This window comes from Lolium rigidum, chromosome 6 (genome assembly GCF_022539505.1).
Source record: "Lolium rigidum isolate FL_2022 chromosome 6, APGP_CSIRO_Lrig_0.1, whole genome shotgun sequence".
Lineage (NCBI taxonomy): Eukaryota > Viridiplantae > Streptophyta > Magnoliopsida > Poales > Poaceae > Lolium > Lolium rigidum.
The window spans coordinates 133313503-133385591 of NC_061513.1; the positions used below are offsets into that span (position 1 = coordinate 133313503).

At 46.6% G+C, this 72089-nt stretch overlaps 3 protein-coding genes across 3 annotated transcripts; 1 reads left to right on the top strand and 2 right to left on the bottom strand.

Annotated features, from left to right (window-relative positions):
- Window positions 1–6357: 6357 nt before the first annotated feature.
- Window positions 6358–7534, bottom strand: LOC124661691 (chitinase 1-like). Its single transcript, XM_047199567.1, has one exon. It carries the CDS (start codon window positions 7458–7460, stop codon window positions 6510–6512), a length of 951 nt encoding a protein of 316 aa, XP_047055523.1. The 5' UTR covers window positions 7461–7534; the 3' UTR covers window positions 6358–6509.
- A 5426-nt stretch (window positions 7535–12960) lies between these two features.
- LOC124665546 (lipid phosphate phosphatase 2-like) lies at window positions 12961–16571 on the bottom strand. Its single transcript, XM_047202945.1, has 9 exons — window positions 16478–16571; window positions 16324–16393; window positions 15084–15335; window positions 14914–15001; window positions 14734–14843; window positions 14530–14623; window positions 14202–14390; window positions 13989–14048; window positions 12961–13437 (listed from the first exon to the last, which is right to left on the bottom strand). Exons 3-9 carry the CDS (start codon window positions 15315–15317, stop codon window positions 13328–13330), a joined length of 885 nt encoding a protein of 294 aa, XP_047058901.1. The 5' UTR covers window positions 15318–15335; window positions 16324–16393; window positions 16478–16571; the 3' UTR covers window positions 12961–13327.
- Window positions 16572–37604: 21033 nt separating this feature from the next.
- Window positions 37605–40275, top strand: LOC124663310 (chitinase 1-like). The gene is made up of 3 exons (XM_047201034.1): window positions 37605–38543; window positions 38656–38772; window positions 39554–40275. The coding sequence occupies exons 1-3, from the start codon at window positions 37619–37621 to the stop codon at window positions 40273–40275; spliced, it is 1764 nt and encodes a 587-aa protein (XP_047056990.1). The 5' UTR covers window positions 37605–37618.
- The last annotated feature ends 31814 nt before the right edge of the window (window positions 40276–72089 follow it).

Below are 72089 nucleotides of genomic sequence, written 5' to 3' on the forward strand. Positions count from 1 at the left end.
TTCGTCCTTCTGGCTCCGTTAGTTCTCTGGGAAAATAGGGCCTTCTGCATAAATTCCGAGGATTTTCCCGAAAGTTGGATTTCTGCACAAAAACGAGACACCAGAGCAATTCTGCTGAAAACAGCGTTAGTCCGTGTTAGTTGCATCCAAAATACACAAATTAGAGGCAAAACAATAGCAAAAGTGTTCGGGAAAGTAGATACGTTTTGGACGTATCAGCGACCACCTCCAAAAGTAAACTAGTTTCACCGACGGCGACCTACTTTGTGCGTCGCGGAAGACTACTACATCGACGGCCTACTCGGAGTCGAGGTTGACGATCTCATGCTTCACGCGGACGGCCGCCTCCTTCTGCGCGACCTTGTACTCTTGCACGACACGGATGGCTTCCGCCTCCTCGCGGTGGAAGCGTGCACGCGCCTCGGCGACGAAGATGACGGACACCTGTTGCACCGTCGTCGCCTCCTCGTCGTCGTTGAGGACGTAGTCCCCCGACTGCAACTGGAGGTTGCGCACCGGCACCTCCTCCTCCTCGTCGCTGCTGCTGTCGGCGGCGGGCCACACTAGCGCACGGCGGGACGCGCCCGAGGACGACCCCTTGCCGCTATTCGCGTAGCGCGCGAGCTTTCCCGGCGGCGTCAGACCCCATTTGGTCCAGCGCCGCGCGCTACGCTTCCGAGCGCCTTCCGAGCGGTTCCATTTGCGCCGCTCGGCCTCAGACTGGAAGACAGGGGACGCGGCGGATAGTTGCTCCCACCAATTCGCCCGCCTACCCTGCCGCCGCTGTTAACCCCAGACATGCGGTCACGGTGGTGGTGGAGAGAGTGGAGCAGCGGCGGCGGTGGCTTCGCGATTGCTTGCCGGAAGTCGAACCGTGTGCGCGGCAGAGGAAGTGGACGCAGTGGAGGAAGTAGGGTTTTGGAACCTTACTCCCCTCCGTGGCCTATATTTATACGTGTCGACGCTCTAGTTTCTCGGGCCCCCAAACTATTTATATGTGCTGGCCCACCGATTCGAGCTCCGTTTTGTGTCACTTTGAACCCGTAAATCTGTCGGAAAAATTCAGTTCCGACGAAATTTACGGGCTCTATTAAAAATGGTCTTAGAGCATGGCTAATAGAAGAACCGACAGCCACCAAAATCCTTCATAAAATAGACTTATACTACCTTCGTATCGATTTAACAGACGCTCACGTAGTTTAAAAATTTGCTTTGACCATTATTTTAATCAATAAAATATAGAATATATACCACATAAATTATATCACTGGAAAGCTTGTTTGAATACGAATCTAATGGTATAGATTTTGTAGACATATAATTTATATTTTGTTAACCAAATTAATGGTCAAACTTTGCCTTAAACTGCAGAAGACCCGGCAGCCTGCTCTATGCCATTGCAAGGTCACCAAAAACCTTCATAAAAATAGACTTATACTACCTCCTTATCGGTTTAATAGACGCAGGCTAGTTCACAAAATTTCTTTGACCATTATTTTGGTTAATAAAATATAGAATATACACCACCAAAATTATATCGTTGGAAGCTTGTTTGAATACGAATCTAACGGTATAGATTTTGTAGACATATAATTTATATTTTGTTAACCAAATTAATGGTCAAAATTTTTCCTTAAACTGCGTGCGCGCCTGTTAAACCGATATGGAGGGAGTACAATAGATTGACTGTAGATTCGCTACAAATGTAACTTTAGCATTAAGTGCTTGCATGTGGTGGAGGCTAATTATTGGTAGGGAGGGGTAAACGTTCATAGTGAGAAGTAACTTAGACTAGTACCTTAATAGTGGGTACTAACTTATATGTGCGAAGTAACTTAGACTAGTAACATATGTCATGTTACTAGTCTAGGTTACTACCTTCATAGTGGGTAGTAATTATATGTGGTGTCATGCATTGTGTCATTTATTATGTTATAGACTCATTTTGCCTTGGAGTGTGTGATGTTATGGTAACATAGCTAGTTACCACATCACTATCTTTCTTTATTTATTGTCATGCCATGTCACCAAAATGCCATGAGATGTGTGATGTTACTAGTTATGTTACTCCCACTATGAGCAGTCTAAAGCTAGTCATAGTGAGAGTAACTTAGACTAGTAACATGCATATGTTACTAGTCTAAGTTACTAAATCCATAATGGGTAGTAACTGTGTCATTTACTATGTTGTAGACTCATTGTGTCTTGGGATGTGTGATGTTATGGTAACATAGCTAGTTACCACCTCACTCTCTTTCTTCATTTATTGCCATGACATGTCACCAAAATGCCTTGGATTGTTTGATGTTACTAGCTAAGTTACTCCCACTATGAGCAGTCTAACCTAGACTAATAACATGACATATATTACTTGTCTAATTTACTCCCCACTATGACTAGCCTTAAATCGGCTGCATGTTGGCTCTCGTTTCTCGCTTAATGTGCTATAGCCGGGTTGTAATTATAGAGCCAGCTCTATTCTCTCTCCTCTCTTATCTCTTCTCTACCTAGAATTTTGCTGACATTGAAGATGTTATAGCCAGCTGATTGGGATTTATTATATTTGCTCTTATGGTTTACCCAACTAGCTGCTCGTGACGCCATTTCTACCACGAGGTCTATTTGGTCCACGTGTATGTGCATTAGTTGTCATGAATAAAATCATGGCCAACACGGCGATGCAAGCGGGTGTCTGTTCGCAAGGTTGTCACTCACGATTCAAAAGCTGCCTAAATGTAGGCCATCATGGACGCCGGTTGCGTCCTCGTTTTTTCGCCCCTAACCTACAAGTTAGTTAGTGAACCCACGGTTTTCGTTAAAATAAACATATTGCAATTCTTTTCCTACTACATAATCCTAGGCATACTACACCTAGACCTCACTGACGTTACAGCCGAGGGATCCTACTCTAGAAAGACGGCCCGCCCCGCAGCAGTCTTTCCCACTCCCCTGGCCTCGCATGCGTGGTGATGTGCCATCGGCTATCGGTGCGTCGCACATCCTCTCTCTCTCTCCACGCAATTCCTATTCTCCGCTTATAGCGGGAGGGATCCGGCGCTCCGCACAATGGCAGTTATTTCTGGGCCGGCACATTTAGCGAGGGCAGTGCATGTTCCCCGGTTTCTGCTCTGTTTAGGTGGTTTTCTCTTGGTGTCTGTGTTTTTTTCTGGTTTTCGCTAGTTTTCGGATTTTTGTCAGTTTTTAAACCTTTTTTCCAAATTTGGAATTTACAACTTTTTTCAAGTTTTTAAATCCGAACATTTTTCAATTTTTGAACTTTTTCGAATGTTGCACATTTTTTTAAAATTTTTGAACATTTTTGTTTACAATTTTTTTAGATTTGAACATTTTTTAAATTTGAATATTTTTCATTTTCACAATTTTTAATGTTTGTATATTTTTATAGATTTGAACGGTTTTAAAATATGAACATTTTTTAGAGTTGAACATTTTGAAATTCGAACATTTTTTAGATTTATTTTTTTTAAATTTTTATCATTGAAGCAGTTGGTAATTTTGCAGATTTGATCATTTCTTCAAAATTCGAATATTTTCAAAATAAAAAACAACACGAAAACGTTAGAGTCGAGCGAACAAGGGCAGATCGTGTGATCTGGACGTAAATGGGCCAGCCCAAGTTGTCTTCCCATAGCGATTTTGGTCCATAGGATCACTTAAAGTGTAGCATAGGGGCTCCGTTGTCTCCACCTCCAGGCGAATCCTATTTATCGCCCGCGTGCGTGCGGGAATACGCCCTGCACGCACGGGCTGTCCACTTGGGCCGCGGCTCAATAAATGCATCCAAGTTGTTTTTAGTCCCGTTCTTCTGCTTTTTCCGTTTTTTTGTTCTGATTTGCACTGTTTCTTTTCTGTTTTGTTTGGTTCTTTCTCCTTTGTTTTTAGCAAACTTCGATTTTAAGCAGATTTTCGAATTTGAGAAAATTTAGATTTTGATTTTTTGAGCAAATTTGGAATTCGAGCAAATTTGAATTTGAGAAAATTTCGAATTTGGGTAAATTCCAAACTCGAGCAAATTTTGAATTCGAACATATTTGCATTTGAGCAATTTTCAATTCGATTTTCAAGCAAATTCCAAATTCGAGCAAATTTCGAATTTGACCAGATTCAAATTGGAGAAAATTTAAAATTTAAGCATATTCGAATTTGAGCAAATTTCAAATTTGAGCAATGTGCCTAGTCTTTTCGTTTTTAAAAACATACCAGCTTCGAGCGTGGAATGGAAACATCGAGCGAACGTCCTAGGAGCATCTCCACTCGTTTGGCCTCCCCACGTCGAAATCAGGGGTAAATTTCCTCCGGATTGGACGTAAAATTGGTGTGGGGAGGACCAGTTTCCCAGCCGCGATCTCAGGCGAAGATGCCGATCTAAATTTGAAAAACGAAAGCTTGACGAAATAAGAGCATCTCCACTCGTCTTGCTCATTGAACGCCATGGATCTCGTCGAGGGAAGAGTGGCGGCTAGGGTTTCGTCTGGCTAGGGTTTCGTCGATGTGCTATGCGTCGCGGCGAGCGGGGATTATTTAGGCGGGGCTGGACCCGACGATTTAATGTCGCGTGGATGCTACGCGTCCGCGGTGAGCTGACCGGCGGCAGCCTTTTTAGCGCGCGGAAGACGATGCGTGTGCCGCTGATCGGCCGGGTCCACCCCTGCGGCGAAGCCGAAGCGAAAGCGCGGGAGAGATTTCTCGGCGTTTCGCGCGCTTTCGCTTCGTCCGGACTCCCTGAGCGCGTCCCGGTAGGCCGGGGTTGGCGTGGGCTCGCCGGATGGATGAAGGTCCAAATCCGGAGAAAAGCGAGAAACCGGGGGCGAGGCTGGACCATTTTTCACCGTTCGGATGGAAAAATAGCCAGCCAGGGGCTTATTTAGGGAGACGAGTAGAGATGCTCGAACTTCGAACGTGTGAATAGTCTACTTGGTTTGTTTCCAGTCCATTCAACATGGGCCAGGCCCATCTGGATCGACCTAGTTAGCGTACGTTACAACAGCACGCTAACGAGCGATATATAGGGCAACCCACGCCTCCACGGCAAAACCTATTTCTCGCCCAGCAGCGGGGCGGATTAACGCCCGCTCGCGTGCGGGACGAGCGGGCCGCGGCCCATGTCGTTTGGAATGTTTTTTTTTTTTGTTTTTCTTCGGTTCTTCTTCTTGTTCGGTCTTTCTTTTAATGGATTTTTGCTTTTTGTTTTTTCTGTTTTCCTTTTTTGCCTTTTTAATTCCCCCTTTTGAACTTTTTTTCCAAATTCGAGCAAATTATAAAATTTGAGCAAATTCTAAACAGGAACAAATTTCAATTTTTTCTTCGGTTTAGAAATTTGCGGGAGCGAAGGAGGTGTAACCACTACGGTACATGAAGTTTGTTGTTACGGCATGAAAGAAATAGTTTATAGTACGCACGTGTAGACCGAACGAACTAATAGGTCGGCCCATTCGGGATGTGCTTCAGGCGATGCAGCACTCTGGCGCGCTAACGAGCGAGGAATTGGGAACCCCCGCCTCCACCCTGTTCACGTGCTCCCTGTTATGGGCCTTTGCGCGTGCTGGACTCTGCGGCTTGGCACGCCTGAGCTTGGCCAGCCCTTCCGCCTGGGCTAGCTTGTTATATTTGAACATTTTTAAATTAAAACTTTTTCAAATTTGAACATTTTCTTAAATTTCGAAAATGTAAAAAACATAAAACAGAGAAGATCATAAAAGCGGAAAAGAAAAACAAAAACAAGTAAAACCCAAAAAAAACTTGAAGAAACCAGTGAATCAGGGAACCGGCAGGCAGGATAAAAAAAACCGTGTACTGTTGTCGCTGAATGGGCTGGCCCAGACCAATCGCGCTCTGAGCGGAACGCCGGATAGCGCCCGCTATAAGCGGTGAATAGGTTTCGCCGGGCTGGCCTTCGTGGGTGGCAGAGGACTGGACTAGCCCACACTTTCGAAGGAGTAATGCTACATGTACATAAATCTTTTACATAAAACTCTTACGGACTCACAAAGCACTAGTGGAAATCAAAAATCTGATCCGGTTTTTCAGGAGGGGATCAAACTCCAACCAACCAAAGCAGCCCACGTCTCTCCGTAATCCTTCCGTAACCAAATTCGTCCGTACGTTTAGGATTACCGCTTTCGAAGACCACCACGGCCGAGTTTGCCCATTCATGGTGGTGGCCTGGTGGGCTCTCACGTCGTCTCCTTCTAGTGCCAAAAATAGTCACAGCGGCAAATTCCCTTTCGCCATGGCCTCGAGGATAGAACAGCGCCTGTCCAGCGTGGTCATTTGCTCACAATGTATATATGGAAACATAGAGTGCATCCTGCAACTTGTGAAACTGTAATAGGTCCAAATCTTTTATCTTTTATTTTATTAATGGATTGCAATATTGCATCTCTTGTGAGGGATAACACTTTTATTCACCCAGGTTTCATGCTTGCAACGCCATAGTTACAGAATTTAGCTAGAGAGATTTTATTAGCTTTATTGCTGGCCGCGCAGGCTTACGCGAACGGCCTCTGGCTGTAGCAGTCGAGGTTGTCTCCGTAGCTGACGCCGAGGAGGTCGCAGTAGCGCTTGTAGAAGCCGATCCTGTCGGCGACGCGGTTGTCCTGCCCCTTGCCGCACTCGAGCCCGCCGTTGATGATGTTGGTGATCACGCCGTATCCGGGCACCCTCCCGGCCGCCTGGTCCGCGCTGGAGGGGCTCCACTGGCCCGTGATCACGTCGTGGCAGGACGGCTTGGGCGACTGCGGCGTCATCCAGAACCACAGCGCCGTCTTGAACGACACGGTGGCGTCGGAGGCGACAAGGTCCGGGTTGCCGAGTAGGTCGCTGCCGATGGCCTGCCCCGCCGGCCCGTAGTTGTAGTTGTAGGAGATCTGGATGGGCCCGCGGCCGTAGTACTTCTTCCCGGCCGCGCACGGCCACTGAGAGCTCGGCGAGCAGTAGTCGGAGGTGGCGCCTTGCTCCTGCTTGAAGCAGTAGCCCCACGAGTAGGGGCCGTCGGGCGCCGTGGCCCACCCGCCGGTGGTCTCGTGGGAGGTCTGGGCGAGGAAGGCGGCCACCTCGCGCTTCCTGACATCGGTGCTGCCCGTGGTCGCGAAGCCCGAGAAGGAGTTAGCGGCGGCGACGAAGGCGTTGTAGTTGTAGAATCCCTTGGCCGGGCACGCCGCGTCGTTGCGGTGCAGCAGCATCTGGTCGAAGAGCGACTGGGATATGATGGAGGACACGCCGCCGGAGGGCGTCGGCGTCGGCGTGCCGCCGCAGCCGTTGCACTGGCTCTGGCAGCCGGCGCCGCAGTAGGCAGAGGTGGAGCCGCAGTAGCCGTACTGGCTGCAGCAGAGGCAGTTGGCGCACGTCGCGCCGCCAGCCTGCGAGCCACACTGCTGGGCGTGCGCAGACACGGCGAAGGCCGCGGCCAGGATGGCCACCACCGAAAGTCCTCTCATCATGGTGGCAATGTAGCCGACGAACCCGCTCGAGCTTTGCTGCAGCTAGCTAGCTAGTGTCGCAATGGGGCACTGCTCGTGTGTAGTGGTGTGTGTGGAAGAAGATTGTATGCTGCAGGTCCTTATATAGTTCGCCAGGCCATGGCCATCGCGTCATCAGACGTGCCCAACTTGCCACAATCCTATGATCGGTCTAATCTACGATGAGTTGGGCAGATCTCGTCAGCGATCTAGTAGATTCATGCATGCTCGGATCTCCGCAAATTGGAGGGTTACTTGCTAGGCTAGCTACGTACGGATGAGATACCACTCGTGGAAGCATGGAAATGCTGGGGCAAGCATGCACATGCCGTTGCACGATTCACGGGGTAAGGGACGACGTTGATCGGGCTGGAGGCAAGCGTGGAAAAATCGTGTCAAGTCAACTTCGGTTGCTCTGTAGGTCAGATTTTTCTCCTCGATCGCTTCGTGTGCGTGCACCAGCTCAGCCTTTGGCGTGCGATCAAACTTCGCCGCATCAATGGGTGGACGGACGTGGAATTTTCGCGGATATATAGATGGCGCATATCCATGCATTGCACTAATGGGATAGATATGGATGTAGCTTTCATGCATGGAATTCCATCCGTTCTTTCTGTACATGCATTGGTCATTGGACATGTTCGAATTCAACTCTTTGTACTCGTTGCTGTTTGCGACGACGTGCTAACCAGGCAAACTATGTTTGGATACATATGAATATTGAATAGTCAGCAATAATAGGCTGCAAACATTGAGGTGCCTTAACTAGATACCTCGAGGAAAATGAATGTGCCTTATCCGTTCGAGTCCAGTCCCTATTTCATCTTAGTTGTTCTTGTTAGCGGCTGACGATCTGTCTACAATTATTTCCTTCAAAACATTCAAACTGATCAACCCGAGAAAAACATATGTGTACTCGATCCCTCCGTTCCATAACGTAAGATGTTTTGGCAAACTTCCATTCCATAATGTAAGACGTTTTGGCAAACTGTTTACTTGTCAAAACTTATTTAGATTATGGAACATAATGATTGTTGTATTGTGATCCAAATTCATATACTAAAGGGAGGCTAACTTCTGACGAGCAGAGCGAGGCCCGTTGCCGGAGGCTTGGGCCGAAGCGTATGGGAGATAACAACCCACGTGAGATCGTGGGCATTGGCTCCGTTCAGATCAAGATGCATGATGACATGACACGCACTCTGACAGATGTGAGACACATACCTGGCATGGCTAGAAATCTGATCTCTCTCAGCACCGTTGATGTTGATGGGTACAAACACTCTAGTTCTCGCGGAGTTCTGAAGGTATCAAAAGGTTCTCTCGTTCACATTATTGGTGATATGAATTCTGCAAAATTATATGTTCTTAGAGGTAGCACTTTATCTGGTATTGTTGCTGCTGTTATTCCTGATGAACCTGGTAAAACTAATCTGTGGCATATGCGTCTTGGACATATGAGTGAACATGGCATGGCGGAATTGCACAGGAGAGACCTGCTAGATGGCTGCAATTTGAGTAAGTTTGAGTTCTGTGAGCACTGCATTTTTGGTAAGCATAAAAGAGTTAAATTCAATGCTTTCGTTCATACCACTAAAGGGATTCTAGATTATGTGCATGCTGATGTGTGGGGACCTTCCCGCAAGACTTCTCTTGGTGGTGCAAATTACATGCTTACTACTCCCTCCGTTCCTATATATAGTGCCTATTGTTTTTTCGCATTTGTTTCAGATTATAAGAGTAAAGCTGTGTTTATTTTGCAAAAACCCCCTTCCACCGATTTGCTAGTGCTAGAAATAAGGAAACAATCAACGTACAGCCTAAAAATCTGGAAACAGATCGTGATCTATCTCATCTCTCCCATCTCCCAGGCTGCTTCTCTCTCTCACGTGGCAGGGAGTAGATCACGTGAGATCGCGTCGGTTAAGGAAACAGCACAAATTTCTCACGGAACGGCCGGCCCTTTCTCCCGACGGAGCAGGGAGTAAATCACGTCCGATCTGTTTCCAGTTTCCTTCTTTCCTCTAAAAAACCGCTGGGGGGTTTTGTGTGAATAAATTAGCTTGCGTTAATTACCGTGCCAAAAAACAATAGGCATTATAGAAAGGAACGGAGGGAGTATCATAGATGATTACTCCAGAAAAGTGTGGCCATTCTTTCTGAAACAGAAATCTGATGTGTTTGATGCTTTTAGAAAGTGGAAAGTTATGGTAGAGAAGCAAACAGAAAAGAAAGTTAAATTGCTTCGTACTGACAATGGCATGGAGTTTTGTTCTACTGTTTTCAATGATTACTGCAGCGATGAAGGCATTGTCAGACACCACACCATCCCATACACTCCTCCACAGAATGGTGTGGTGGAGAAGATGAACATAACCATCATCTCCAAAGCTCGCTGCATGTTGTCTAATGCTGGTATGCATAGACGTTTCTGGGCTGAAGCAGCCTCCACCGCCTGTTACTTGATAAACAGGTCACCTTGTATTCCGCTTGATAAGAAAACTCCTATTGAGGTATGGTCTGGTTCACCTGCTGATTATTCACAGTTGAGAGTTTTCGGTTGCACTGTTTATGCTCATGTTGATAATGGAAAGGTAGAACCTAGGGCTATTAAGTATGTGTTTCTTGGTTATGGTTCAGGAGTTAAGGCATACAAGTTATGGAATCCTGAAACTAAGAAAGTTTTGCATAGCAGGAATGTGGTCTTTAATGAGTCTGTCATGTTTTTTAAGAGTTCATCTACAGATGTTTCTGATGATATTGATATTTCTGATATTTCTGATGATGAGCAAGATTAGCGTGCATGTGGAGCACACGGAGGAGAGAGAAAATGATGTTGCTGAAAATGATAATATTGTTGTTCAGCACTCACCACCTGTTTTGCAGCAAACAAATATTTCCATTGCTGCTGATAGACCGAGGCGTAACAAAGGTCCACGTCCTCGTTTAATTTAAGAATGTAATCTTGTTCATCATGCTTTGAGTTGTGCTGAACAGGTGGAGCATGATACTGAACCTGCTACATATACTGAGGCCGTTGCATCCGTTGACCGCGTAAAGTGTATTTCTGCTATGCAAGAGGAGATGCAATATCTTGACAAGAATGGCACATGGGATGTTGTGCCCTTGCCTAAACAAAAGAAGGTTGTCCGCTGTAAGTGGATATTTAAAAGAAATGAAGGTTTATCTCCTAATGAGCCTCCGAGGTTTAAGGAAAGGTTAGTAGCAAAATGTTTCAGCCAAATTCCAGATATTGATTATAATGATGTATTCTCTCCGGTTGTGAAGCATAGTTACATTCGTGCATTCTTTGGTATTGTGGCTATGCATGATCTTGAGCTTGAGCAGCTAGATGTAAAGACTGCTTTTCTTCATGGTGAGCTTGAGGAGAAGATATACATGGACCAACCTGAAGGTTTAGTTGTGCCTGGTAAGGAGGATTTTGTTTCCAAGTTGAAGAGGTCTCTTTATGGTCTGAAATAGTCTCCAAGACAATGGTACAAAAGGTTTGATTCATTTATGCTTGCACATGAGTTTAAGAGATCTAAGTATGACAGTTGTGTTTATATCAAGTTTGTTAATGGATCACCAATATACTTGCTGTTATATGTTGATGATATGTTGATTGCTGCCAAGAGCAAGAAAGAGATCACTACTTTAAAGTCACAGTTGAGTAGTGAGTTTGAGATGAAGGATCTTGGTGCTGCTAAGAAAATACTAGGTATGAAAATTACAAGAGACAGAAAATCTAGCGTATTATTTCTTAGTCAGCAAAATTACATTCAGAGAGTTCTTCATCGTTTTAATATGCATGATGCAAAGTCTATTAGTACACCAATTGCTTCTCACTTCAAATTGTCAGCATTGCAATGTCCTAGTACTGATGAAGATATTGAGTACATGTCACGAGTTCCATATTCTAGTGCTGTTGGTTCCTTGATGTATGCCATGGTTTGTTCTCGTCCTGATTTATCATATGCTATGAGTTTGGTTAGTCGATACATGGTTGATCCTGGTAAAGAACATTGGAAAGCTGTTCAATGGATTTTCAAGTACCTTCGTGGCACATCCAAAACTTGCTTGAAATTTGGCAAGACCGGTGAGGGACTCGTAGGCTATGTGGATTCAGATTTTGTTGTCGATTTGGATAAGAGAAGATCCCTCACAGGTTATGTGTTCACTGTTGGTGGATGTGCTGTGAGTTGGAAGGCAACGTTACAATCTGTTGTTGCCCAATCAACGACCGAAGCAGAATATATAGCAATTAATGAAGCTTGCAAAGAGTCTGTTTGGTTGAAAGGTTTGTATGCTGAGCTTTGTGGAGATGATTCTTGCATCAACTTATTTTCTGATAATCAAAGTGCAATATACCTTACTAAAGATCAAATGTTCCATGAGAGGACAAAGCACATTGATATCAAGTACCATTATGTTCGCGACATTGTTGCTCAAGGTAAACTGAAGGTATGCAAGATAAGTACTCATGATAATCCTGCTGATATGATGACAAAGCCAATTCCTGTTTCCAAGTTTGAGCTTTGCTCGAGCTTGGTTGGTATAACTGTTTAGCCCAAGTGGTTGTTGGCGCCAGCAAGTGTTTTTTTTGTTGTTCAGGAGATTGTTGAAGTTCATGCTACAAGATGGAATTTGTCTCAAGGTGAAGTTTGTTGTATTGTGATCCAAATTCATATACTAAAGGGAGGCTAACTTCTGACGAGCGGAGCGAGGCCCGTCGTCGGAGGCTTGAGCGGAGCGAGGCCCGTGTCATGCGGTACGGTACGGATCGTTGGCACCGCCTATATATACATCTTGTAAGCCGCCGGCTAGGGTTTATCAGATTATAAGATAACTCACGGCGTTTGTAAACACTCCCCGATATAGTGAAGTTTTGCTGGTTGGCGCCCGTGGTTTTTTCCCCTTCTGTGTTGGAAAGGGTTTTCCACGTTAAATCTTGTATCCCCTGTGTGTGTTCTTGTTTTGTTTTTCGTTATTTGCTTGTCGCTTTTATAACAATGATACTGTACATTCCATTCGAGTCCAATCCCTATTTCAGCATGCATATCTGTTCTTGTTAGCGGCTGGCGGCTCATCTACAATTTTCATTCAAACATTCAAGCATGCAAGATATGAAGTTATGGTTTTATGGGACTATAGGAGCGCACAACCGTTGATAGGTGGTGATCCTCTTACAATATCTACATCTAATAACCTTTGAAACTGACGGAATATATTGGCCACACCTGTTTTCCGTAGCCACATTAATTAAGCTGAAAACAGTCAAGCACCCACCATCGAAACTAACAAATATCAGCCGCTAGTTAGCAGAGACCAAAAATGTTCAATACACAATTAGCCTCATGGCCTCATTCTCATCAGGCATACAGCATTACACACCAAAGAATATCCTGCTAATGAATAATGAAGCCACAGCTTTCACTGATATATAAGGAATCCTGACAAAGTGATCTACTAATAACGATCCATTTACCTTCAAGGCTAACACTAACAATGATAGTCAAAAATCACATCGCCTACTTGTTACAGCCTACAGTTACAAAGCAGAGAGGTCACAAATCATCAGCATTATACAATGAAGTTTTTCCCCATGCCAAAACCAGTATTGGCTAGCATCCTGAAAATTGTCTTCGTAGTGCCATATGCCAATATGTTATACTACACTATGTTCTGAGGGGACCTGAAAGATATCCATAGTACATTAGTACGTGTCTCAGCTGGTTTTCAGGTTCTACTGAACACGTGTCAGGTATTTAGCAACAGTTCCGTCATTGCTATCTCCAACCAGCTTCCTAGAAATCTAGTGCCTGGGGTTCTCCAATCCATCAGGACCTTCAAACAAACCGTTCAGCGCCGATTTTTGGTGATCCATCGCTGTGGGTTACACTTGTGTGTCCACCTTCCAGGTTATGAACATGCCGGATGTATGCATGAGGCCATAGGCCTGCCATCGAACAATGTAAAATCATCAATAATCTTGACAAAGATAAAATAAGACGACAATAGCTTTTGACTAGAGCCAATTATGGTAGATTAGACAGCGTTGCTATATTAAACTCCATGTTGATAACTGCCTAATATTTTCAATTTATTCTCCCACAGTAGAACAGCATCAGCTATAAGCATTTCTCACCATGTGAATAGCACATAATTAATAAAAAATACTTGGTGTGAAGGGCATTAGCTGTCAATTGCGGCAAGAAAAGATAAGATTTCTTTGAGCACTAGGGAGGGTGTTAGTTTTCTTCGTAGATGCTACCATCTCATCAATGGTGCATGATAACCCTAGAATAGTACAGCATACATGATGAAAATATATCTAAGATGATTTGTACAAAATGAGCTTATGTGGTTGCTATGCTTACAAGTAAAGAACTCGATGCCAATTTTCACTATTGCAAATCATTTTTCAGTTGACGTCACAGGTTTCTAAGCACTAAAATCGCAAATGTTCCGGGGCCTTTTGAGTTACTCTAAAAGAAGTATGAAGCATACCACTTTCGTCACATGGTAGTGGAAAAAAGTGCAGATAGCACAAAGAAGCAACCACCAGTCCTGCAGAGTTTTGATTAATAATACGTCGTTAGCCAATCAAGAATCTCCCTCCGTTCCATATCAGTTATAGCTGATTTAGTACAAAATTGTTCAAAATCAGTGACATATGGGGCAGAGGCAGTAATGTTTAATAGATAATCATGTCTGACCTACCTAAAATTCCACCAGTACAAACATCTTGCCAGTGATGCCGATAGTCGTCTACTCGAGAAACAGCTACTAAGGCTGCAGAAAGCAGAGGGAGTAGAGGAATGCAGAGCTTTGCAACATGGCCTCTTCGATCAAAAACTTTGATTTTACCAGCCAGATACCATGACAAGAACCCCAGGCCAGCAAAAGACACTGAGAAACAGAAAACTTGTGAGTCTTCCACCTCAAGAACCGGTAACATGTAAAAGCTCCTGCAGTCCAACTGGCCGCTAGCATCATGAATTTTGTATCACTGAGGTAAAAGGGAACTGACAGATATGCTTTAACTTACAAGAAGTATGACCACTTGGAAAACTCTTGTGACCTTCTTTCATATCACTGGCTTTACCATGACATAGGACGCCCGTAGTGAAGTTGTCATAGGCCTAAGCATTAAATAAAGCTATAAGACTCGCAGACAGGTCAGATGAAGTCATGCAAAGGGCTCCATCAAAACAAACTGTGTGAAGTATCCAACTGAAGGTGAGCACATTACAGGCACTCCATCAGGAAAACAGCGCCAAAAGAAATCTGGACGTGGTCGACCAACACCATCCTTAATTGCATCAGTTAAAACCGCAGTTATAGCCATTGAAAATAGAAGACCTGCTAGAGCAAACTAGATGTCATCATTAATTGCATAGCAATAGCATAAAACTGAAGCATATGGAGATACCTAGTATAGAATGATGCAGATCATACACATTCCTCCTCCGGAAGTATATTACGGTCATGATAAGCATAGGTCCAATGATACCGTATATCTGCATAAGCACGATAATACAATAAAACGTACATAAGTTCATGAAAATAAACAAGGCAGAACTAAGAGTTGACAATATATACCGGCACCGCCCAAAATGGCACTGTGTTGTCTTTCATGGGATATCTGAGATCTGTCATCATGTCTGACCCAACAAACCGATGGAATGGTTCTATTTTATTTAGTACTCCGTCCACCACAGCTAGAAGAATCAGTACAATCCAGTCATACATATGTAGCCTTGCAACTCTAGCTCCATGAGATGTTACATAGGGTGGCGGAACACCAACACGAATAGGTGCTGAAGGAGATGGCATAGCTTCCCGAGTTCTGATCTGCCAATCCTCAACCGAATAAGTTTAGGAATCCACTAAATAAATTATAGCAAAGTATCCGTATTTGTCAAACAAACAATTTAGTTTTTCAATCACCAGTTTTCAAGAACCTTGAATTTGTACCTAGAGATAGCTAAGGGAATACTTGCACCTGTTTCTATGTTGTAGACTAGCAACCAAGTAACCTGGCTTCGTTAGCATCAACAACGTTATGCAAATTGCTATTTGTCGAAATAATGATGCAGTTCGACTAAGAATATTGTCAGGTGGTGGAAAATTTAAACTAATTCTTTTTGCTAATCTAGCTCACAACAAATGCTTCCTAGGCCATAGAAGTATAGATGTTCAACAGAGACATAGTGTTCCAAGAACAGTCACGTGAGACTAAAGAAAAGATAATGAACTGATGATGCTGATTGCTGGATTTTTTTTTTGGAGCAACCGGCAGGAGCACTGCCTTTCAAATATGGTGAGGTAAACTAGAAAAATCTGATTGCTGGATGTTTAACAGAAACATAACCAAATATGATGAGGCAAACTAGAAAAATCTGTCATAATCACCACACAACCAAACTACCAAAGGTACTAATGGAAATGGAGGTCCTCGAGACTATATACCACTTATAAGTAAAGAAGCAAACTAGTATGATCATGTGGTAATCACGAGACATTACATTCCTTTCGCATAAACAGTAAAAGTGTAACATAATGGGAGCAGGGATGCAGTAAAGTTGCAAGAATCAAGGAGGAAAAGTAACTGCATCTTTTTTTCCGAAAAGGAGACATAGCCCGGGCCTAAGCAACTGCTTCGTGTTATTGGCAACCCCTCGTAGTGCAATTGGGGCACTAGGGCGAGGCATCTATTGGCGGCACAATTGAAGTGCGCACAGGGTGCTCGATGCTTTGCCACACCCGGCTACCAAGGCCGCGGCGTCCATATTGCGAAATTAATCACCACATATACATCAGATCTGGGACAAGATCAAACCTTTAGCCAAGCTTCTCAGAAAAACAACACCGTTTTGCCTGATTTTCGTTCTCGGCTCCCCTCGGAACGGCTGTGAGAAGATAAGAAGGTGAGCAACCGCCATTCACAAGTAGGCATATGCAGTTATGCAAAATGTAGGGATGGGGTATATAACCTTGGATCCCTATCTTTTCCAGGGTTCGATTTCCTCTTCTTGTAGCCTTTGACATCAGGCGGTGTGGCGGAGGAAAGAGCCCGTCCGTGCAAGCGAGCGGGGGAAAGTGGCACTGGGAATTCGTCGTTGTCTAGCCATGTTCCAGTTTTCCGTTAGCGAATTCGACCAACAACAATCGGAGGAGCGGGGGCGAGGAGGAGGAGGAGGCCGCCAAGCGGCAGGCACCGAAGAAAGCGATATTTGGGAGGTGCCGGCGGGCGGCAGTTGGAACTTGACAGGTATAGACGTTCCTTCCGGATAGTTCGGTTCGGCGTCCGTCTACAGATCCGCATCCTACGTGCTACACGCGAGGGAGATCACTCAACAGCGATCGAGTATGCGCTAGGCAGGGCCCCAAACGCGCCGGATCCATCGCATGGAAAAGCCGCCGCGTGGTGTCACCTCTGGTAGTCGCGTCCCCCACACAAAAATAGAAATAATAAAAAAGTTATATTTGTTATATTTTACATGATTTTGAAAGATCTAACCTTAAACTAAAATCTACTGGCAACCGCGGTGGCCACCACGGTAGTAGTGCTCGAAGTAGTGGTATCGTCGTCGTCGGTGAGGTCGTTCTTCCCATGCAGGTCGGCGGGCTCGTCCTTCATGGTGCAACTAGGTCCAACGATGTTGTCATCGCTCGTGAACTCGACTAGGGGCTTGCCGGATTCGCGGATACACGCTGCGTTGACATCCACGATGGTGCCCTCCCATGCCTTATGGTCGCTCAGCGACTCCATCCACACCGCGTTGTAGCACGGCGTGCCGATAGGGTGGCCGCTGATGGCGAGGAGCCTCTGCTTGTGGAGCTTCTGTAACATCCCAAATTTCAATAAAAAAAAGTTAGAAGAATTCCAGAATTCAAAATTCAGAGCCAACAAAAACTTTTATTTGCATATAGTACCCTGCATAGGACTTATGCATTTGAGTGATATGCCATGATGATTGTTATTATGTTTATGTGATAAACCCTAAAGCCCTAATGTGATCAAGTGAAGATCACAAACCAAATAAATCAAAAAGAGAAAGAAATCAAATAAGAATAAAAACCCTAAAACCCTAACATATGGTTTATGCCATTTTTATAAATCTTTACCCTAGACCATTTTGGTCTTCACCATTAGTTGAATAATGTTATTAAACACTTATTACAACTTTTGGAATGAAAGAAACACAAATCAAATGAAATTCAAACTCAAAATGGGATCACATATGATAATGGTCAAATCTGCCAATTATAGTCTGATCCCTACTTTGAGCCTTTGCAATTCAAAATTTTCAAACTAAACTTGCTCAACTCTTTGCACCTCATCCAAGAGCACATCAAGGTGAACAACTTTGGTAAAGACCACCATGCCAAATTCACTTTAGATCAAATGCTATGCTCATGCAAAGTTGGAACTTTTTTATTATGTGAAACAATCTCCCACTTAGCAATTTGTGCAATTCTTTGAATTTGAAAATTCCACCACCACCCATCATTCTCTCTGGTCATTTACAACTTAACCAAACACACACTTTTCAAATTGGGCAACCATATGAATTCAATCAAACTTTGTAAGAATTTGAATTGGACAAATATGGAACAAATCAAAAACACTATTGTCAATAGTTTTGGCCTAACCCTACTGCCCCAAACTACTCCACCTTGTCCCATGATCTCTTCTACCTCTAGCAAACCCAATAGCAAGCCTAGAGGAGAGCCATGAATGCCAAAGCCACCACCATGCCGGCCATGGCCATGAGCATCTCCCTCTCCTCTCTTCTCTCCACCGTGGCCTCGACCACCTTGCCAAATATGCTCCCCTTGGTCCCCTGAGCACGCCGGTGGTCGCCGTTCGTCGAGAGGTGGACCACAATGCCCTGTCCAGAACGTGCCCGCGATGCCCACGTGCGACAGGAGCGGCATGGCCATGCCGTGCTTGCCGGCCAACGCGCGCGCCACGGACACGCGCCGCCTCGCAGCATCCCTCCCTCTCTGGCCCCCTTTTCTTCACCATTCGCCTCGCCGCGCCACCGCGACTCCACCAGACACGCGCAGAGCAACGACCCTGGACCACCGCCGCCGGAGACGGCGAGCAAGCCCCGCCATTGCCGCGGTAGACATGGAAACAACGCGACCAAACCAAGCACCGCCCGACCAAGCTGTCACCGCCCAGAGGACCGTTGTGACGTCGTGAACACCACCGCGCCCTCGCCTAGCTCGCTAGCTCGCCGGAGGAGCCGCGCCATGGTCGACCTCGCCACTGCCCCGCATCACCCTCTCGATTCTATAAATAGAGGACTCCCTGGACCAAACCAAGCACACCACCTCGCTCCCCACCCTTCACTGCCTCGCCTCACACTCTTAGCCAGTTCAATCATCGCCGGAGTCGCCAAAATTGGAAGATCGGAGCCGCGGAAGCCTGGTGAACATTGCCATCGATTGAAGCCGTTCCAGGAGCTGCCGCCGGTACCAGGAGCTTCGCCGTCGACTACACCTTCCCCGAGCACACTGCCAGCCACCGCGGGAGCCCTGGTTAGCTCTCCGACCCCCTACCCTCGCCGCGCCAGTAGCTCCCTCTCGTCGGAGAAGACGACTTCCGTGCGCCGTTGGATCGCCTTCTAATCCAACGCGCCACGTCGCTCGTACCGTTTCGGCGTTGAATAGACGCTGACGGGTGGCCCCCACTCTGTCAGGCGGCCCACTCGCACGTGCTGCGTTGCTGGGCCATTTTCTCTCTTTTTTGAATCGTTATGGCCCACGTTGTTTTCCCGCCGGCCCGATTAATTCAAATTCCGTTTAATTAAATTCAAACAATTTTAATACTGGCTCTAAATTTGAAAATTAATAGAATGTGTTTGGCTTGGCCAAATTTAACAAATTTTATATTGCTGGAAAGCTAGTGAAAAGTTCTACACAATGCTACTGGTCTCACCTTGAGATCTGTTGTAGAATTAAAGTGACAAAAAGATGAAGGCAGAGACTTTTACACATTCAAATAAATATTAAAAATCAACCAAAAGTTGTATTTAGTTAATTCCAACTCCTATAGCTCACATTTGACTTACACTAATTGTTTCTGCAACAAAATGGTGTGGTCACTTTGTATGATCATGCCCTAGTTTAATTAGTGGGCAATATGGCTAGTTTACTTAAGTGATATTGTCCAAAACTATTATGCAAATTATATGAAGTGTTATACTTCATTTAAATCTTGTATCAAATGAATTCATATGAAGTTGGACTCCTGGTCAAATAATATCATATGAAATGCTTGGAGATATTAAATCATAATAGGCATTATTAAATAGTATGAGGTGGTCTACCTCATTTAAAACATTTTCTCAAATGATGATAATGAAGGGTTGACTTAGGTCAATATAAATTCATGAATGATTGTTTGAGAAATTAAATCTTAAGAAGATTTCAATGAGAGGAAATTATTTCTCAAGAACCCTATGGAAACTATCATTTACATATTAAATGAGAGGAAATTATTTCTCCTCAAGCAACACAACCAATGCACCTTAATTGTACTAAGTGTGTGCATAGAATAGTTTGTGTGAATATATGTGATGTTTGGAATAGCCATTAAATTAGTTGAGTGATTATACTCATATTCAAATTTAGACGCTAGCACCGGAGAGTACCCGGAGGAAGAAGGTTGCTACCAAGAGGAGGAGGAGGAGAACTTTGAGAACTACCAAGGCAAGCTAATATTCTTGCAAAGTGCAAAGCCCCTTTGGGGCAAGGCACCATAGTCTTACCTTTCTTACCATAAGCCTATCCCAAGTTTCTACCTTACAAGTTTTTACTTGTTTTCTTAAAAAGTTACTTTTATAGTTAACTTTGGTCAAAGTGAAAGAAGGTTACTAGAGTAGCAAAATTAGTGTCAAAGCTAGCGAAGCAAGTAGCACCCCTCATGATTAGAGCTAGCGCTAATTATTAAAACTTGACTACTCTAGATGGGAACATGTGACTTGAAATGAATTTGAAACCTTGGAATGATGAAGCATTCCATTGAATGAATTTTGAAGGTGAATATGACCAAAAGAAGATGGTGATTTTTTTGATAAAACTGATATTGGTTTGAATGCGATACCTTTCCAATATTGAGTATCCCCACAATACCTGATTATGGGTAGGGCTTAACTGGAAGTTTATGCATCTTAGTATGGGTTCCCCTCGAACACACATCATAGGGGTTATGATTGAGGCTGCCTCCGTTGTTGAGAAATGATGTGAATTGAGGTGAATTGTACGGTCAAGCCTCGTGCAGCTCCCAGAGTTGACAGTTGGTCTTCACCTGGGAGGCCAAGCTCATGGGGAGAGGTGCTCATACTAGGATTTGTAAGTGAAAGGTTATGGTTGATGATCCGCGTACTGTGTTACGATGATTCGGGGTAATCCCAACGGATGAAATCAAATGTTGTGGCACAAGTGTGCAACCTCTGCAGAGTGTAAATCTATTCGAATAGTCGCGTCCACGGTTACAGACGGTTGAAAAGGCTATACAGTTTACGATGTCAAATTCTTGAAAATGAAGGTGAAACGAATGGTGAAGTGGTGAATTGAATTGATATCACCACTTGAATGGTGGGAATGACACTAATGTTCCCACTTGAGTTAGTTAGCACATGAATAAGACTTTCTCAAATACTTGTGAACTAAAATTGGTTTTATGCAAATAAACTAGAGCTTAGCACCCTTACTAGAATTGTCTAGCACTTACACTAGTATTAGTTTGCGAGTACTTGAAGTACTCACGGCTTTGTCCCTGGCTATTCAAATGGCCAGAGTATGAAGATGAACAAGGAGATGACCAGCAGGACGCCTACGACAACTAGGAGTCTTCCAACGTCAAGCGTTGGCCTGTGGACTAGAGAGTCCATTTATCTTTACGCTTCCGCTATGAACTTGTGTTTGTTCGATGATCATTAGGTCATCTATTCGTGTAACATGGATCATGTGATTCTAATTGTAAGACAATATGGTTTGTAATGAATGATGACTGTGATACTTAACTATTATGCCTCACAACAACAATATTCCTGGGATTGCGATGTATGACATAATAGGCATCCAGACTTAAAAATCCGGGTGTTGACAAGTTGGTATCAGAGCCATTGTTTGACCTTAGAAGACCCTAGTTAGAATGGACGTTCAGAAAAACTTAACTTTGAAATCAAATGAAGGGAATATTTGTGAAAATATACTTACACTCTTGTCTTTGAGACTTTTTCAAAATTTGTTGAATCATGTTCTTCCTTATTTGAAACTACTTAAAATTTTGCCACACTTGTTCACTCTCTAACTTACTCATCCATTTCGCTTTCAGATGGAGCCGAATGAACCCATCAACACCAAGTTCTACCAGCTTGGGAATGGAGGAAGCTTGATCTTCGAGCACGACCTCAACGCCCTCTCGAACTTCCTTGAGCGCCCACACCCTGAGTTCCATGGAATTCAGGTGGACGACACGCCTGGAGGAGAGTTGCAGTGGATCATCACTGCCGACTTGAGGGGCAAGATGGAGCCTCCCACCTCGGAGAGGATCCTCTTCTCCTTCCACGAGAGCAACTGGCTCGACGGACTCGCACATGGCCTTCAGGAGGCACTTGCGCGTCTCTGTGGACAGAACGTGGTGCGCATCCTCGCTTCTCGCTTCGCGCATCTCATGAGGCGTGATGCCATGGGAGTGCCCATGGAGCTGCAGCCGCACCCGCAGTTGAGGCACCATTCTGAGCACCTGGACTTCATGCTCTACCAGACTCAGAAGGACCTCGACGCCACTCGCGCTTACGCGAACCAGACCCCATTCTCACATCATTGAGCAGGGTGAGGCGATCAAGCTCCTCAACAACGACCGCAAGGCCCTTCGCCAGCAGCGTGCCAAGAAGGACGCTACGATTGTGCGCCTTCGCGCGAAGATAGCATCACTTGAGGCCACTGTCAAGGCCTAGGAGGATCAGCTTAGAGAGATGGAGGAGGACGACGGAGGTATCGACCTTCAGGGAGGAGGAGCCTTCCTGAGCGACGATGACGACTTTGAGGAGGATGAGTTCACCGAGGAGGAGGACTACGAGTTCCTGGAGGCAGGACCTGACGACTTCGTCCCGATCGATGTCGAGGATGAGGAGTAGTTGCACTAGTTTCACTTATGTAGGTGTGAGTTGTATCCCGCCCTTTGTATCGTAGCATGAGATGGTTCTTAAAACCATTGGAGTATGAGTGTGTTAGTTTGTAATGTGTGTTGAATGAATGAATGAATGTTATGTTTGTCATGAAAAGACTTCAAGATTTCAAACTTTATGAACTTACTCAAAATAAACCATAGAAATTTCCCTCTTATCTCATGATCTTCTCTATATTCAGATGGCCCCTCCCAATCGCACCAACAACGATGCGATGATGCAACTGCTGCAAACCCTGCTTGCCGACAGGGAGACTGAAAGAGCTGAACATCAAGCCAACATCGCAGCACTGCAGAACCTTGCCAACAAGGCCATGGAAACCATGATCATCCCGGATCCAAGCTCAAGAACTTTCAGAACACCAATCCTCCAGTGTTTAGCAAGACTGAAGAACCACTCGACGCCGACGACTGGCTCCAGACTATGGAGAACAACTTGGAGGTAGCCGGAGTGGAAGCCAACGAGATGGTCTTGTTTGCAACCCACTATCTCGCCGGACCAGCCCGAGCATGGTGGACTAGCACTCGTGCCATGAACGGAGGCCAATTCATGACTTGGGCAGAGTTTAAGCTCAAGTTTAGCAAGTACCATGTACCCCCCGGGTCTTATCAAGAAGATGAGGGATGACTTTCGCGAACTAAAGCAGGGTCGCATGACGGTGGTAGAATATCGCGACTGGTTCCTTACACTGTCAAGGTACGCCCCCGACGAGACCGACACCACTGAGAAGAGGCAGGAGAGATTCCTGAACGGACTGCATGACGAGATGCAGACTGTCCTCGTCAACATCCCCTTCGCCGACCTTGAAGCCCTTGTAGACTCCGCCATCCAGATGGAGGGCAAGTTGAACCAAGCCAATGAGAACCGCAAGCGCCGCATGATGCACCAGAGTGGGCCTAGCAATGCCCCGAAGTATCTCCCCGGCTCAAGCGGAGGTTTCACTCCGAGAAACAACAACAAATCCTAGATGCAGAACTCGCGCCCCGGTTATCAGAACCGGAGTGGAGGAAACTCCAGGCCAGGAGGCCACAACAACAACAACAACTACAACTACAACAACAACAACAACAACTTCAACCGCGCTCCGCCCAGAGCCCCCAACAACAACAACAACAACACCAACACCGCCCCCAGAACCGGAAGCAACGCCATCCCCGTTGCGACCAAGGACAAGGCCACCATCACTTGGTATGAGTGTGGTGTAGTGGGGCACTACTCCAACGAATGTCCCAAGAGGCTCGCCAAGCTCGCAGGCAACACTGCAGCACCTGCTCAGCAGCAACGCCGTGTCTCCACCGGCAAGAAGTTCGCCCCCAACAACCCCAATAACCGCAACGGCCGTCTCTTCCACATGAACGCCGAAGAAGCCCAGGAAGCACCAGATGTTGTACTGGGTATGTTTTCTGTCAACCACATCCCTGCCAGAGTATTGTTTGATTCCGGAGCATCTCATTCTTTTGTCACCGAAGACTTTGCATCAACAAGTAAAATTCAACCTCTTAGTTTGAAGCATGTTATGATAGTTCAAATTCCCGGATCAACCACCAAGGCTAGAAAATTTTGCAAAAATGTACCCATCAAAATCCATGATGTAGATTTCTATGCCAATCTGATAATTCTGGGAACCAAAGGTTTGGAAGTCGTACTAGGAATGGACTGGATGTCAAAACACCATGGTTTGATTGACTGTGCAAAGAAAGCCATCACCATGACCAGCAGCACCGGTATCCTAGTAGAACATGTCTCTGAAAGACTACCCAGAAAATTCACCTGCAACCAAAGTGTAGCTAAGCCAACTCTGGATCAAATCAGGGTCGTTTGTCGATACCCTGATGTGTTTCCAGATGATCTACCTGGTATGCCCCCGGATCGGGATATCGAGTTTATCATCGAGTTAATCCCCGGAACTGGACCTATAGCGCAGAGAGCCTATAGCATGAACCCCACAGAGCTTGTGGAGTTGAAGAAACAGATAGATGATATGTTGGCCAAAGGTCTGATTAGACCTAGTGCATCCCCCTGGAGATCACCAGTTTTGTTTGTGGACAAAAAGGATGGTGTCACTCGTTTATGTACGGACTATCGTAAGCTTAACGATGTCACCATCAAAAACAAATACCCCCTACCCAAGATAGAAGATCTGTTTGATCAGTTGACCGGAGCCAAAGTTTTCTCAAAGATAGACCTAAGAACTAGTTATCATCAGCTGAAGATTCGAGCCACCGACATTCCAAAGACTGCCTTTACCACCAGATATGGGTTGTATGAGTACAACATCATGTCGTTTGGATTAACCAATGCCCCCGCTTATTTCATGAATCTCATGAATAAGATCTTCATGAACTTTTTGGACAAGTTTGTCGTTGTGTTCATCGACGACATTCTTATCTACTCCAAGTCCGGAGAGGAACATGAACAACATTTGGAGACTGTCCTAGAAACCCTTAGGCACCACCAGTTGTATGCCAAGTTCAGCAAGTGTGAGTTTTGGTTGGAGGAAGTAGGATTCCTGGGGCACATCTTGTCTGCAGGAGGAATTGTCGTAGATACCGCCAAGATTAAAACTGTTATGGAATGGCAAGCCCCAACCACCCAAACCGAGGTCCGCGCATTTCTTGGATTAGCTGGATATTACCGCAGATTCGTAGAAGGCTTTTCGAGCAACGCTCGACCAATGACCCAACTGCTGAAGAAAGACAAGAAGTTCGAATGGACTGACAAATGTGAAGAGAGCTTTCAACAGCTCAAGGGTAGACTGACCTCAGCCCCAATCCTGATAATGCCGGACATCACCAAGCCCTTTGACGTATATTGTGACGCCTCCAAGATTGGTCTTGGATGTGTGCTTATGCAAGAAGGCAAAGTCATATCTTACCTTTCAAGACAGCTGAAGCAACACGAGCAGAACTACCCCACCCACGACTTAGAGCTCACAGCCATGGTCCTAGCCTTGAAAGTTTGGCGTCATTACCTCATGGGTAATCGATGCGAGATCTACTCCGACCACAAGAGCCTGAAATATATCTTCACCCAGAAGGAACTGAACATGAGGCAACGCCGATGGATAGAATTGATCAAGGATTACGACATGGAGATTCACTACCAACCCGGCAAGGCCAATGTGGTAGCGGATGCTTTGAGTCGACTGCCGTGTCAGTTGAACTCCATGATCGCAATCGAGCAGCCCAGCCTGTATCAAGAGTTTGAACAGTTTCGACTTGAACTTGTTAGTGAAGGATTCCTAGCCAGCATAGAACTTCAACCCACCTTGGTTAGCGAAATCAAGGAAGCCCAGAAAGGAAACGCTAGCATCGACGGAATCAAGAAACAGATAGCCGCAGGAAAAGCCCCAGGATTCACCATAGATGAAGCCGGAGTTCTTTGGTACAAAGAACGCCTTTGTGTACCATCGGACTCAGACTTGAAGCAAGTCATCCTGCAAGAAGCCCATGACACCCTTTACTCAATCCACCCCGGAGGTACCAAGATGTATCAAGATCTGAAGGAGCAATTCTGGTGGCATGGAGTGAAGAGAGAAATCGGCAGCTACATCGCCAAGTGTGACATCTGTCAGAGAGTAAAGGCGGAACATCAACGACCCGCAGGACTGTTGCAACCCCTACAGATTCCAGAATGGAAGTGGGACTCCGTAGGAATGGACTTTATCACAGGTCTGCCCAAATCCAGCAAAGGCAATGATTCAATATGGGTAGTTGTCGATAGACTGACCAAGGTCGCCCATTTCATCGCCGTCAAGACCACGTACCAAGGCCCAAAATTAGCTGAACTGTACATCTCCAGAATAGTCGCCCTGCACGGAACCCCGAAATCGATAGTGTCAGATAGAGGATCACAATTCACCTCAAGATTCTGGCAGAAAGTGCACGAAGGACTAGGAACCCGTCTGAATTTCAGCACCGCCTATCACCCTCAGACGGACGGACAGACTGAGAGAGTCAACCAGATACTGGAGGACATGCTGAGAGCATGTGTACTGGAATATGGATCTAAGTGGGAAGACTGCCTGCCGTACGCAGAATTCTCTTACAACAACAGCTATCAAGCCAGCCTACAGATGGCCCCCTTTGAAGCCCTGTACGGAAGAAAATGCCGTACCCCTCTTAACTGGTCGGAAGTCGGAGAAAGCCAAGTCTTTGGACCGGATGTTCTTCGTGAAGCCGAAGAGAAAGTACACAAGATCCGCGAGTACCTCAAGACGGCGCAATCAAGACAGAAGAGCTACGCCGACAAGAGACGCCGGGAGATGACCTTCGAGATCGGAGACTTCGTCTATCTCAAGGTATCCCCCTTCAAAGGAATGCAGAGATTCCAGCCGAAAGGAAAGCTTGCACCCCGATATGTCGGACCCTTCAAAGTTCTGAGTCGCCGAGGCGAAGTATCTTATCAACTGGAGCTACCCGAAGAAATGTCGGCTGTGCACGACGTGTTTCACATCCCACTCCTCCGGAAGTGCCTTGAAGTCCCTGAGAAGACCGAAGTGTTCAAGAACATCGATCACCCATCGGTGGATATCAACAAAGACCTGACGTACCGCGAAGTGCCGATTCGCATCCTGGAGGAAGCTTACAGAACCACCCGCACCCGAAGCATCAAGTTCCTGAAGATTCAGTGGAGCAATCATACTGAAGATGAAGCCACCTGGGAACGTGAAGACTTCATGAAGAAGGAGTACCCAGATCTCTTTAGTACCTAACTTTCTTTTAGATCTCGGGACGGGATCTTTTGTAAGGGGGAAGGGTTTGTAACATCCCAAATTTCAATAAAAAGAAAGTTAGAAGAATTCCAGAATTCAAAATTCAGAGCCAACAAAAACTTTTATTTGCATATAGTACCCTGCATAGGACTTGTGCATTTGAGTGATATGCCATGATGATTGTTATTATGTTTATGTGATAAACCCTAAAGCCCTAATGTGATCAAGTGAAGATCACAAACCAAATAAATCAAAAAGAGAAAGAAATCAAATAAGAATAAAAACCCTAAAACCCTAACATATGGTTTATGCCATTTTTATAAATCTTTACCCTAGACCATTTTGGTCTTCACCATTAGTTGAATAATGTTACTAAACACTTATTACAACTTTTGGAATCAAAGAAACACAAATCAAATGAAATTCAAACTCAAAACGGGATCACATATGATAATGGTCAAATCTGCCAATTATAGTCTGATCCCTATTTTGAGCCTTTGCAATTCAAAATTTTCAAACTAAACTTGCTCAACTCTTTGCACCTCATCCAAGAGCACATCAAGGTGAACAACTTTGGTAAAGACCACCATGCCAAATTCACTTTAGATCAAATGCTATGCTCATGCAAAGTTGGAACTTTTTATTATGTGAAACAATCTCCCACTTAGCAATTTGTGCAATTCTTTGAATTTGAAAATTCCACCACCACCCATCATTCTCTCTGGTCATTTACAACTTAACCAAACACACACTTTTCAAATTGGGCAACCATATGAATTCAATCAAACTTTGCAAGAATTTGAATTGGACAAATATGGAACAAATCAAAAACACTATTGTCTATAGTTTTGGCCTAACCCTACTGCCCCAAACTACTCCACCTTGTCCCCTGATCTCTTCTACCTCTAGCACACCCAATAGCAAGCCTAGAGGAGAGCCATGAATGCCAAAGCCACCACCATGCCGGCCATGGCCATGAGCATCTCCCTCTCCTCTCTTCTCTCCACTGTGGCCTCGACCACCTTGCCAAATATGCTCCCCTTGGTCCCCTGAGCACGCCGGTGGTCGCCGTTCGTCGAGAGGTGGACCACCACGCCCTGGACAGAACGCGCCCGCGACTCCCACGTGCGACAGGAGCGACATGGCCATGCCGTGCTTGCCGGCCAACGCGCGCGCCACGGACACGCGCCGCCTCGCAGCATCCCTCCCTCTCTGTCCCCTTTTCTTCACCATTCGCCTCGCCGCGCCACCGCGACTCCACCAGACACGCGCAGAGCAACGACCCTGAACCGCCGCCGCCGGAGACGGCGAGCAAACCCCGCCATTGCCGCGGCAGACATGGAAACAACGCGACCAAACCAAGCACCACCCGACCAAGCTGTCGCCGCCCAGAGGACCGTTGTGACGTCGTGAACACCACCGCGCCCTCGCCTAGCTCGCTAGCTCGTCGGAGGAGACGCGCCATGGTCGACCTCGCCACTGCCCCGCAGCACCCTCTCGATTCTATAAATAGAGGACTGCCTGGACCAAACCAAGCACACCACCTCGCTCCCCACCCTTCACTGCCTCGCCTCACACTCTTAGCCAGTTCAATCATCGCCGGAGTCACCGCAATTGGAAGATCGGAGCCGCGGAAGCCTGGTGAACATCGCCGTCGATTGAAGCCGTTCCAGGAGCCGCCGCCGGTACCAGGAGCTTCGCCGTCGACTACACCTTCCCCGAGCACACTGCCAGCCACCGCGGGAGCCCTGGTTAGCTCTCCGACCCCCTACCCTCGCCGCGCCAGTTGCTCCCTCTCGTCGGAGAAGACGACGACCGTGCGCCGTTGGATCGCCTTCTAATCCAACGCGCCACGTCGCTCGTACCGTTTGGGCGTTGAATAGACGCTGACGGGTGGCCCCCACTCTGTCAGGCGGCCCACTCGCACGAGCTGCGTTGCTGGGCCGTTTTCTCTCTTTTTTGAATCGTTACGGCCCACATTGTTTTCCCGCCAGCCCGATTAATTCAAATTCCGTTTAATTAAATTCAAACAATTTCAATACTGGCTCTAACTTTGAAAATTAATAGAATCTGTTTGGCTTGGCCAAATTTAACAAATTTTATATTGCTGGAAAGCTAGTGAAAAGTTCTACACAATGCCACTGGTCTCACCTTGAGATCTGTTGTAGAATTAAAGTGACAAAAAGATGAAAGCAGGGACTTTTACACATTCAAATAAATATTAAAAATCAACCAAAAGTGATATTTAGTTAATTCCAACTCCTATAGCTCACATTTGACTTACACTAATTGTTTCTGCAACAAAATGGTGTGGTCACTTTGTATGATCATGCCCTAGTTTAATTAGTGGGCAATATGGCTAGTTTACTTAAGTGATATTGTCCAAAACTATTATGAAAATTATATGAAGTGTTATACTTCATTTAAATCTTGTCTCAAATGCATTCATATGAAGTTGGACCCCTGGTAAAATAATATCATATGAAATGCTTGGAGATATTAAATCATAATAGGAATTATTAAATAGTATGAGGTGGTCTACCTCATTTAAATCATTTTCTCAAATGATGATAATGAAGGGTTGACTTAGGTCAATATAAATTCATGAATGATTGTTTGAGAAATTAAATCTTAAGAAGATTTCAATGAGAGGAAATTATTTCTCAAGAACCCTATGAAAACTATCATTTACATATTAAATGAGAGGAAATTATTTCTCCTCAAGCAACACAACCAATGCACCTTAATTGTACTAAGTGTGTGCATAGAATAGTTTGTGTGAATATATGTGATGTTTGGGATAGCCATTAAATTAGTTGAGTGATTATACTCGTATTCAAATTTAGACGCTAGCACCGGAGAGTACCCGGAGGAAGAAGATTGCTACCAAGAGGAGGAGGAGGAGAACTTTGAGAACTACCAAGGCAAGCTAATATTCTTGCAAAGTGCAAAGCCCCTTTGGGGCAAGGCACCATAGTCTTACCTTTCTTACCATAAGCCTATCCCAAGTTTCTACCTTACAAGTTTTTACTTATTTTCTTAAAAAGTTACTTTTATAGTTAACTTTGGTCAAAGTGAAATAAGGTTACTAGAGTAGCAAAGTTAGTGTCAAAGCTAGCGAAGCAAGTAGCACCCCTCATGATTAGAGCTAGTGCTAATTATTAAAACTTGACTACTCTAGATGGGAACATGTGACTTGAAATGAATTTAAAACCTTGGAATGATGAAGCATTCCATTGAATGAATTTTGAAGGTGAATATGACCAAGAGAAGATGGTGATTTTTTTGATAAAACTGATATTGGTTTGAATGCGATACCTTTCCAATATTGAGTACCCCCACAATACCTGATTATGGGTAGGGCTTAACTGGAAGTTTATGCATCTTAGTATGGGTTCCCTCTGAACACACATCATAGGGGTTATGCTTGAGGCTGCCTCCGTTGTTGAGAAATGATGTGAATTGAGGTGAATTGTACGGCCAAGCCCCGTGCAGTTCTCGGGTTGACGAGTTGGTCTTCACTGGGGGGCCAAGCTCATGGGGAGAGGTGCTCATACTAGGATTTGTAAGTGAAAGGTTATGGTTGATGATCCGCGTACTGTGTTACGATGATTCGGGGTAATCCCGACGGATGAAATCAAATGTTATGGCACAAGTGTGCAACCTCTGCAGAGTGTAAATCTATTTGAATAGCCGCGTCCACGGTTACGGACGGTTGGAAAGGCCATACAGTTTCCGATGTCAAATTCTTGAAAATGATGGTGAAACGAATGGTGAAGTGGTGAATTGAATTGAAATCACCACTTGAATGGTGGGAATGACACTAATGTTCCCACTTGAGTTAGTTAGCACATGAATAAGACTTTCTCAAATACTTGTGAACTAAAATTGGCTTTATGCAAATAAACTAGAGCTTAGCACCCTTACTAGAATTGTGTAGCACTTACACTAGTATTAGTTTGCGAGTACTTGAAGTACTCACGGCTTTGTCCCTGGCTATTCAAATGACCAGAGTATGAAGATGAACAAGGAGATGACCAGCAGGACGCCTACGATAACTAGGAGTCTTCCAACGTCAAGTGTTGGCCTGTGTACTAGAGAGTTCATTTATCTTTACGCTTCCGCTATGAACTTGTGTTTGTTCGATGATCATTAGGTCATCTATTCATATAACATGGATCATGTGATTCCAATTGTAAGACAATATGGTTTGTAATGAATGATGACTGTGATACTTAACTATTATGCCTCGCAACAACAATATTTCTGGGATTGCGATGTATGACTTAATAGGCATCCGGACTTAAAAATCCGGGTGTTGACAGCTTCGCAGCCATCTTTGACCCCCAGTCATCAACCTCCTCCTCTGGATTTAGCTTCGTCTTTGGCTTCAAAAGGTTCAGGCTACTGCCTGCGGATGCCGATCGTCTGGCTCGCCATCACGATGCCGCACGAGGGATTGTGCCTCCTCGTCAACACCGCAGACTCCTTCACCTCGCGTTCAGGCACGGGGTAGGGGGTACGAGCATGTGCGACGACACGGAGCGGGCCGACCCATAAGAGGATGAGTGTCAAGACGATGACTGTGACGCCGCCTCCCTTGGAAGCCACCGGTGCACCCATTGATACATGCATTTTATATCATCATATTTGCACCATATAATGATAATTTATATATTTGCATTGATATTGCATTGTTTCTACTTATTTACATGATTTATGGAACTTTCTTACAAAGTTCCTTATTTTGGTATTTAATTCATGGGAGGCATAAAACCTCTTATTTCATATTTTTATATTTTGAGGGACTTCATGGAGTCAATTAAATCGAGAAAAAACAACATGGAAGTTTTTCATCGTAAAAAAGGTCATGTGCACATGTCAACGGGGAGGGCCATGAGGCCCAATATGGCCCCCTTGTTGTGGCCTGATATCTGTGCCGCGCCATGGGGACCCGTCTAGCCCTCGTGTGACGCCTCCCCTCCATATTTTTATGGGGAGCTCCGTATCGCAGAAAAAGTTACGCTATAATTTTTCCTTGATTTAGAGAGTCGGAGGCTGTAATATTTCAGGTTTAGAGGCTACAAAATGAGAGAACACCAAAGTGTACATTGCATTCATGCATAGAAAATCTGGAGAATTTTCGCGCTTTCAAATAAAACTTACCGTAGTGACTTGAGTTTCACTTGACTTGCTGGAATTGAAGTAGATCATCAAGTCAAGCGCTATAGACTTCACTGTGATCTTTGCTAAAACCTTGTTTTGGGTAGGAATGATTTGATCTATGGACTAGATCAAATGGAATTAGCTTTACAATAAACAACTCATTAAGTAAGATCAACTACAAGATCTTATAAAGGATCTCAACATGATATTCTTAACAACAACACATTCTTTAAGAATCAAACCCTAACTTATTAACACTTAAAAGTTAGCAACTACCTTTGTGTGTAATTTAATTCACTTCTAAACTTATTGCCAAATAAGGTAAACCACATGGTCTAAAGTGCATAAAAATCACACATTTTTATTTAAATCATAACTTATTAAATATATGGAATATCATAAAACTAAATCCATTTACATTACAAATTATAGTTCAAACTATTTGAATAAAACTAACTATGATCGAGTATTTTGAAACTCGTATGATCATGCCTTGGTGAAATCAAACACCAACTATCCAAAATTGAGAAATAACCTTCAACCTTGACCTTTTGACCAATATTATAACATAAATCCAATCATACGTGATATGGTGCACTATTCACAAGTATAAAAGCATTCACAAGATATTTAGTAACAAATGTCACTTGGCTATCCAAAATAAATCATATGAGAGGATAATGATCATGCCACATAGGATGAAAATATCTACATGACTTGCATCCCAAGCTTTGCCACCTCATACTCAAAGGATTGCTATGGATGAGGGCATGACAACCAAGCACCTTACTCATCAAACCAAAACAAGAGTCACCCACCTATGTGTCATGATACTAGAGCTTTCACAAGCCTATAAAAGGAGCCATATCGTTCATCCGTTTGATCATCTTGTAGCATGATACAAGGAAACAAACACATAGAGCCACTCCATGTGCACTAGCTAGGATCAAGATGAAGAAGCTAGGAGGTGGAGGCATACCACAAGATGCAGGTTTATCAGATTTCCAGAAGAACAAGCTACATACCAAGGTAGAATTCTTAGGAAAACCATACAGTTACAAGATCATATCATCATATTTTGAGTAGAGCCATAGGATGTTTCAAGGTATTGAGAAGTGAGAAAAGTGATCATACTAACCAGAGCCATGCCCAGACAAGAATACTAGAGTAGTACTAATCCTAGTTGTTCAAGACAACATTTGATCTTGGAGGTGAAAACCCTATTCCAATAACAATACCTTAGTAAACCAATTTCATAATCATCACAACTTGGTAGTGATCATAAACTCTAAGAATTTAGGAGGAGTGTTATGAGAGGACTAATAAATATGAATTAGTGAGGAATAAGTTGATCATGTCCAATGCATGACCATGCTTTATAGATTTAGATGATAATACAAACTTGTGGGATAATCAGAGATTATCCACCACATAAAATGATAGATCCCTAGCAATTAAACCTAAACCATTTCTCATGCCTTGAGTGGAGGAGTAATGGCATTTACTAAACCTTGTTTATCCAAACACTTGAGATAACCTTAGCATTGCCTTGATTCATGAGTCCTAATTAAGTGAGGAGAATAACCTTAACCAATAAAACATGACCAAAGCTTATGCCCATATTCTAATCCTAGTTGTGTATCACGTGTGTTATGTCAACGACGTGCGTACTACACCATGCAGTGGTTTGCTGTGTCACTGCAGAGGCGGAAGTCTTCTACTGCTTCGGGAGAGGATGAATCATGCTGCTCCAAGGCCTCCACCATGGGAAATAGAAGCCATCATCACCACCAACTCCTCCTTGGCGTAGGGGAGTCTCTCCATCGGCTTCTCGATCATCCCCAACATCAGCACCGACTCGATATCGAAGATCCGCTTCATCCCCCTCATAGTTTGTGATAGATCAAAACCCTAAGTAAGTTTCTAGTGTTGTGTGCCTGCTTGTGCTCGGTAACTTAGTTGTAATTTGGTGGAGAAGTTATATTTTTAGATTGTGGTTTATACCATATGCCAGTGACATGTTTTACCGTTGTGAGTAGTTCTCTATGTTTTTGATGGCATAAGATGGATTGGCTATGATTTCTATACAGAATGTCATGATTATTTGGTCAAGTTTTCTATTTCTATGTGATTCTATGATGGTAACATACGGACGTCGATTGTGTGTTCCTTTTACATGTATGGGCTCATAAGGTTGCACCTTAGTGCAATCAAAAGGAGTATGAATGACAGGAGATGATATAAACCTTTTCCAGATCTTAAGAGTTACGTTAGGGATGTACATTGCAGATCGCTTGTGTGAGCGCATAACAAGTCAAAATCTGAACGAGCGTGGCTAGCGTCTAGCGCTAGGAGCTAGATTTTGTAGGCAATTCTCAAGCGTCGGACTCCTCTTGATGCATCGATGCTTAATAAATGGCTGGGAATTTTGTGGGAACCGTCAAAACAACCGAGATTCCTTTCACAGCGTCTGTAAATTAGGGCTCCGTTGTACATGCTCTTAGAGCATCTCTAGTAGAGCACGAAAAACGCAAACTAAAAACGCCGAGTTCAGTGTACCGAAAACGTGAGTGCTAACGAAAATTCGCAGTAACGCAGAATAGAAACCGTAAAAATGGAACTGAAAAGAGGAATTCGAAATGACGCGGGTAAATTGAGCCGATGCTCATAGTTCTAGATGACATAGATGCTCCGATTGAGCATCGATACTTACATAGTTCTTGCAATTGAAAACGTAAATACTAGTACACCGGCAAGCGCAACCTAGCTAAGCAAAATGTGGTCTATATGACCTATGGCGTGCGGCGGTGCCGGTGCTGACGGAGATGGTCGGCGGCATCGAAGATCTTCACGCGTCGTCCTTGTCAAGCTCGACTATTTCAAGCTTGACCTGGCGGACGCGGGCCTCCCGGCGGGCCGCCTCGTAGTCCCTCACCTGGCGGACGGCCTCGGCCTCCTCCCGGCGGAAGCGCGCCCTCGCCTCCGCCTCGCTGATAGCGCAGGTCTGCGCCATGACGGCCTCCTCCTCGTCGCTGCCGTGGACATAGTCCCCGGCGGAGAAGGTAGGCGACCGCGCGGGGACGAGGTCGTCCTCCTCACTGCTCATCACCACGGGCAGCCGCGGTGCGCGGCTAGACTGCCCGGTGGCTGGTTGCGCGTGGATTTCTCGTCGGAGCTGGCGACTAGCGGCGGTGGAGGGAGAGGAACGGCGGAGGGCAGTAGGGTTTGCGAACCGAACTTCCCTCCGCGAACCCTTTTAATACGGGGCGTCCATTCGATTTCTCGGGCCCCTGAACTTCGTTTATGGGCCGTCCCATGTTTTCGGGCTCTGTTCTCTGTTCTGCGCGCTTCGGCCCGAACCCGTAAATCCGCCGGAAAAGTTCAGTTCCGGCGGGATTTACGGGCTCTGTTAGAGATGCTCTTAGGCGTTTATATGATGGGGACCTTCGAATTTAAAGCAATGGTTAAACATTTATGTCTTAATGTGAATTCCTAGTTGGCTCATGTAAATATCTTAGGGACCAATCATTGTGGATGCATCTATTTTAGACTCTGTTCAAGAATAAAAAATTTAAAAAAAATTCAGCATGTTCTTATAGAAATCGTTATGCCATGAAACCGACCCTTGTCCCATATAAGAACAAATGCTAACTTGTGCTCTTGCTGAAGGATTAGGCTTTCTCTGAAAAGAGCATTTAAGTTATTTGCAATTTACGTTACTACTATTTTATTTTATTTTTCATTTACTTTCCTGCAAATTTTAATTCAGAAAATACAAATCTTTGCATCTTTCGTTTCGTTGTTTACTTTGGGAAAAAGTCCAAAACAAACCTTGAATTTATAGGCAAAAGCTAAATCAAACCCTCAACTTCTAATCCCTGAAATTGGCACACTGAATTTATCGATCCCGGTCTATTTTAAACCCTAGATCTGTCTGAGTCGGAATTTTGCTGACATGGCAAGTAAAACCAAAAAAATAAAAAATCATATTAGCCTAGATAATTAGCTACTCCCACTTACATACGGGGCCCACCGTCATATTCATCTTCATCCCCTTAACCCCAATCACCTTCAACCATCTCTTGCACATGTGCCGTCCATCATGTCGTGGTGGGCGCGGCGAAGCTCGCCCTCAGCCGCTAGGTGCTCGACCCTATCTCCCTTGCGTCTCGACGGCAACATCGGTTAGTGAGGCCCTTCCCTGCATTGTTGTATGCGCGCGGCCGATGCAGCGGCTGCACGAAGACGAAACTTTCCTAGCGAACTCTCCCTCCTCTACTCCAGTTCTTGCTGCAGAGCGCCAACACGCGCTCGAGTCGGTCTCCTGTCGTCCGCTCCTTCGCACCAGCATCTCGCGCCACATGCCCCTGTTCCATGGCCAACAACCACGATGGTCCATCTCTCGTCGATCTAACACGGGAGAGTGGTGACGGTCGAACTGAGGGTGGTGCGAGGTGGGCCTGGTGGAGGGAAGGAGGGCCGAGGTGGGGGATACGGGGCGGTGGCGTACGGGACCTGCCGGCGAAGGGGTGGAGGAGCGGTGCTAGACTGTGCCGGACATGAGGGAGACGGATGGGAGGAGGATGTTAACCAATATGATTTTTTGATATCGGCAATTTTTTTTTGATGAATATGACATGTGGATCCCACTGTCATTGGAGGTAGCGTGTAATCCCGGTCGGGATTGTAACTTCCTGGTTTGCCAAACAGATCCAGGGTTCAAAGTAGACCGGGATCAACAAGTTTAGAGTGCCAATTTCAGGAATTTGAAGTTGAGGGTTCCATTTAGTTTTTATCTATGAGTTCAAGGTTTGTTTTGGACTTTTTTTCTTTACTTTGATATGCTGGAAGATTCTGGTCTCGAGTCAACCAGGGGTCATCCCGTTGCCGCGTTCGACGTGCACGATAGGGTACGCCTCCCTGGGCGACAGTGATTGCACAGTAGCGGATGGAGACGCCACTGGCTGAACCAAGTCATCCCCCCATGTTCCCATGAAACAAAGCGAGCAGAAAAACCCAAACACGGCGCTAGATCGATCGCTGCCATGGCCTGCGGCTGCAAGCTTCTTGGTGCCTCCTCCCTGCTCTTCACGGTGTGCGTTCTCGCCATAACCGCCGACGCAGGAGGCCCTGTTCCCGTCCGAATCGCGGTCTACTGGGGCCAGAACGACGGCACCGAGGGCACCCTTGCAACCGCCTGCAGCTCCGGCCTCTACGCGTACGTCATGATCTCCTTCCTCAGCACCTTCGGCAAGGGCCAGACCCCGGCGCTCAACCTCGGCGAACACTGCGACGCACCCGCAGGCCACTGCACAGCCTTAAGCTCCGAGATCACGAGGTGCCAGTCGGCTGGCGTCATGGTGCTCCTCTCCCTCGGCGGCGGCTCCGGAAGTTACGGCCTTTCCTCCACCAACGACGCCCGGAGCGTCGCCACCTACCTGTGGGACAACTTCCTGGGCGGCAGCTCGTCGTCCCGCCCACTCGGCCAGGCCGTCCTGGACGGCATCGACTTCGACATGGACACCGGCGACTATGCGCACTACGACGAGCTGGCCACGTTCCTGTCCCAGTACAGCAAGCAGGGCAAGAAGGTGTACCTGACGGCGGCGCCGCAGTGCCCGTACCCGGACGCGTCGCTGGGGCCGGCGCTCGAGACGGGGCTGTTCGACAACGTGTGGGTGCAGTTCTACAACAACCCGCAGTGTGAGTACCCGGGCGGCGACCTGCAGGGCGCGTGGAGGACCTGGACGAGCAGCGTGAACGTGTCCGGGGCATTCTACCTGGGCCTGCCGGCCTCGGCGGACGCGGTCGGCAGCGGGTACGTTTCGCCGGCCGACCTGACATCCAAGGTGCTCCCCGGCGTGAAGGCCGCCAGCAACTTCGGCGGGATCATGGTGTGGGACCGCTACAACGACCTCGTCAACGGATACACTTCTCAGTTGCGGAGCAAATCAAACCAGAGTGGCAGCGGTACATAACAAAAATTTCACTCTATACTGCAGATGTGATTAGTGATAGTAGCTAACAATTGTTTGCTGCTGAACGATTTGCAATATCTCGTGAATTCCTTCCCAATTTGCAGGGAGCGGGCCAATCGAATCGCCACCACCGGTAGTTACAAGAGGGCGCGGACCAATCGGATCACCAGCACAAGTTGCAGGGGGAGCTAACTCATCGTCGAAGAAGAGGATCAAAACATGTAGGAGAACTCTATCTATCTCTCTGTTTAACTCTAACGTTTATTCAGCAAACAGAGTCGCTCGTTAAATCTGCTTTGGCTAAATTGGTTGTTCTTATAAAGTAAAATTTTCTACTAGCATTCTACACCGCTTCTTTGTTGCCCAGTTAAATAATCAACGGTGTAAATCTCTTCTGTTTCAAGCCTTAATCTACACTATTATAATAGGGTTAGACTCCGGTTCAAAAATATAATAGGGTTAGACTGAAATAAGTGGTGTAGATCTCGTTTTTGTTTAAGGTAATCATCAAGGTTATATTTCCTCAATACATTATGCAACATATATTTTGTGATAATCTAGTGATATCAATTTGATATTTTCGACGCGAGTAAATGTTTCTCTTATAGATGGTCGAACATAGAAATGCATGACTATGAAAAATGCTAAAAAGAGCTACATGTTGGATCCCAGGCACATGGACGCTTCAAAAACAAGCAGCACAATTTTTTAAGACATATCAAAACAGCAGCAAGTGCGAATCTTCTATTTATTTTTATCTCAGTTAATGGGGAAAACGCTTGGATGTTGATGTTGTTCTCAGTTACTGGGAACATTTACAGATTTTCTATTAAAATTGGAATTGCTATGCGTCAGAATGAATGTGGTACCTTGATTTCCCCATATTTTTGTGGATATATACATAATTAAATCCATGAATCTTACTAACTGAACCAACTGTGCAGACTTACAATGCACATTTTTAATCATATGAACTCATTTTGGTTCCTGCTATCTTTTCAGATGTAATAGCTGGAACCTCAAGCCTAGTTGGAGTATGTTTATTTCTCCTCGCATTCTGTGTATGGTATAAGAAATACTATGGCAAGGGGTCAAAGAACACACCACGGATCGAGTCCTTCCTACAAAAGCAAGGGACTTCACACCCCAAACGATATACTTACCCAGAAGTGAGAAGAATGACCAAATCTTTTGCTCACAAGCTTGGCCAAGGTGGCTTTGGAGCTGTCTACAGAGGCAAACTCCCTGATGGCCGTGAAATAGCTGTGAAGATCCTCAAGGACACTCAGGGTGATGGGGAGGAATTCATGAATGAAGTGGCTAGCATTAGTAGAACCTCTCATGTCAATGTTGTCACCCTCTTGGGATTCTGCTTGCAAGGCTCGAAAAGAGCTCTCATCTACGAGTACATGACCAACGGCTCACTCGAGAGATACACTTTTGGCAACAGTTCTGCTCAAGATCCTAATGCCCTAAGCTGGGAAAGACTCTATGACATTGTTCTCGGCATTGCTCGAGGACTTGAGTACCTTCATCGAGGGTGTAACACTCGCATCATACATTTTGATGTCAAGCCTCAGAACATTCTACTGGATGGAGACTTCTGCCCAAAGATAGCTGATTTTGGGTTAGCAAAATTATGCAAGCAAAAGGACAGCAATGCCACGGTAGGATACATAGCACCTGAGCTGTTCTCAAGGCAGTACGAGGAAGAGGAACAGTAGGATACATAGCACCTGAGGAACAAGAGGAACAGTAGGAGCAAGAGGAACAGTAGGATACATAGCACCTGAGCTGTTCTCAAGGCAGTACGGAGCGGTGAGCAGCAAATCTGATGTGTACGGTTACGGGATGGTGGTTCTTGAGATGGTTGGAGCAAGGAAACAGGTCATTGTTAGTACAGATAGCAGCACAAAATACTTTCCTCAGTGGATATATGACAACTTGGATGAGTTCTGTGGCACCGCTGGCGACATTATTAGTAGCAATGCCACGGTGCTGGTGAGGAAGATGACTCTGATTGGGCTCTGGTGCATACAGTTAACACCCACGGATCGACCGTCTATGAGCGAAGTCCTGGACATGTTGGAAAGCAACAGCGACGACTTGCAGCTGCCACCAAAATTGTAGTATTTCGTAACTCCTGGCAGCTTCAACTGTGAAGAATGCCAGTGGTACAATGTGTTCATTTCACATGGTTGAAGTAGCTTGTTGGCAGCTATATTGTTTGCAATGGTAATTAAACAATTGCCAACTTAGTTTCACACCAAAATTTTACTCGTGTAGCACCTGCAGGAGAAGATTTCACTCTTCCATCATGTGCCTTTTCGGATACAGTATTATTACCAAAGGATAATGGCTGGAAGAGTGGAGGAAAATCTAGGCTAGACGCCTCACACTTACACATAGTTGAACTGGCATGCTGACAGTTCTATTTGTTTCCAATGGTAAGTGAACAATTGCAAACCCAGACTGACAACTGCCCCATAAGTTTATTCGTGTAAGCAAGATTTCGCCCTGCCATCCTGCACAGTTTCGTATAGTGGATTCATAAAAAAGGAAGAAAAGAATCACCAATTGTATAGAAGATCGCGAGGCCCAGTGACGTTAGGGCTCTGTGTGTGACCATTTCCAGAGAAATTTCACCTTCTAGTCCATTCCCGCTTCACCTTGCGTCTTTGGGACATGGCTAAAGATGGGTTCGACATTCCGGCCACTCATGCCAACAGTTGGTCGGGTTTCTCCTTCCCGGAATAGTGGACCATGATATCTACGGGGCATAACCGCAAGGGTATGGCGTCTCTTGCCATACTTATTATTTGGGAGGTTTGGAATGAGAGAAACGATAGAGTTTTCAAGAACAAGCACGCCCCTTCGCAAGTCGTCTTCGAGAGGGTGCTAAAAACTTGAGTAATTTGATGCCGCGAGAGTAACTTGTATTATGTCTAAAACTTTTACTTTCTTGTAAACTCCTTGCTTAATCAATGAATGGGCAAAGCTTTTGCCCTCGTTTCAAAAAAAACATTGGCGATACATCCTGTTCCGAATTTCGACTTCAGCCTTATTGAATTCCCGATACACCTCAATTTCCCTTTTTCCATGATAGCTATTCGCTCACTTCGAATGTCAGCTTCCTCCTTTGAGTGTGTGGTCAAGACAATAGCTCTTTCTTTGCCTCCTCGATGATGTCCCAGGCATGCCTCTTTTTTATTGAATCCATGCCAGTTGTCTGTGTAGGAGGACATACATTGTCAGATTATTATGTGACAATCTATCTCTAGCAAGTGAGCTGATGGAAATTTCGACAGGTCTCTACCGGCTCATCAAGAAACACCAGTTTTGAATCACCAACTAGAGCAATCGCAACACTTAACCGCCGCTTCATTCCAGCTTCACTTGGGCTAGTGACTGAAAGTATGCAAAACCATGGATAGTGTTGGAGAGTACTATCCGATAGGTTCATACAAAACATACCGGAAAGTGCCTTTGGCTCCTGAGCACCAATGCTCTCATGTTTTTAAAAATAAATCAAAAATCATATTTATAAGTTTCAAAAAATTACTGGACAAAATTTGAACATAGTCAATGTTGTAAACTTCAAGCATGTAAAACCACAATGCGATTTTTTTTTTATATTTTAGGCTACACAAAATGAAAAAATCTGATAAAATTTGAAGATTTTAAAATATGCATACTCAGATTCACACTTTCGTGATTTTTATGTAGCTTAAAATACAAAATATTTTAAATTGATATTTTACATAGGATACATAGCACCTGAGCTGTTCTCAAGGCAGTACGGAGCGGTGAGCAGCAAATCTGATGTGTACGGTTACGGGATGGTGGTTCTTGAGATGGTTGGAGCAAGGAAACAGGTCATTGTTAGTACAGATAGCAGCACAAAATACTTTCCTCCAGTGGATATATGACAACTTGGATGAGTTCTGTGGCACCGCTGGCGACATTATTAGTAGCAATGCCACGGTGCTGGTGAGGAAGATGACTCTGATTGGGCTCTGGTGCATACAGTTAACACCCACGGATCGACCGTCTATGAGCGAAGTCCTGGACATGTTGGAAAGCAACAGCGACGACTTGCAGCTGCCACCAAAATTGTAGTATTTCGTAACTCCTGGCAGCTTCAACTGTGAAGAATGCCAGTGGTACAATGTGTTCATTTCACATGGTTGAAGTAGCTTGTTGGCAGCTATATTGTTTGCAATGGTAATTAAACAATTGCCAACTTAGTTTCACACCAAAATTTTACTCGTGTAGCACCTGCAGGAGAAGATTTCACTCTTCCATCATGTGCCTTTTCGGATACAGTATTATTACCAAAGGATAATGGCTGGAAGAGTGGAGGAAAATCTAGGCTAGACGCCTCACACTTACACATAGTTGAACTGGCATGCTGACAGTTCTATTTGTTTCCAATGGTAAGTGAACAATTGCAAACCCAGACTGACAACTGCCCCATAAGTTTATTCGTGTAAGCAAGATTTCGCCCTGCCATCCTGCACAGTTTCGTATAGTGGATTCATAAAAAAGGAAGAAAAGAATCACCAATTGTATAGAAGATCGCGAGGCCCAGTGACGTTAGGGCTCTGTGTGTGACCATTTCCAGAGAAATTTCACCTTCTAGTCCATTCCCGCTTCACCTTGCGTCTTTGGGACATGGCTAAAGATGGGTTCGACATTCCGGCCACTCATGCCAACAGTTGGTCGGGTTTCTCCTTCCCGGAATAGTGGACCATGATATCTACGGGGCATAACCGCAAGGGTATGGCGTCTCTTGCCATACTTATTATTTGGGAGGTTTGGAATGAGAGAAACGATAGAGTTTTCAAGAACAAGCACGCCCCTTCGCAAGTCGTCTTCGAGAGGGTGCTAAAAACTTGAGTAATTTGATGCCGCGAGAGTAACTTGTATTATGTCTAAAACTTTTACTTTCTTGTAAACTCCTTGCTTAATCAATGAATGGGCAAAGCTTTTGCCCTCGTTTCAAAAAAAAACATTGGCGATACATCCTGTTCCGAATTTCGACTTCAGCCTTATTGAATTCCCGATACACCTCAATTTCCCTTTTTCCATGATAGCTATTCGCTCACTTCGAATGTCAGCTTCCTCCTTTGAGTGTGTGGTCAAGACAATAGCTCTTTCTTTGCCTCCTCGATGATGTCCCAGGCATGCCTCTTTTTTATTGAATCCATGCCAGTTGTCTGTGTAGGAGGACATACATTGTCAGATTATTATGTGACAATCTATCTCTAGTAAGTGAGCTGATGGAAATTTCGACAGGTCTCTACCGGCTCATCAAGAAACACCAGTTTTGAATCACCAACTAGAGCAATCGCAACACTTAACCGCCGCTTCATTCCAGCTTCACTTGGGCTAGTGACTGAAAGTATGCAAAACCATGGATAGTGTTGGAGAGTACTATCCGATAGGTTCATACAAAACATACCGGAAAGTGCCTTTGGCTCCTGAGCACCAATGCTCTCATGTTTTTAAAAATAAATCAAAAATCATATTTATAAGTTTCAAAAAATTACTGGACAAAATTTGAACATAGTCAATGTTGTAAACTTCAAGCATGTAAAACCACAATGCGATTTTTTTTTTATATTTTAGGCTACACAAAATGAAAAAATCTGATAAAATTTGAAGATTTTAAAATATGCATACTCAGATTCACACTTTCGTGATTTTTATGTAGCTTAAAATACAAAATATTTTAAATTGATATTTTACATGTTCGTGGGATACAACATTGGTTACATTGTGATATTTTTCATATTTTTTTGAAACTCATAAATTTGCTCTTCAAAATTTTAAAACAAACATATCACTGACGCCCAGGAGCCAAAAATATCTTCACTCACGTACATACGGACTTGATTGTTGATGGATGCAACCCAAACAACTGGATATGCTCCTTAGCAGTCAATGCGTCCCACAGGATGTCGAACTGCAAAGTAATAAAAAACATATTATCTTCCACTAAACTTCAACAGCACCTGCATGACAATAAGTGAACGCTTCAAACATCATCCTGCGGACACACTCCAATCATTCTGTGAATATTAGGCATACCCGCAGTGCTTCGAACAGAATGACCATAATTCAATGCTGCCAAATGTTCAAAGTGGCTTGTTAGAATATTCATACTTATTGAGAACATATCACAAATTGTTGCTTTAGGGAATGATACTGACCATGGCCGCCTGTAATTGGTGTGATTCCAGTCAGGCAACAGGCCTATTTCCGGCAACTGATTGCAGTTATTTTACCAGCTCTGTGGCCCGAAGAACACAAAATAGCTGGTCCTTTTCAAGGTTCACCCATAAACCCTAAATATAAGCTATATCATAGGAAGCAAAGCTTGCATTCTTTTATGGTAGAAGATTGAGGAGAACTTAGTTTGACAGAATGAAATGGCTTAGTTGTACTGCATTTGCATCAATCCGTACTAAAACTTTCTGGATATGAGAACTTTTATGGCTTGTACTCGAAAACAGTGTGCTGGAGTACCAGTGGCCATCAATAATAGAGGGTAGTTAGATATTTTGATGCTTATTTTGCCTAATTACTTGCTTCTGCTGGCTGAGATTATAGCCTATAAATTCTTAATTTGTATGCATCGATTTAAGCGAGAACTTAAATATCAGCAAAACGGGACTCGCTGGAGAAGAAATTTGACTTGATGAATTAATACGTGTTCAGTAGCCGATATACATGCCCATGGGAACTGGGAGTGCATTCTCTGCCAGCGAAAGCACCTACGGGGAGCGGCGGGAATAAATGGATGATTCAGGTTAATATTCGGGTACCATACAAGTTCATGTTTTGCCCACAATTGTATTTGGGGATGACCATCTCGACGAGAATAAATGGACGATTCAGGTTAATTTTCGGGTACCATACAAGTTCTATACCTGAAAATTAACCTGAACCAGAATACACAAATACAATCGAATAGGAATTACGTACACGTATGCCTACAACTACACCAAAAAATGAAGTTCAAATACGCAAAAGATAAAACTATAAGTACATATAAGATAGAGTTTAAAGTACAAAAGAGGGTGAAGTACACTGAAGTAAAAGCATACCGAAGTAAAAGTGTATTGAAACCTGAAGTACACTAAAATATAGTTATGCTGCAACCTAAAGTACACCGAAATAAAGTTACTCTGAAAACCAAAGTTCAGTAAGGCAACTGCCGCTCCTAAAGACAAAGGCATCACACCCTATGGCACATACTGCTATATCACTATGCCTTTTGATATGAAAAATGTAGGTTCTATACGAACGCACGATGCAACTGCCTATATGACTAGATTGGTCGAAATGTCCATGCCAACCTCGACGATATCGCGGTGATGAGCCAGAAAAGCAACTACCACATCGGAGACCTCGAGGAAACCATGAAAAATGTCTAGATGTACAAGATTATGGCAAATCCCATGAAGGGTGTCTTCAGGGTGCCAGCCATAAAAGTCCTTTGCTTCGTAATTTCGCATCACTTCGTAGCGTGCATTGAACATTCCGCCTTCGGTATCAACTATAAAGCACGAGACACTATCAAGTCACAAGTATTGGCGGATTTCATCGCAGATTGGACTAAAGCTCTGGCTAACATGCCGATCCCAGAACCGGGAGAGTGGGTCATGAACTTTGATGGATCAAAGCAAATCCATGGCTCCAGGGCTGGGGTTACCGTCAAGTCACCGATAGGAGAGGAGCTCAATTACATCTTGCAGAGTCACTTCAATGCAACTAACTACATGGCCGAATATGAAGCACTACTTCATGGTCTTTGCATCGCCAAGTAGATTGGCATCAAGCACATCATATGTTATGGCGATTCCGACTTGGTCTCCCAGCAGGCAGCCGGAACCTGGAATGCTAGGTATTCCACTATGGCGGCATAGTGGGACGAACTTGACGAAATGGCCAAGAGCTTTCTTGGATACGACGTCAATTATGTGAAGAGGGACGACAATATGGTGGCTGACCTTTTGTCCAAACTCGGATTTGGGCGGAAACCAATTTTGTCTGAAATCTTCCTCGAACTCCTAAGGTTACCTTCCATCTAGGGTGCAGATCCAGATAACTCGGAACATGCAAGTTCTCTGGTACACTTCGTAATATTGGTGAGTCCGGTTTGAACCTCTCCATATTTGGAATATTTTGTCAACAAAATGCTACCAGAAGACAAAGTCCTGAAGAGCCAAATACAATGAAGGGCAAAGTCCTATTTAGAAATCAAAGGACAACTCTACAAGCGAAGTACAACTGGGATGTTTCAGAGATACTTAGAGAGATTCATGCAGGCAATCGCGGGCATTATGCCGCTCACAGGTCCCTCGTATCCAAAGCTTTCCGGCAAAGATTTTTTTGGCTCACCGCTATGGCGGATGCAGAGAAGATTTTCAAATTTTGTCAAGGTTGCCAGTGTTATGCAAGCAAACCTCATGTACCTGCTGTTGCAGAGCTAAAGACCATCTGTCCCTATCACTTGGTTGTTCGTGACCTGGGGGCTTGGTATGGTCAGAAAACTATCAACAACACCATGTGGTTTTAGGTATCTCCTAGTTGTTGTGGATAAATTCACTAAATGAATTTAAGCTAAACCGATTAGAAGGTGCGATGGTACAACTGTCTTAGGATTTGTGCAAGAACTCTTGGTGAGATTTGGTCTCCCACACAACAGCATCATAGATAATATCTCAAACTTCACGCAATAACTTCCTCATTATTGTCAAAAAATGTGGATATGCTTTGGCCTTGCTTATGTGGCACATCCGCAGTCCAATGGCCAAGTTGAGCGGACCAATGGCCTCATTTTGAGTGGAATTAAACCACCTTGAAGCATCGTTGATATGAGCTGCAAGAGCTTGGGCAGAGGATTTGTCATTTGTGTTATGGGGGTTACATACAGATCCCAACAGATCCACGGGTTTTACATCATTAGAGCTTGGGTTGTAGACCCGGCCTCATCGAACACCTCATCGTGTGATCTGATGGTCAGAACGTCATGGGCATATCCAAGAGGAGTGACAATAAGCATGGTAGAAATAAGTCAGCCGTAAAGCCCACATAAATCAAGTGTTAGGCGGAAACAATACTACCAACTTGAAGTGATGGCACTCACCAAGATTTTTTGTATCAACAAGCTTTGCCTCTTCATCCGCGGCCTCAAGTTGAGCATTCAGATCTTCTACTTGTTGTTGGCTGTGCTTGTGTTTCTTTTCCATTTCCAAAAAGGATTTCTTGAATTCTGGAGATTTCCAGATTAGCCTCGAGTTTGGACTCATTCTTTTGATTTGGATCCGAAGTCTTCTTGGTAGATTCATGCACAGCTTCAGTGTTCTTCAACTTGGCAGAAATTTAATCAAGACTGGCTTTCTTGAAGAACTCATCTAGAGAAAAATAAACCAAGTTTAGAATAGTTAAAATTAGCACAACAAATCAAGGTAGATTTGGATATTATAGTGACTAGCACAAAACTCGTGCGTTGCTACGATGTCACACTAAATAAAATAAACATTATTTCACATGAAATATTTTTTTTGGCTGCTAAGAGTTTTACTTCTAAAAATTAGTTTTCTTCTTAACAATAAGTACCTTGCTGCTTTGAAGATGAGATTCTTTGAAGAAGCCGGGCATATGTGTATTCTGTTGTTAGCGCTTAGTTGACCATGTAACCAACCGAGCATATACACCCCTACGTACCATGTCATGTCACCACAGCCTTTCGCCTCGGGTTCAGGGTTACCACTTATCAACCCTTGTTGTTAGAGCTAACTGATTTTCTGCCGTGATCTTGTCTATCGGCACTGGTGGAAAAAAGGTATTTGGTCGCGGTTCGCAACTGCCATTAATCGCGGTTGCGCAACCGCGACCAAATAAGCGCGACTAAAGCCCCCCCCCCCCCCTTTAGTCGCGGTTGCTTACGAACCGCGACTAAAGGCCCGTCCACGTGGGCGCCAGGCGACCGTCGGGGCGGAGGACCTTTAGTCGCGGTTCTTCTGGCCAACCGCGACTAAAGGCCGCCGCAGGTTTAGGGTTTTAGCCCCCCCCCCCCCCCCCTAAACCTGTTTTCTTTTTAATTTGTATTGTTTTATTTCTTTTGTATTTTATTTTAATTTTGAAGGAGTTTCACATATTCTACGGTACTACATACATGCATATGAATGTACAATTTCAAACAAATTTGAAATTAGAACCAAAAAGAATTCAAGAGGAATATACAATATATATATATATTCAATATCATCGGATGACCATATACAATTTTGAACAAGTTTCCATACATAATTTAATGCATATGAAGTTCTACGTCCTGGTAATAGTGTTCTCCTTAGGATGGAGGACTTCCCTCGTGAACCATCCAGCTAGTTCCTCTTGAAGTGGTCGGAAGCGAGCTTTTGGACTAAGCATCTTCCGGAGGTTATTCCTCTTCTCATTGTTATCACTCGGAACCCGCTCAGAGGTGTATCTCCGGATCATCTCACAGACATAGTATCCACATAGATTGGTCCCCGCTGGCTGAATATCGCCACCATTCTTAGCCATTGACCGCATGAAATGTAGCTCTTTTTTGAAATCACCGACCATTTCATCTGAGAACCGTCTCCAAACCCTACGAGGCAAAGAAAATTAAATGAACAAGAGAGTTATTAGTTACTTGATATTAGGAAATGAACGAAATAGGCCGATCGATATAGAGCGCAAATGAATGAAAATAATTACTTCGCAGCATTCTTCTCATGTCGCCCCAAAGCTTTGCATCCAGAGTCAGAGAGTCGTGGACGAGACATGTGGAGGTGTCAAATTTAATTACTAGCAGAATCCAGTGGAACCTGCGGACACGATACATGCACAGTCATGCATAACTCATCGATTAGCCGGCCACATACCATGCATGGAGTAAACAAAAGAGAATGTACTCAAGACAGAAACACTCACCCAAAATGGTAAGGAAATAGAATATCACTTTTGAGTTCCTGCTTTGTAAGAAACTGCCACAGGTCTTCCTCCACGTCGGCGGGGTGATGCTCTAACACATATCCATTAACGATGTGTGGGTCAATGAACCCAACATCAAGGATGTTCCTTACTCTGCATTCCTTAATCTTCATTCTGCATATATAATAGCGTACACAATAATATAGTTAGGACATATATATAGTGCAGGCAATATGAACGAGATGGGGTAGAAATAAATCACTTACAGAACGTAGCAACTGATGATAGATTTGTCGAGCTCGCGCGGATTGAAAAGCTGGAACAATTCACTCAGATGAATTTGTACATAGTAATGTTTGAAGTGATGCTCATATCTAACTTCCGCATAAATATATTCTTTGGCATTTTTATTTTTTATGTAACCCTTGTACCATTTCAGCAGACTTGTCATTTGTGGAGGTAGATCCTCTTCCTACGCAGGCTCGACGAGAGGCCCATTTGGCACATATGTAATTACTACCTCCTTCACTGGCGCCTCATCAAGGCCTAACAGTTCACGAAGAGTCATACCTAAGTTGGCCGCTTGTTCTCTGGCACTCGTTACAGTCAATCCATGTGCTGCCGCAGCTTCTATGATATCGGGGGCATCCGGACCGGCGGCTTTCACTATGAGCGGGGCAATCGATTGTTTACTTTGTTCCCCGAGCTGGGCAACTCGTTTCCCGCTTTTTTTACTTTCTAATTCTTTCTCGGCCTCCTCCAAGGCTTTCTTCTCCTGCTTCTCCTCCCGCTCTTTCTTCTCCTTCAACATGAGTGCCTGCCTACGAAGTTCACGTGCATAGTCGTCAGGCAGATTCTTCGCGGCTTGGGACGGTGTGCTCACTTCTTTTGCTCATCAGAAAATACTGGCTTGGGCTCGGGCTCTCTTTTCTTCTTGCAGTCCGCCTTCCATTTCTCATAATCAGCAGTCGCGGCCGCGTCGACTTCCTCGGCACTACGTTCCCAAGGCCTCGTGGGGAGAGGCTTCAGTGATGGCTCCGGTACCTTTGTTATCTTAGGTACATAAGGGTCCGGGTTAATACTCCAGTACTGCTTTTGCTTCTTCGCCGGAGGTGGATTGGGGGCGGCGTCTGCTTACCCGCCCGCGGCGGACTGGGGGGCGGCGGCTGCTTACCCGCCGGAGGTGAATTGGGGGGCGGCGTTGGCTGACGTGAAGGAGGTGTAGGTGAAGCACCACCACCACCACCACCACCACCGCCACCACCACCGTAGGGGGCTGGACTTGTTGGCCTTGGCACCTCGCCTGGAAACTTGATAAACTTCTTTTGCCATAGAATGAACTGACGCTTGACATCTCCAAGTCTTCTCGCCCCTTCAGGTGTAGCAATGTCAATCTCCAGGTCCTTAAACCCTTGGACTATGTCCTCCACCGTGACACGAGCATAGCCATCTTGAATGGGGTTGTTGTGGTGGAGTGCTCCGAGTAAACATGGTAAAGCACTGCCGATGGCTACCTTCATGGACATGTTCCCGATAGGATAATACGGATGACATTCTTTCATCTCCTTTACATCGTCCACGGGGTAGCGAGGAGGCTCCGGTGCAGTAATTTCGATCGCCGGAGGCTCCGGTGCAGTAATTTCGATCGTCGGTGCATGTGCACCAGCCGGTGGGGCCTCCGTGGAAGCCACGCTGCTTCTCCGCTGCTGGCTTCCGAGATCCGCTGGATGATCTTCATGCTGCGTCCAAGCTGCATCTCTTTCTTGTACTTGTACATTCACGGTTTTCTTCATCTCATCCATTTCCGATGCCAACCGCGCCACAACATTTGCATCCCGATCCATCTTTCTCTTACGGCTTCTGTAACCGTACGGGTCATCGTTCTGGGAGAACCCTATTTTCCACGGAATGTACAACGGCGGCGGCTGTGAAGACTACGAGTATGCATATTATACGCCTAGGCAGGAGTATGACTAAATCACTCCAATTTTCATGTATCATCAGTGTGGTTTCTCGAATCAATCGAATCATTCAAAAATGGACACCAAACACATCACGGGTAATATATATAATTCACATGATCCATTCAATAAAGTTTGGTACAATAAATTATTACACATCATTTCTTCCCTTGTGTCCCTGCTTGCTTACGATTGTGCCGTATCCATGGAGCATCCTCATCATTTAACTTAATGCTTGGTCGGTGTTCACTTTGAAGGGCGGAATTTCAGCAAACATATTATAATCTTCTGACATGTCTGTCTTTTCCTCCACTCCCACGATGTTTCTTTTCCCTGAAAGAACAATGTGGCGCTTTGGATCATCGCATGATGTACTGATCGTTTTCTTATCTTTCCGTTTCCTCGGTTTGCTACTCATGTCCTTCACATAGAAAACCTGAGCGACATCTTTCGCTAGGACGAATGGTTCGTCAAGGTAACAAAGATTGTTGAAATCCACCATTGTCATTCCGTATTGCTGGTCCACCTTTACCCCTCCTCCTATTAGCTTGAACCATTTGCACCGGAACAAAGGGACCTTAAAGGAGGGTCCATAGTCAAGTTCCCATATCTCCTCTATGTAACCATAATATGTGACCTTTTGCCCATTCTCGGTTGCTTGCATCAAAGCGGACACCACTGTTTTGGTTGGTGCTCTTTTTATCTTGGGCGATCGTGTAAAATGTATTCCCATTTATCTCGTACCCTTGGAAAGTCGTTATAGTCGAAGATGGTGTCTTGGCCAACATGTACAGCTGATCTACAACATCATTGTCTTTCATTAAATGTTTTCTCAACCAACTGCCGAAAGTCTCCATGTGGGCCTTCCTAATCCAGGATTCAGGCTTCCTCGGGTTGTCCGAGCGTACAATATTCTTGTGTTTCTCAAAGTACGGAGCCACCAAGTTGGAATTGGTCAGAACTGTGTGGTGTGCTTCAGTCATAGAATGGCCGTCCATACATATCGTTGATTTCCTTCCGATCGTGCCTTTTCCACTTAGTCTCCCCTCGTGCCGCGATTGAGGAAGACCAATCGGCTTAAGGTCAGGAACAAAGTCAACACAAAACTCAATTACCTCCTCATTTCCATAGCCCTTGGCGATGCTTCCTTCCGGCCTAGCACGGTTACGAACATATTTCTTTAATACTCCCATGAACCTCTCGAAGGGGAACATATTGTGTAGAAATACAGGACCGAGAATGGAAATCTCTTCGACTAGGTGAACCAGGAGGTGCGTCATAATATTGAAGAAGGATGGCAGGAACACCAACTCGAAACTGACAAGACATTGGACCACATCGTTCTGTAACCGTGGTATAACTTCTGGATTGATTACCTTCTGAGAGATTGCATTGAGGAATGCACATAGCTTCACAATGGCTACTCGAACATTTTTCGCGCAGAGCCCCCTCAAAGCAATCGGAAGCAATTGCATCATAATCACGTGGCGGTCGTGAGACTTCAGTGTTTTGGAACTTTTTCTCCGCAATGTTTATTATTCCCTTTATATTGGACGAGAATCCAGACGGGACCTTCATACCGCTCGGGCATTCAAAAAAGATGACCTTCTCTTCTTTGGTCGGAGCGTAGCCGGCACGACCTTGAAACCATTCCGGATGCCGGTCATCAGGGTCTTTCAAACGTTGCTGGTCCTGCCGTGCTTCCTTTGTATCATTTGTCTTCCCATACACGCCCAAGAAGCTTAGGAGGTTCACGCAAATATTCTTCGTAACATGCATCACGTCGATTGCAGAGCGGATATCTAGGACTTTCCAATATTCTAGCTCCCAGAATATAGATTTCTTCTTCCACATGGCTGCGTGCCCGTCAGCTCCCTTCGGAACTGATTGTCCACCAGGACCATTTCCAAAGATGACTTTCAAATCCTTGACCATATCAAATACCTCAGCACCAGTGCGTTCCGCAGGCTTCGGCTGGTGATCTTCCTTGCCGTTGTAATGCTTGCCTTTCTTTCTTACTGGATGAATTTTCGGAAGAAATCGACGATGCCCAAGGTACACGTTCTTCTTACAATTTGGCAAATGTACACTTTCAGTCTCATGTAAGCGAGTGCGTGCATGCATTGTATCCCTTATTTGACAGTCCCGAAAGGTTACTAAGAGCAGGCCAATCGTTGATGGTTACGAAAAGCAACGCTCGTAGGTCAAATTCCTCTTCCTTGTGCTCATCCCACACACGGACACCAGGTCTGCCCCACAACTGTAAAAGTTCATCAACTAATGGCCTTAGGTACACATCAATGTCGTTGCCGGGTTGCTTCGGACCTTGGATGAGCACTGGCATCATAATGAACTTCCGCTTCATGCACAACCAAGGAGGAAGGTTGTAGATGCATAGAGTCACGGGCCAGGTGCTATGGCTGGAGCTCTGCTCGCCAAAAGGATTCATGTCATCTGTTCTTAGACCAAATCTTATGTTCCTTGCGTCAGCTGCAAAATCTTTGAACTCTCTGTCGATCTTTCTCCATTGCGTTCCATCTGCGGGGTGACTCAACTCCCCGTCCGACTTACGGTCCTCTTTGTGCCATCGCAACAACTTGGCATGCTCTTTGTTCCTAAACCGACGTTTCAACCGTGGTATTATAGGAGCATACCACATCACCTTGGCGGGAACCCTCTTCCTGGGTTTCTCGCCCTCAACATCGTCACCAGGGTCATCGCCTCTGATCTTATAACGCAATGCAGTGCATACCGGACATTCATTCAAATTCTCGTATTCACCGCGGTAGAGGATGCAGTCGTTGATGCATGCATGTATCTTCAGAACCTCTAAACCTAGAGGGCAGACAACCTTCTTTGCTTCGTACGTACTGGCGGGCAACTCGTTATTCTTTGGAAACATATTCTTCAACATTTTCAGCAAGTTTTCAAATGCCGAGTCAGCTACACCTGCATGTGCCTTCAATTTCAGCAAATCCAGTGTGCAGCCCAGCTTTTTCAGACCACTATCGCATCCGGGGTACAACGACTTTCTGTGATCCTCTAACATGCGATCCAAATTCTCCCTCTCCTTTTCAGTTTCGCAGCGTCTCCGTGCATCAGCAATGGTCCGACCAAGATCATCAACGGGCTCATCACGTGCCTCTTCTTCACCTTCCCCTTCACCTTCCCCTTCACCTTCAACGATCCTCCATGAAAGTATCACCGAAATGATCAAGATAGTTTTCATCGATGAAATCATCCCCTTCTTCATCTTCTTCCATTATAACCCCTCTTTCTCCATGCTTGGTCCAACAATTATAGCTTGGCATGAAACCGTGCCAAAGCAGGTGCAGGTGAACTTCTCTTGAGGAAGAGTAACCCTTCTGATTCTTACAGTCAACACATGGATAGATAACAAAACCCTTCTGCTTGTTCGCATTAGCCACTACGAGTAAATCTTTCAAACCCGTAGTGAACTCGCCGGAGAGTCGGTTACCGTACATCCATTGCCGATTCATCTGCATTATTATAATATAAAATATATAATTAACCATCATGCATTTGTTAAACTAACTAGCTATAAACAATAGAAATTAAACAATGAACTACGCACATGCATATTTTATCAATGACACATATGAAAGGTTCAAGTTGCTAACCGCGATCGAGGAGGAAAAAATAAATAAGGAAGCTCAAGTGTGGCTCCGACACTTCATATCATGTTTGTTTCATGCTCTTGGGGCATTTCATCAAACACCTTGTGTGCATAAGAGGAACCAAAAGCAAACCTACACCCCCTTGTGAAGCTTGTGAAGAGAAGTGGCACCAAATGGCTAAGTGTTGTGAGCTGAGGCCCTTTTATAGGGATGGGCCTTTAGTCCCGGTTGGCCTGGCCAACCGCGACTAAATACCTTCGGGCCAGGCCTGAGGACCTTTAGTCGCGGTTGGCCAGGCCAACCGGGACTAAAGCCCCTCCCGTCCACCAGCTGGCCACCGAGCGCGCTGGGCCCAGGTCTTTAGTCGTGGTTCGCCACCCGAACCGCGACTAAAGACCCCATTAGTCGCGGTTCCTATATTTTGGCGACTAATGGGGCTGGACGGAAGGCCATTTTTCTACCAGTGCGGTCTGGGTGATTACCAAGATACTGAAACGTGTAGAAGTGCAAAGGGTGACATCAGAGGAACGGATGATTGTATTGTAATCGACACGAACAATCTCTCTTCTTCGGTTACAAAAACATACAGCTTCGCTGCTGCCTAACAAAGCCATCCCTCCACAAAGGTTAGGATTGGGAACAGACAAACTCTTAAGAGATAAAATGACGGAAGATGAACTTTTTTTTTCTTGTCCTGGTTTGCCATTTTAAGATTTTTTTAGAGGCATGTGCTAGGTTGTAACTTCTCGCGAGGCTGACAGTACTGGCATTATTATGTACACACGGTGAACTTTCATTGAGAATTTCAGATGGACTGATAAATTGGAACTTCTGTAACATTTAATCTATATAGTCTCTTAGTTCAGGTCATGCGGCTTAATTTATTTTCGTGATGAATGGATGATTGAAAGATGTAGACCTAGAAAAATCTGTAAAGCTAAATAATGTTATTCAAATTTAGTAGAGTAAACTACTTAGAAGGAAAAAAAAGTTTACAAATTGCTTAATGTTCTCAACCTTGAAAATCCCATTTCTGTGAAAATCCCTGCCAGGCGCTGTCACCGCGCGCCGTCGGCCTCGCCTAGCCCTGCGTCCTTCGCCGACCACACCGAGCAGTACCTGACTTGGGTGAAGATCAGGTAAAAACCTATCTGTTTCTGAAATTGTTGCTGATGGATATGTGTGTTTGCTGGACAATTTTTTAAATCTCGGTATTATAAACGATTACTTAGTATGTTTATCTGAAATTTCGCAGATTTGAGTGAGGAGGTGTACAGTTGGGTGTTCTCTGTTTTCTCCAATTTGACTGAAATTGTTGTGGCAGTGTGAGGTGCAATGGCAGGAATTGAGAAGTGGGTACCTAGAGCTGGTCTGAACTTCAAAAATCTAGATGATGTAGCAATGGGAAAGGCAATAGAGAAAGTATTCACAGAATCATATTATGGATTGTGCACCTTTCACATAATGCAGAATGCCGTCAAACATTTATCTCCTGTGAAGGGCGAAGATGAAGTTGAAGGTGAAGATGATGAACCACATATCCTCTCAGATTTTAGTGCTTGTATGTTTGGCTTTGAGGACAAGACAACATTTCAAGAAGCATTTGATGATATGAGATGCAAAGTGCATAAACAAACTTGGTTAGATAGTATCTACAAGTTGAGAGAAAAATGGGCCGAATGCTACATGAAAGATGTATTCAGTTTGGGAGTAAGAAGTACACAACTAAGTGAGAGCTTCAACAATGCACTGAAGATCCATTTGAAATCAGATTTTCATATTGTTCGGTTTTTGAAGCACTTTGAGAGAGCGGTGGAAGTGAAAAGAAGTAAGGAACTTCAATCTGAGTTTGAGGCAAGGAAGAACATACCAAGAGTCAAAATAAGCACACTTATGTTGGTGGAAGCAAGCAAAGTATACACTCGAGTTATTTTGGAAGCTTTTCAAGGTGAATATGAAAGATCAATGGGTGCCTGCGCCAAAGCATTGGATGGAAATAACATATATGTTGTTTCTATTGGGAGGTTGGATGGAACTTTTGAGGAGGAGCGCATAGTGACCTGTGATCCTTTGACCCAAAAAGTTTCATGTACTTGTGGAATCTTCAACCGGGTAGGAATAATGTGTGCAAATGGTCCGAAAGTTCTTGACTTGATGAATATAAAGATATTGCCAGCCCACTATGTGTTGAAGAGATGGACTAGAGATGCACAGAAAGGAATTATATTGGACAGACAAGGAAGAAACGTGGTAGCTGATCCACAACTAGAAGCTTCGCTTCGAGTGAAGAATATGTCTTATAAATTTCTCACATTGGCCAAAAAAATAGCCAACTCTGAGGAGTGTTGTTTGATGTTAGAAGATGCGATTGAATCCATTGGTCCAAAGTTGGAGGATAAACTGAATGCATCTGCTAGTGCTACGAATGAACCAAGCAAGGAAACAAGCAAGGAACAAGAAAATATTGATCCAAAAGTGCAACAAACAGCCAACTTTCTAAATGCCGCACAATTGAAGAAAAAAGAGGTACAATCCAAAAATATTAAGAGGACCAGAACTTTTATGGAGAAATTGCGCAAGGGAAAGCGCAAGCCAACTAAATCTGCCCCATCAACGACAAAAGGAGCAAAGGTATGTTGCAATATAGAAATTCCTATATGATCTTGTCATGCATCTACTAATATTCTGATGTTTCATTGGCAGCAACCAAAGAAGGATGATGTTGTACAACCTCAAGTCGAAGTGCAAAATGATGGCAACAAGAAAGAAGCACATGTACTGCATGAAGAATATAATGTCATTGGCAGTCTTACTCAGCTCTTGAGTGCTCCTACTTGTGATGATGATAGTCTCTATGATGAAAATATATTCTAGTTTCTAGAAATCGGTTATATAGGATTTTGGTGTTAACTTTTGTATTTTGGAGGCTAACTATAGTCTTTATAGGCCAAAGTGTACAAGTGAAAATGGCCTAAGGACGACTTCTTTTGGGCTCCTGCTTATGCATAAGCCAACTTATAAATCATAGTGTCATTCTGCACTGAAATTAAATTAGCAGCAATAACATATATCACGAAATTCTGGACAGAAAATTGAACTATCACAGCCATGACCATCTACACAATAGCAGGAACAAACTGACATGAGGCATGATGGCGTGTAACTCACACGTTCGTTGGGAACCCCAAGAGGAAGGTATGATGCGCACAGCAGCAAGTTTTCCCTCAGAAAGAAACCAAGGTTTATCGAACCAGGAGGAGCCAAGAAGCACGTTGAAGGTTGATGGCGGCGGGATGTAGTGCGGCGCAACACCAGGGATTCCGGCGCCAACGTGGAACCCGCACAACACAACCAAAGTACTTTGCCCCAACGAAACAGTGAGGTTGTCAATCTCACCGGCTTGCTGTAACAAAGGATTAACCGTATTGTGTGGAAGATGATTGTTTGCAGAAAACAGTAGAACGAGTATTGCAGTAGATTGTATTTCAGTGTAGAGAATTGGACCGGCGTCCACAGTTCACTAGAGGTGTCTCTCCCATAAGATAAACAGCATGTTGGGTGAACAAATTACAGTTGGGCAATTGACAAATAAAGAGGGCATGACCATGCACATACATATTATGATGAGTATAGTGAGATTTAATTGGGCATTACGACAAAGTACATAGACCGCCATCCAGACATGCATCTATGCCTAAAAAGTCCACCTTCAGGTTATCATCCGAACCCCTCCAGCATTAAGTTGCTAACAACGGACAATTGCATTAAGTATTGCGCGTAATGTAACTAGTAACTACATCCTTGAACATAGCACTAATGTTTTATCCCTAGTGGCAACAAGACATCCATAACCTTAGAACTTTCCGTCACACGTCCCGGATATCAATGGAGGCATGAACCCACTATCGAGCATAAATACTCCCTCTTGGAGTCACAAGCATCTACTTGGCCAGAGCATCTACTAGTAACGGAGAGCATGCAAGATCATAAACAACACATAGACATAACTTTGATAATCAACATAACATGTATTCTCTATTCATCGGATCCCAACAAACGCAACATATAGAATTACAGATAGATGATCTTGATCATGTTAGGCAGCTCACAAGATCCGACAATGATAGCACAATGGGGAGAAGACAACCATCTAGCTACCGCTATGGACCCATAGTCCAGGGGTAGACTACTCACACATCACTCCGGAGGCAACCATGGCGGCGTAGAGTCCTCCGGGAGATGATTCCCCTCTCCGGCAGGGTGCCGGAGGCGATCTCCTGGATCCCCCAAGATGGGATCGGCGGCGGCGGCGTCTCTGGAAGGTTTTCCGTATCGTGGCTCTCGGTACTGGGGGTTTCGCAACGGAGGCTTTAAGTAGGCGGAAGGGCAGGTCAGGAGGCGGCACGAGGGCCCCACACCACAGGGCCGCGCGGCCAAGGGGGGGGCGCGCCGCCCTAGGGTGTGGCCACCTCGTGGCCCCACCTCGTCTCCTCTTCGGACTTCTGGAAGCTTCGTGGCAAAATAGGACCCTGGGCGTTGATTTCGTCCAATTCCGAGAATATTTCGTTACTAGGATTTCTGAAACCAAAAACAGCAGAAAACAAAGAATCGGCACTTCGGCATCTTGTTAATAGGTTAGTTCCAGAAAATGCACGAATATGACATAAAGTGTGCATAAAACATGTAGATAACATCAATAATGTGGCATGGAACATAAGAAATTATCGATACGTCGGAGACGTATCAAGGCACAGGGGTCATCATCGAGTGGCCGAGATGTTAACCGGCGGCGGCGGATCGAGGAACTTCCTCGGCGGCGGCGGATCGAGGAACTTCATCGGCGGCGGCAGATGGACGAACTTCCTCGGCGGCGCCCGTCCGTGCTGCGGGAGGATAGCCGACCACGAATAGCTGTGGTGCGGATCCGGTAGCGGCGAGGGGAGGTGCCAGCTTCGAGCGGCGGGGGCGGCGTCGGCGGTGGTGGAACGGCGTCGGATTTGGTGCGGCGGCTGTGCAGGTCGCGTTTGGAGAGGTGACCGACTGGGAGAGATGAGGTGCGTTTCCTTTTTCTTTTTTTTCTTTTGGATTTTTCTGACCGACAGCCCACTTTGGAGTGGCAATTGCTGTAAAATGCTATGAAGCTGAGGGTCAGGTTGATATACCGGTTCAGCTTCCTCACGGAGAAGCTCGGGAAACTGGTCTCGGCCAGTTTCTCGATTTGCACTGTCCGCTCGCTTCTCGGTCAAAATAAGCCTGTCATAAGCTGTAGAGTTCTTTTGGGCTTATCCGGTTTGGCACCTAGAAGCAACTCTAGAAGCCCAAAAGAAGTGGCCCTAATTGCTACGTATTGCTAAGTATGCTCACCGTTAAGTGTAGAATTCCAGTGTTCGGCCGCAAATATTGCTAAATTGTCCTTTGTATACTATCAGTCCAGATGCACTATTTTTTTCTTGGCTTCATTTTGTTCCATATATGTCCATTAAACTGCAGTCTGGGCATACTTAAAATAGTGCAAGGTACAGTTTATAAGTTCACTTTTGATTCAGACTGGGAAAGTACTGAATTTTGATTCAGACTGGACAAGCATCCCTACCACGACATTACAATGGCAGGGCACGTCGTGCCATCATCCCTACCATCCACCTTCCAATCTGCATCTAACAGCTCACAGCAAGCAAAGGCAAAAGGAGAAGGACACGCACAGACTTTTCACCAACGCGGGCACGACCAGAGGCATTCGCGGGCGGTCGCGACAGCTTCCGCGCGGCGCCGTTGAGCGGAGACGAGCTCGCGCGCTGCAGCCCGCCGGCGCCGCCGCCGAGCGTCGCCCCACCCCGCGCCGCCGCACAGCCAAGCCCCGAACCCTCCCGCGCCGCCGGCGAGCGCCGCCCGCCCCGCGCCGCCGCACCAAGCAAGCCTCGACCCGTCCCGCGCCGCCGCACCACCGGAGCCGCCGAGCGCCGACCCACCCCGCGCCGTCGTGGCTTCCGAGCGCCGTCGCAGCTGCCGAGCGCCGCCGCCCCTGCCAGGCGCTATCACCGCGCGCCGTCGGCCTTGCCTGGCCCTGCGTCCTTCGCCGACCACACCGAGCAGTACCTGACTTGGGTGAAGATCAGGTAAAAACCTATCTGTTTCTGAAATTGTTGCTGATGGATATGTGTGTTTGCTGGGCAATTTTTTAAATCTCGGTATTATAAACGATTACTTAGTATGTTTATCTGAAATTTCGCAAATTTCAGTGAGGAGGTGTACAGTTGGGTGTTCTCTGTTTTCTCCAATTTGACTGAAATTGTTGTGGCAGTGTGAGGTGCAATGGCAGGAATTGAGAAGTGGGTACCTAGAGCTGGTCTGAACTTCAAAAATCTAGATGATGTAGCAATGGGAAAGGCAATTGAGAAAGTATTCACAGAATCATATCATGGATGGTGCACCTTTCACATAATGCAGAATGCCGTCAAACATTTATCTCCTGTGAAGGGCGAAGATAAAGTTGAAGGTGAAGATGATGAACCACATATCCTCTCAGATTTTAGTGCTTGTATGTTTGGCTTTGAGGACAAGACAACGTTTCAAGAAGCATTTGATGATATGAGATGCAAAGTGCATAAACAAACTTGGTTAGATAGTATCTACAAGTTGAGAGAAAAATGGGCCGAATGCTACATGAGAGATGTATTCAGTTTGGGAGTAAGAAGTACACAACTAAGTGAGAGCTTCAACAATGCACTGAAGATCCATTTGAAATCAGATTTTCATATTGTTCGGTTTTTGAAGCACTTTGAGAGAGCGGTGGAAGTGAAAAGAAGTAAGGAACTTCAATCTGAGTTTGAGGCAAGGAAGAACATACCAAGAGTCAAAATAAACACACTTATGTTGGTGGAAGCAAGCAAAGTATACACTCGAGTTATTTTTGAAGCTTTTCAAGGTGAATATGAAAGATCAATGGGTGCCTGCGCCAAAGCATTGGATGGAAATAACATATATGTTGTTTCTATTGGGAGGTTGGATGGAACTTTTGAGGAGGAGCGCATAGTGACCGGTGATCCTTTGACCCAAACAGTTTCATGTACTTGTGGAATCTTCAACCGGGTAGGAATAATGTGTGCACATGGTCTGAAAGTTCTTGACTTGATGAATATAAAGATATTGCCAGCCCACTATGTGTTGAAGAGATGGACTAGAGATGCACAAAAAGGAATTATATTGGACAGACAAGGAAGAAACGTGGTAGCTGATCCACAACTAGAAGTTTCGCTTCGAGTGAAGAATCTGTCTTATAAATTTCTCACATTGGCCAAAAAAATAGCCAACTCTGAGGAGTGTTGTTTGATGTTAGAAGATGCGATTGAATCCATTGGTCCAAAGTTGGAGGATAAACTGAATGCATCTGCTAGTGCTACGAATGAACCAAGCAAGGAAACAAGCAAGGAACAAGAAAATATTGATCCAAATGTGCAACAAACAGCCAACTTTCTAAATGCCGCACAATTTAAGAAAAAAGAGGTACAATCCAAAAAATATTAAGAGGACCAGAACTTTTATGGAGAAATTGCGCAAGGGAAAGCGCAAGCCAACTAAATCTGCCCCATCAACGACAAAAGGAGCAAAGGTATGTTGCAATATAGAAATTCATATATGATCTTGTCATGCATCTACTAATATTCTGATGTTTCATTGGCAGCAACCAAAGAAGGATGATGTTGTACAACCTCAAGTCGAAGTGCAAAATGATGGCAACAAGAAAGAAGCACATGTACTGCATGAAGAATATAATGTCATTGGCAGTTTTACTCAGCTCTTGAGTGCTCCTACTTGTGATGATGATAGTCTCTATGATGAAAATATATTCTAGTTTCTAGAAATCGGTTATATAGGATTTTGGTGTTAACTTTTGTATTTTGGAGGCTAACTATAGTCTTTATAGGCCAAAGTGTACAAGTGAAAATGGCCTAAGGACGACTTCTTTTGGGCTCCTGCTTATGCATAAGCCAACTTTTAAATCATAGTGTCATTCTGCACTGAAATTAAATTAGCAGCAATAACATATATCACGAAATTCTGGACAGAAAATTGAACTATCACAGCCATGACCATCTACACAATAGCAGGAACAAACTGACATGAGGCACAGGGGTCGTCATCGAGTGGCCGAGATGTTAACCGGCGGCGGCGGATCGAGGAACTTCCTCGGCGGCGGCGGATCGAGGAACTTCATCGGCGGCGGCAGATGGACGAACTTCCTCGGCGGCGCCCGTCCGTGCTGCGGGAGGATAGCCGACCACGAATAGCTGTGGCGCGGATCCGGTAGCGGCGAGGGAGGTGCCGGCTTCGAGCGGCGGGGCGGCGTCGGCGGTGGTGGAACGGCGTCGGATTTGGTGCGGCGGCCGTGCGGGTCGCGTTTGGAGAGGTGACCGACTCGGGAGAGATGAGGTGTGTTTCCTTTTTCTTTTTTTCTTTTGGATTTTTCTCGACCGACGGCCCACTTTGGAGTGGCAATTGTCGTAAAATGCTATGAAGCTGAGGGTCAGGTTGATATACCGGTTCAGCTTCCTCACGGAGAAGCTCGAGAAACTGGTCTCGGCCAGTTTCTCGATTTGCACTGTCCACTCGCTTCTCGGTCAAAATAAGCCTGTCATAAGCTATAGAGTTCTTTTGGGCTTATCCGGTTTGGCACCTAGAAGCAACTCTAGAAGCCCAAAAGAAGTGGCCCTAATTGCTACAGATTGCTAAGTATGCTCACTGTTAAGTGTAGAATTCCAGTGTTCAGTCGCAAATATTGCTAAATTGTCCTTTGTATAATATCAGTCCAGATGCACTATTTTTTTCTTGGCTTCATTTTGTTCCATATATGTGCATTAAACTGCAGTCTAGGCATACTTAAAATAGTGCAAGGTACAGTTTATAAGTTCACTTCTGATTCAGACTGGAAAGTACTGAATTTTGATTCAGACTGGACAAGCATTGTACAAGTCTGTGCGTGTCCTTCTCCTTTTGCCTTTGCTTGCTGTGAGCTGTTAGATGCAGATTGGAAGGTGGATGGTAGGGATGATGGCACGCCGTGCCCTGCCATTGTAACGTTACTGAATCGTCCCTTCCCATCTGGCTGAGCTCCTCCGTGGCCTTCAGATGAGCCTTCACAGAGCCCCCTTCTTCCTTTCCTGAGCTCCACCATGGCCTCCATCTGCACAGCTGCACCGAGCCCCTCGTAGGTCCTCGCCTCCACCATGCCCCAAACCCCCTGGACATGGCCCACCCTCTGCGAGCTCGCCGGTGGCTGGCAGTGAGCCCCTCGCCAGCAAAGTCGAGCACGCAGCGCCCGGAGTGAGGATCGAGTCCATGGGCGGCGGCGAGTCGATTCGGACGGTGGCGGCTCGATTTTGGCGGTGACGTGTGGAGCTTGTGGTAGCGCCCGGAGTCGGAATCGAGTCCAGGGGCGGCGGGGCGTCGATTCGGATGGCAGCCGGCTCGATTTTTGCGGTGACGTGTTCGATTCCGCTGGTTGCGCTGCGAGCCACAGGAGCGTGAGTTCGTGATGGTTGTACTACAGGTTGATCTCTCAATAGCCCAGGTATTTAACTGCAAAAACCGGCAAGGTTGACTATTGGGTTTCCGGGACCGCGGATTTATTACTTGATTTCACAGGGGTAGATGAGAAAAGGCCGCGACGGGGTCGCATCCGGACTTTATTGGTAGAGATACATTGGCTTAGAGCATTAGGGCATCTCCAACGGGGTGACCCATCCCACGCCCGCGCGTCTGGATGGGTCCAGACGGACAAAAACCCGGCCCAGCGCGCGGACCCATCCCTAAAACGGATGGCCGCGGCGTCCGGAACGACGCAAACCCGGTCCAAATCTGGGTCGGGTTTGCGTGGCCGCGGACGCGAAAGGCTGGTCGCTCGCGTCCGCCCCTTGTCCGCCCCTGACCCGCGTGTTATAGACATAAATATTTGTTTTCATTAGAACGAACTCATTACAATTTTTTCTAACTACTACTTCTATCCTACTACGTACGGGGCCGGCGGCCTCGTCGGCGTCTCCTCGCCGACTCGCCGTCGGGGCCGTGGATTTCACTCGACGCGGGCGGCCTGTACGCGTGAGGATTCGACTCCAGCTTACCAGCTGGGTGGCGCGGCGGTGGCGGCGGCGGCTTCGGCGGAGGCCTTCATCCTCCTCCTTTCCGCTCGCGCACCTCGGGCGCGCTCGCGCTCCGCCTCCTGCGGCGGAACCATCCGCCTCCCGCATACCTCAAGCTCCTGCAGGGCGGCGCGTTCCACAGCGGTGCGCGCCTCCAGGCGGACGCGAGCGGGGGCCTGGGCCTCGTGGTTCTCCTGCCGCCGGCGCATGCGCTCTTGCCGGCCGCGCTCCGCCGACGCAGCATCCTCCCGGGCGCGCCGCTCGGGCGAGGGCATCTGGATGAGGTGACGGGCTGCTCGCATAGCGATCAGCTCGTTCTTCTGGCCGAGGAGGTCGCCTAATCGGCGGCGGCCGGCCCGCCAGGTGGCCTCGTGCTCCCTCATCACGCGCGTGAGATCGGCGAGACGCTCCTCGATGGCGGCGTTGATATTCGCCAGCGCGAGGTCCTCCTCGTCGATGGGCTCCTCCGCGGTGGCCGCCCCCTCCTCCGCGGCCTCGTACCAGCCGTCCGCGGTCTCGTGCCAGCCGTCCGCGGCCGCCTCCACCATCTCGGCGTCGCCTGCCTTCTTTGCCGCCGCCTCGGCAGGGACGCGGAGCGCTTCGTCGTCGGCGACCCACCGCGAGTCCGCGCGCTCCTCCTCCTCCGTCCGCGGGAACCTGGCCCGGGCGGCGAGGGAGAGCTTGGCCCACGTGGCCTGCAGGGTGCGCGGCATGGCGACGGAGAAGGTGGAGTGGCCGCCGGAGAAGGTGGAGTGGGAGAGGAAGGTGATGCGGTCTGTGTGAGACCGCCGCCGTCTTTTATAGCCGGCGGTCTGGCGGGAAACTTGGGCGCGAGCGCGCGCCAATGGTGTTTTCGCGCGCGCGGGAACCTTGGTGCGCGCGGGATCTTTCCCGCGCGTTCCACCGCCCACCATGGCTGTCCCATCGAGGCCTGCCATGGCGCAGCGCCGCGCAACGAAGACGAACCACGTGGCGTCTCTTTGGGTCGCCGCGTGCGACCCAAACGGACACGTGGACGCGGGGCGCTGTCCGCGTGTCCGGACGGCCACGCAAACGGCCCAAAACGGACGGCCCAGTGCGTCCGATTGGGTCGGCCGGTTGGAGATGCCCTTAGAGCATCTCCACTCGTTTGACCTCCCCATGCCGAAATTCGGACGTCCCGCTACAAATACATCCAGGTCGGCAAAAGTCAACCTTGTGAAATTACACTGAAACAGGGGCGTCGGCAGTCCCGTCTGGCACGGCGGTGTCTGACGGCCCAGTTTCCTCACACGCCCTGGTCGAAGCGGCAGCCGATGTCGCTGCGGGCGGAGTCGACGTCGAAGCGGCGGTAGTCGACGTCGTAGACGGTGAGGGCGAAGCACTGGCCGGAGTGGGTCGGAGGATGTCGGTGCGATGGCCCTCGTACCAAATCCTCGTCTCCTCGTCCATCAGGGCTGTGTTGCCGCCCATCAGAAACGCCAAGTCTGTGTTTCTCTTCTTCGCCGTAGCCGTCGTCTTCAGCAGGGCGATCCGGGCGCCTTGGTTGGCGAGCATCTCCCTCCACCTGCCGTCGAACTTGTCGTCCCTCCCGGCGGCGTGCGTCCTCGCGTCGGCCCAGCACTTGTCGAACGACGCCTGCATCCTCTCGGCGGGATGGCCTATCTTTTTGAGATCTTTGAGCTTTTTCTGGCCGAGTTGCGGGCAGCCATCCGACGAGCCTGGTGCGGAGCGTCGGGGTTGTACTGTTCGGTTTTGCTCTTCGAGAGGCTCGTGCGGGTTTCTGTCCACTTCTCGCACTTCTCGATGCGGGAGAAGATGTTCAGAAACTTGAACGTCAAGCCGGTGTCATCGTGGTACATGTCGAAAGCACGACGCACCTGCGAAAAAATAGGGCGGCGATATGGGCCAGCTCATGGCGATCAGTACATGCAGGGTCGACGGAGGAGCCACGGCGTATGCATACATTGGCTTCAAAGTCTTCGCCGCTCACCAGCAGTTTTTTGAGCTTCTCATGTATGTCATGTCATTTGCTGCACGCCGTCTGTATCATCCCCTAATGGGTGGCCATGGCCTTGTCTCCCCGGTTAATGATCGTCTTGTTGAAGTAGGGATCGACGAGCTTGCGCTCGTCGAACGCCTGCTTCACTCGAAGCCAATACGTCTCGTAGTTCTGATTCGCCCCGGTTATGCCGTTCATGGACACGGTCATCCAAGCTTCGGCGAGGCACTCCTCTTCCCTCGGCGTCCATTTGATGCGCGGTTCGGCCGGCGGCGAGTCCTTCTTCCTCCTCTTCTTTGCCTTCGGTAGGTTGGCGTCGGTGACCCCGGCTTCAGTTGGTTCTTCCTCTTCTTCTTCTTCGACGGCTTGGCTTCCGTCGGCCACATCCTCCACCCACTCGTTGCGCGCCGCGATAGTTGCCGTCGCCCTCGCCTCCTCTTGCGTGAAGAACCCCGGGCTCGCAGCGGCGGCCATGGAGCCGGAGTGGATCATCTCATTCATCACCTCGTCGTTCGGCGCCGTCGTCGCACCGAACGGGAGTGGCCCTCGTCGCAGGGCCGGCGAGAAGCCCTCGTTCAGGTTGCCACCGGCGAGATCGGGCGGCGACGACGTGAACCTGGACGTTTGGCCGTAGGTCGCCTCTTGGAACATGGAAGGCGACGACGGCGAGAAGCTCGAAGGGGAGAAAGCCGACGGGGAACTGCTTGTACCTTGGATCGGCCACTGGCCGGGGAACATGGCAGCGCCGCCGCCGCCGCGAGCATGGCCCATGCTCATGGCCATGGAGACCTTCCTCGCTTGTTCGTCCTCCGCCGCCAACGTCGCTCTCTTCGCGTTGAGTTTCTTCTCCCTCTCCGCCCTGACGCTTGCTTCGATCTGTCGCCGGAGCTCGTCCGCCGCCCACTGTGCGTTGGACACACCCGGCGGCCGCTCCTTCTTCGGCCGCGACTTCCTCGGCTTCGATGGCATGGTGGTGGACGAGAAAGAGGAGGAGGAGAATGGAGACGGCTACACAAATTCGGTGGGAGAGAATAGGGATATGCAAGCAAATTGGAGGGAAATCGACAGGATTTGGCGGTCCAGTCGACTACGAGGGTCCACAAGCCTCTTTCGCGCCAAATTCTTTCGTCCGGAGTCCCCGAGCGCGTCTCGGGGGACCGGGGATGGCGTGGGCTCGCCGGATGGATTTAGGCCCAAATCCGGACGAAATCGAGGAACCGGGGGCGCGACTGGGCCGAATTACGCCGTCCGGATGGGAAAATCGTCGCTCGGGGGCCTCGTCGGGGAGACGGGTGGGGATGCTCTTAGCTTGAGACGTTCTTCTAACACAAAGATCAACCGAACCTTCTTCGTTTCTGTGTTGCTCGGTTGCTCAATTTTAGATGTTTGTTGTTGCAGCACTTGGTTCATATCAACATGCAGTTCTTTCATGTTATACCTTGGGGCTCGGAAAATATATTGATTCTTGATTCTGCCATGAATTAGGCGGAAACAACCCTTGGGGTACACCTAGGCAAAACTCGGGCCGGGCCGGGCTAGGCTTCGGGCCAAGTCCGAAAAATCCCGAACCTAAAATGCCATGTCCAAGCCCGGCCAGACCGTCGAGCCTATAAATTGAGCCCGAACCCGGCCCGAACAGGCAAAAGCCTGGCCCGGCCCAACCCTTACCTAAAATGCGAAAACTGAAAGTCTGAGCCCGGCCCGAGCCTGTCTCGAAGGGCAAGCCCGATCCAGCCCGGCCCGGAATTTTTGGGCCGGGTCATTCGGGTCGGGCTGCCCATGCCCAGCTGTACCTCGGGGGACTACAGCTTGATTTTAAGAGAGATTGTACGTTTTCTTTGGAAGCATCAGTGCTGGAAATATAATTCCGCCTAGACTCTTGGGGACTACAACTCACTTAACATTCAAATAATGAAATAGCTACACTAAGAGCTCCATGCAGGATTTCTAAGGAAAATAAAACTCGGAGCTCGGGTGCTATGAGTCATTTAAGAGATTTTTTTGCGAATACTATTGTGCTTGATGATCCATGTCAAGATCGCATCACCAAGATCATCCAAATCATGTTTCTTGGAATCTGCCTTTCCCCACACACATCCTTCATTATCTTGGAGATTGTATCATACCTTTGTTGCGATGGTGCGCATTGTACAGTGGGAAAGAACAGTTGGTTGGAGGCATGAGTGAAATTGGGGCTGATCAACTGAATTTGGGCATCCTTAGAGCATCTCCAGTCGCGTCCCCAAACCGTCCCCCAAACCGCGCCGGATCGAGCGTTTGGGGGACGTGTTTTGTTCGTGCCGCGTTTGGGGGACGTCGCTCCCCAGCCGCGTCCCCCAAACAAAATTTCGCAAATTTTAAACTTAACTAGATTCGATTAGATTCGTCCAAACTTACATAGATTCGAACGAAATTTGACTAACTTTAAAACTAAACCTAATCTAGAACCGCTTGCGGCGGCCGGAGGCGTCGTAGTACTGCTGGAAGTTGTACATCTCGTCGGTGACGACCTCCTGCTTGACGCGCTCGTCGACGGGCTCGTCCACGGGCTCGTCCTTCACCAAGCCGCTTGGTCCTGCCTCGCCGTCGTCGGTGAGGTCCACCAGCGGCTTGCCGGAGTCGCGGATGGACATGGCGATCGCCGCGTCCAGGTCGCCCCTCCGGGCGTCCTTGTCGTCCATGGACGCCAAGAACGCCGCCCGCAGCCCCGGGCAGTCCTCGGGGTCGTCGGCTGGCGGCGATGAGCCGCTGCTGCCGCTCGTACTCCGCCAGCGCGCGCCGCTCGCGACGCTTCCTCCGGCTCCTCCTTCACCTCCGGCTTCGGGATGAGGAGGGCGCCGCCGCGCCTCCCTTGCTGCCGCCACGCCTCGTGTTGACGGGCGTCGCCGGCTCCTCCTTGACCTCCCGTTTGGGGACGGTGTAGGGCGCCGACCGGTACGACGAGGACCGGCGTCGATCGCGCCGGTCCCGAGGAAGAAGAGTGCGAGGAGGACGAGTACGTCGTCCTCCTCGGCTGCCATTGAGGAGACGGCGGCGGCGACGACGGCATCTCCAGCCTTGGAGCGCCGTTGTGGAGGCCGCGGATGACGTTCTCGAGGGTGCGCCCCGGAACGCCCCAGAACAGGGCGCGGCCTTCCCTGTTCCAGCTGTTGGGGCCGCCGACGAGGTTGTCGGTGCTGTGCATCTCGACGTCGTGCCTCGCCCGGAAGTACGGCGTCCACCGGCGTCGTTGTCGTTGACCGCCCATGTCGGATCCAACCGCTCCTCGGCGGTGAGTTGAGCCCGACGGGCCTTGATGGTGTCCCTCCATTGGTCCGTGCGCGGCTTCGGCGGCGGCGGAACGCCAATGCCGTTCACGGCCATCTTCCAGCCGCCGCTGCTTGGCAGCCGCATGTCCGGCGGGACTGGATACCGGGCGTGGTACAGCGCCCACGCCTCCGCCACGGTGAGGCTGCCGCGGCCGAAGCCGTTCGCCGCGGCGATCTTGCGGGAGGACGAGGTCGACATTTTTTGAGCGGCGAGGAGAAGATGCGGGAGGGGGAGGCGGCGGCGACGATAAGGATTATGAGCGGCGAGAGCCGCGGGCGTCTTAAAACAGCGGCGGCAGCGGGTGGTTGCACACAATAACTCCGGCGCGGACGGCCACGCGGCCATGCACGACGAGACGCGTCCCTGCGTCGCCTGGGAAAACGGGGACGCCATTAACGTCGCTTGACCAAAGGTAGGCGACGGGGTTTTAGCCTTCCTGTGCGGCTGACGGGTCGGCCCCGCCACTCCCCGCCTCGCTTTTCGTTGTGTCCGGCGTCCCCGGAGCGTCCCCTGTGGGACGGGGACGGGCTCGGGCGCCGGACACCGTATCGGGCCGCGCCGGACAAAAATGGGCTTTGGGGGACGCGGCTGGAACGCTTTTTTTGTCCGGCGCGCCCCAAATCCCTTTGGGGGACGCTTTGGGGGACGCGACTGGAGATGCTCTTAGTTGTAGCTTCAGTCGATCGATCGGTATCTTCTTTAGAACATTTCATGCCGGAACCAACAGCAGTGTCAGCTCCAGACTCATCATTTCCTCCATGAATCTTTGTTTCATCTTTAGTATCTATGATCTCTTTCTTTTCTAGAGAGAATTGAGCGTAAGTTGACTTCCACTTTAGGAGTATCTGGCATGGCAAGAGGAGAAGGTTTGGATCTGGAAGATGGTTTTTTAGACTTGGGAGGAGATGTAGCGGATTTGTCCGCACCCACTTTCGCCTTGCATTTCCAATAATAAAGTTCACAAAAGTTGTGGAAGAAAGTATTGGGAAAATTGGCATAAGTTAAGTCAAAAAATAAAGGAAACCTGATCCAGGGGAAAGAAATGTTGGGCCCGCCCTTCTTGTCTGCAACAATTTCTTGCACGTGGATTTTTTCCGCAGCTTTGGAACCTAAGCGCGAGACTTTACCACGGGAACTCCAGTCTCTTTTTGAAGATCCTACACCCTCAGATTCCTCCTTACGCTTTGAGATCCTAGGCATGTACGCTTCTAGGCCCCCTCCTCTTCGTTTTCCTCAACCTAAGAATAATAGGTGGTCGGAACCTGCAACAAAGTTGCAAAGTCAGATTTCTGCAAGGAATAAAACTGAGCTACAAGTAAAATTAGCATTTGTTTGGACAAAATAAAAGAAACTGTCTAAGGCGGAAGAAAGAAACTTATGAGCGGGTCTTTTCCTTCAATGTAAATGGCATGGGCGCATCCATGAGCATGGACACCCATGGGAATCTTCATCATTTGGCGGAGGTGTTTATCTAGGGCATTAGAGATGAGGATGTGTTGACTTACTTGGAGGGTGTTTGTCTTGAAAATTGTAGCTGAA

What these genes read in the sequence shown, in the direction of transcription:
- LOC124663310 (XM_047201034.1), top strand. Translation starts at nt 37,619, where the DNA reads ATGGCCTGCGGCTGCAAGCTTCTTGGTGCCTCCTCCCTGCTCTTCACG. An exon ending in ATCAAACCAGAGTGGCAGCG is followed by an intron (nt 38,544 to 38,655) that starts GTACATAACAAA and finishes CCCAATTTGCAG; the next exon opens with GGAGCGGGCCAATCGAATCG. An exon ending in GAAGAAGAGGATCAAAACAT is followed by an intron (nt 38,773 to 39,553) that starts GTAGGAGAACTC and finishes CTATCTTTTCAG; the next exon opens with ATGTAATAGCTGGAACCTCA.
- LOC124665546 (XM_047202945.1), bottom strand. Translation starts at nt 15,317, where the DNA reads ATGCCATCTCCTTCAGCACCTATTCGTGTTGGTGTTCCGCCACCCTAT. An exon ending in TGCCATTTTGGGCGGTGCCG is followed by an intron (nt 15,002 to 15,083) that starts GTATATATTGTC and finishes GTGCTTATGCAG; the next exon opens with ATATACGGTATCATTGGACC. An exon ending in TCTGCATCATTCTATACTAG is followed by an intron (nt 14,844 to 14,913) that starts GTATCTCCATAT and finishes TTGCTCTAGCAG; the next exon opens with GTCTTCTATTTTCAATGGCT.
- LOC124661691 (XM_047199567.1), bottom strand. Translation starts at nt 7,460, where the DNA reads ATGATGAGAGGACTTTCGGTGGTGGCCATCCTGGCCGCGGCCTTCGCC.